The sequence below is a fragment of the Coccinella septempunctata genome, chromosome 4, assembly GCF_907165205.1.
Source record: "Coccinella septempunctata chromosome 4, icCocSept1.1, whole genome shotgun sequence".
Taxonomy (NCBI): domain Eukaryota; kingdom Metazoa; phylum Arthropoda; class Insecta; order Coleoptera; family Coccinellidae; genus Coccinella; species Coccinella septempunctata.
In genome coordinates, this window is record NC_058192.1 from 34397482 (window position 1) to 34457307 (window position 59826).

Below are 59826 nucleotides of genomic sequence, written 5' to 3' on the forward strand. Positions count from 1 at the left end.
CCTCAAAAACTGTAGGATCAATTCGAACCAAATCTTGAAATAGCACATAGTTTTCGAATTGAGATGCACATGTTGAATTTCAGTTCGACAGTTCTGATAGGAATTGAGATTTCAGTGGTCGATTCGACAAAATATCATTTCAATTCCCAAGGAACTATTGGATCAATTCTACCCAAATCCCGAAACTGTACACAGTTTTCGAATTGAGATGCACATGTTGAATTTCAGTTCGATAGTTCAGATAGGAATTGAGATTTCAGTGGTCAATTCGGCAAAGTGTAATATTAATTCCTAAAAACTGTTGGATCAATTCGAACCAAATTTTGAAACTGCACATAGTTTTCGAATTGAGATGCACATGTTGAATTTCAGTTCGATAGTTCTGATAGGAATTGAGATTTCAGTGGTCGATTCGACATAGTATCATTTCAATTCCTAAGGAACTATTGGATCAATTCGACCCAAATCTCGAAACTGTACACAGTTTTCGAAGTGAGATGCACATGTTGAATTTCAGATCGATAGTTCTGATAGGAATGGAGATTTCAGTAGTCGATTCGACAAAATATCATTTCAATTCCTAAGGAACTATTGGATCAATTCGACCAAAATCCCGAAACTCTACACAGTTTCCGAATTGAGATGCACATGTTGAATTTCAGTTCGATAGTTCAGATAGGAATTGAGATTTCAGTGGTCAATTCGGCAAAGTGTGATATCAATTCCTAAAAACTGTCGGATCAATTAAAACCAAATCTTGAAACTGCACATAGTTTTCGAATTGAGATGCACATGTTGAATTTCAGTTCGATAGTTCTGATAGGAATGGAGATTTCAGTGGTCCATTCGGCAAAGTGTGATATCAATTCCTCAAAAACTGTTGGACCAATTCGACCCAAATCTTGAAACTGCACATAGTTTTCGAATTGAGATGCACATGTTGAATTTCAGATCGATAGTTCTGATAGGAATGGAGATTCCAGTAGTCGATTCGACAAAATATCATTTCAATTCCTAAGGAACTATTGGATCAATTCGAACCAAATCTTGAAACTGCACATAGTTTTCGAATTGAGATGCACATGTTGAATTTCAGTTCGATAGTTCAATGGGGTGTAAGGGGGAAGGATGCGTTTTATAGCCTCTCCCCTCAAATGCCAACCTCACCTACTCGCGGTGCACCCTGTTCTTACGAACGAGGCTCTGGCGACCGAACATGAGCGGTATAACTCTGTTTCCCACAATTACGTAGCCTAAACATTGGCTTGAGCAGGAAATGGCTCTCTGCGTTGCTCAAGTTACGTCTCAGACCTTGTCGTCTCAGGATACCTGTGCCACAAGATAATCTAGTCGTAGCCGCAACCAAAGTTGCACTGACAGCGTTACCAGTGCAGCTTTTGAAACCCTTCTAACGCAGCTCCTACAAAAAGATGGATCAATCGAACAGGACAAAATTCTTATCCGGAGGTAAAATACCCTCCCATTCGGATCTCCGGGGGAGGGTGCCTGAGCGAGTGAATCATCGAACAAACACCAATGAAAAGCACATAGCTTTTGCAGCATGGAACGTCAGAACCTTGCTAGACAACCCCAAGGCCGACCGACCAGAGAGGCGTACTGCCCTAATCGATAAGGAACTGCAACGAACATCCATTGCAATAGTTGCTTTAAGCGAAACACGCTTTTCGGACGAAGGTAGCTTGGTAGAACAAGCGTATACTTTTTTCTGGAAAGGCTTGCCGGAAGGCGAAATCAGACAACATGGCGTAGGCTTTGCCATTAGAAACGACCTGGCCGCCAAACTTACCGAAAATCAAGTTGGTATCTCAGAACGTTTAATGACCCTACGTTTTCCTGCAGCGAATAACACGTTTGTGAACATCATTGCAGTATACGCACCCACTTTGAACTCCTCTGACAACTTGAAGGACACTTTTTACGAAACACTCGTTGCTACATTAAGAAAAATCCCAAAACGGGAACGAATTATTCTCCTTGGAGACTTCAACGCCATAGTGGGCAGAGGTCAAGACTCAGAACTATGGCCGGGAATAATAGGGAAACACGGCACAGACAGCATTAATTCGAATGGAGAACGTCTGCTGGCTCTTTGTGCAGAACACAATCTGTGCATAACGAACACCTATTTTATTACGAGACCCAATTCAAGGGGAACCTGGCGACACCCGCGCTCAGGGCATTGGCATACCCTCGACTATGTGATCGTGAGAAGGAAAGATCTGAAAGAGGTGTTGGTCACTAAACCCAGAGCAGATCTGGAGTGCTGGACTGATCATAGACTGGTAATCTCGAGAATGAAAATCTCAATGCGCCCAAAATACCAACGCAAGCCAAAGTATCTAAGAGAGCGCCTTCAAATCTCCAAACTACAAAACCCTTCTACAAAGGAAAGATTCACAGCTGCCGTCAAAGATAGCCTAACACCACCGGATTATAACGACGACATTGAGACTCATTGGCTCCGTTTCAAGTCATCCCTTACAAATACAGCGAAAGAAATACTGGGCACAGAACGCTCCCGAAAATCCCCAGACTGGTTTGCCGACAGCGAAACTCATATCGCACCCCTTTTGGACGCAAAACACAAAGCGATGAAAACCGCAATTAACAAGCCTGGCGATGTTGCAGCCCAAATAAGTTTCATAAACCTAAAACGCGAGGTCCGTCAAGAAATAAGAAAAATCAAGGACAGCTGGTGGAAAGAAAAAGCTAGGGAAATACAAGCTTACGCCGATAACCATGACTACAGGCGTTTTTTCGAAGCTATCAAAACTGTTTACGGTCCAAGCAGAAAAGCTAGCTTTCCTATAAGAGATGCTCAAGGAGCTTTTCTAACTGATGATAGAAAAATTCTCGAAAGATGGAAGGAGCACTACTCACAGGTCTTGAATCAAAATAACGACTCGGATTTATCCATTTTAGACCTGCTCCCCGCGTATAGTCCGATGACATCGCTTGATGACGAAATCTCAATGTCGGAAATCATAAGTGCGATCAAAAATATGAAAAATGATAAGTCACCTGGTCTAGACGGCATTCCGGCGGAGATATTCAAAGCCTTAGATGAAGACATTCTCAATAGTCTCCTAACACTATTCCGCAAGATCTGGAAACAGGAAGATGTGCCACAAGACTTCAGAGACGCTTTAGTTATCAACCTCTATAAGAACAAAGGCGATACGTCGAATTGCAACAATTACAGAGGCATATCGTTGCTTAGCGTGGCCGGTAAAATTCTCTCGAAGATTATGGCTAATCGTCTGGTTCCACTCTTAGAGAAGCTTTTACCTGAATGCCAGTGCGGCTTTCGACCAAATCGAGGTACGGTGGACCTAATTTTTACACTGCGACAGCTACAAGAAAAGGCCCGTGAACAACAAACAAGGATTTATACAGCCTTCATCGATTTAAGCAAGGCATTCGACTCGGTGAATCGGAGAGCGCTATGGAAAATCATGGCACGTCTAGGAGTACCCGAAAAATTCCTAGCAGTGTGTAAAAGCCTTCATACCAACAACACCGCTAGAATACAGCATAATGGCTCTACAACCGACCATTTCTCAACCAACTCTGGAATAAAACAAGGCTGCGTATTAGCGCCTTTACTGTTCAATATTTTCGCGATAGCTGTATCGATAATTGCTGACATGAGCATGCCCGTAAGAGGTGTTGGGATAAGATTCAGATTTGATGGAGGCCTGTTTAACCTGAAGCGCCTCAGAGCAAAAACCCGTACCAAGTTTATCACGGAACTTCAATATGCAGACGACTGTTCACTCATCGCTAGCAGCTCAGAGGATCTACAGATAATGATGGACACCTATAAACATATATACGAAGCTTTAGGCCTTAGACTCAATATTGACAAGACCAAAATCCTGGTAAGTCCGCCAGAAAGCCTTCAAACAGATATCAGCCTGGACAATGAAACTCTAGAACAGGTCGAGCAGTTCAAATACTTGGGATGCTTCATAAATACTAGGGCTAACCTTGACACGGAAATACACAACCGTATCAATTCGGCATCACGGGCATTCTGGAAGCTGAAGGACAGAGTGTTTCAAAATCACGACCTCAATCTGAAGACCAAGACAGCTGTTTACAGAGCAGTGGTCCTCCCAACGCTTCTTTACGGAAGCGAAAGCTGGACTCCCTACAGGCGACATATTAAACAGCTTGAACAGACGCAGCAACGTCATCTAAGACAGATAATGCACATCAGATGGTTCCACAAAGTTTCGAATGCAGAAGTCTTGCAGCGCGCGAGTTGTACAACAGTTGAGACTCAAGTAACGAGGGCCCGACTCAGATGGAGCGGCCACATTCTGAGGATGCAAGACACAAGACTCCCCAAGGTAGCTCTATACGGCGAACTCACTGAGGGAGCCCGGAAACCAGGAGGCCAGTATAAGCGGTTTAAGGATACACTACATCAATCCCTAAAATCAGTTAATGCCAACCATAACTGGGAACAACTAGCGTTAGACAGGTCACAGTGGAGGTCTTTGGTAAACAGATATAATGGAGAATCGAGAAGGATACAGCGGCGGCCAGATCTGGTTGGTGACTATCCATGCCCTGAGTGTGGAAGGATCTGCAGGTCACGGTTGGGTCTCTTTAGTCACAGGAGGGCACACAGTCGCAACTAGCACTAAGAAATTACTTATAATAATAATAATATAATAAGTCTGTTCGAATTTTTTTTTTCTTCTTCTTCTTTTTGTAGATTCATTCCCGGTAACGGGATACAGCAATGAATGAATGAATGAAGTTCAGAATGGAATTGAGATTTCAGTGGTCAATTCGGCAAAGTGTGATATCAATTCCTCAAAAACTGTTGGACCAATTCGTCCCAAATCTTGAAACTGCACATAGTTTTCGAATTGAGATGCACATGTTGAATTTCAGATCGATAGTTCTGATAGGAATTGAGATTTCAGTGGACGATTCGACATAGTATCATTTCGATTCCTAAGGAACTATTGGATCAATTCGACCCAAATCTCGAAACTGTACACAGTTTTCGAATTGAGATGCACATGTTGAATTTCAGTTCGAAAGTTCAGATAGGAATTGAGATTTCAGTGGTCAATTCGGCAAAGTGTGAAATCAATTCCTCGAAAACTGTTGGACCAATTCGAACCCAATCTTGAAAATGCACATAGTTTTCGGATTGAGCTGCACATGTTGAATTTCAGTTCGATACTTCAGATAGGAATTGAGATTTCAGTGGTCAATTCGGCAAAGTGTGATATCAATTCCTCAAAAACTGTAGGATCAATTCGAACCAAATCTTGAAACAGCACATAGTTTTCGAATTGAGATGCACATGTTGAATTTCAGTTCGACAGTTCTGATAGGAATTGAGATTTCAGTGGTCGATTCGACAAAATATCATTTCAATTCCCAAGGAACTATTGGATCAATTCTACCCAAATCCCGAAACTGTACACAGTTTTCGAAATGAGATGCACATGTTGCATTTCAGTTCGATAGTTCAGATAGGAATTGAGATTTCAGTGGTCAATTCAGCAAAGTGTGATATCAATTCCTAAAAACTGTTGGACCAATTCGTCCCAAATCTTGAAACTGCACATAGTTTTCGAATTGAGATGCACATGTTGAATTTCAGTTCGATAGTTCTGATAGGAATTGAGATTTCAGTGGTCGATTCGGCAAAGTGTGATATCAATTCCTCAAAAACTGTTGGATCAATTCGATCCAAATCTTGAAACTGCACATAGTTTTCGAATTGAGATGCACATGTTGAATTTCAGTTCGATAGTTCTGATAGGAATTGAGATTTCAGTGGTCGATTCGGCAAAGTGTGATATCAATTCCTCAAAAACTGTTGGACCAATTCGTCCCAAATCTTGAAACTGCACATAGTTTTCGAATTGAGATGCACATGTTGAATTTCAGTTCGATAGTTCTGATAGGAATTGAGATTTCAGTGGTCGATTCGGCAAAGTGTGATATCAATTCCTCAAAAACTGTTGGACCAATTCATCCCAAATCTTGAAACTGCACATAGTTTTCGAATTGAGATGCACATGTTGAATTTCAGATCGATAGTTCAGATAGGAATGGAGATTTCAATAGTCGATTGGACAAAATATCATTTCAATTCCTAAGGAACTATTGGATCAATTCGACCCAAATCCCGAAACTGTACACATTTTCCGAATTGAGATGCACATGTTGAATTTCAGTTCGATAGTTCAGATAGGAATTGAGATTTCAGTGGTCAATTCGGCAAAGTGTGATATCAATTCCTCAAAAACTGTTGGATCAATTCGAACCAAATCTTGAAACAGCACATAGTTTTCGAATTGAGATGCACATGTTGAATTTCAGTTCGACAGTTCTGATAGGAATTGAGATTTCAGTGGTCGATTCGACAAAATATCATTTCAATTCCCAAGGAACTATTGGATCAATTCTACCCAAATCCCGAAACTGTACACAGTTTTCGAAATGAGATGCACATGTTGCATTTCAGTTCGATAGTTCAGATAGGAATTGAGATTTCAGTGGTCAATTCGGCAAAGTGTGATATCAATTCCTAAAAACTGTTGGATCAATTCGATCCAAATCTTGAAACTGCCTATAGTTTTCGAATTGAGATGCACATGTTGAATTTCAGTTCGATAGTTCTGATAGGAATTGAGATTTCAGTGGTCAATTCGGCAGTGTGATATCAATTCCTCGAAAACTGTTGGAACAATTCGAACCAAATCTTGAAATTTTACACAGTTTTCGAATTGAGATGCACATGTTGAATTTCAGTTCGAAAGTTCAGATAGGAATTGAGATTTCAGTTATCAATTCGGCGAAGTGTGATATCAATTCCTCGAGAACTGTTGGATCAATTCGAACCAAATCTTGAAACTGCACATAGTTTTCGGATTGAGATGCACATGTTGAATTTCAGTTCGATAGTTCAGATAGGAATTGAGATTTTAGTGGTCTATTCGGCAAAGTGTGATGTCAATTCCTCAAAAACTGTTGGATCAATTCGAACCAAATCTTGAAACAGCACATAGTTTTCGAATTGAGATGCACATGTTGAATTTCAGTTCGATAGTTCTGATAGGAATTGAGATTTCAGTGGTCGATTCGGCAAAGTGTGATATCAATTCCTCAAAAACTGTTGGATCAATTCGTCCCAAATCTTGAAACTGCACATAATTTTCGAATTGAGATGCACATGTTGAATTTCAGTTCGATAGTTCTGATAGAAATTGAGATTTCAGTGGACGATTCGACATAGTATCATTTCAATTCCTAAGGAACTATTGGATCAATTCGACCCAAATCTCGAAACTGTACACAGCTTTCGAACTGAGATGCACATGTTGAATTTCAGTTCGATAGTTCAGATAGGAATTGAGATTTCAGTGGTCAATTTGGCAAAGTGTGATATCAATTCCTCGAAAACTGTTGGAACAATTCGAACCAAATCTTGAAATTTTACACAGTTTTCGAATTGAGATGCGCATGTTGAATTTCAGTTCGAAAGTTCAGATAGGAATTGAGATTTCAGTGGTCAATTCGGCAAAGTGTGATATCAATTCCTCGAGAACTGTTGGATCAATTCGAACCAAATCTTGAAACTGCACATAGTTTTCGGATTGAGATGCACATGTTGAATTTCAGTTCGATAGTTCAGATAGGAATTGAGATTTCAGTGGTCTATTCGGCAAAGTGTGATGTCAATTCCTCAAAAACTGTTGGATCAATTCGAACCAAATCTTGAAAAAGCACATAGTTTTCGAATTGAGATGCACATGTTGAATTTCAGTTCGATAGTTCTGATAGGAATTGAGATTTCAGTGGTCGATTCGGCAAAGTGTGATATCAATTCCTCAAAAACTGTTGGACCAATTCGTCCCAAATCTTGAAACTGCACATAGTTTTCGAATTGAGATGCACATGTTGAATTTCAGTTCGATAGTTCTGATAGGAATTGAGATTTCAGTGGTCGATTCGGCAAAGTGTGATATCAATTCCTCAAAAACTGTTGGATCAATTCGATCCAAATCTTGAAACTGCACATAGTTTTCGAATTGAGATGCACATGTTGAATTTCAGTTCGATAGTTCTGATAGGAATTGAGATTTCAGTGGTCGATTCGGCAAAGTGTGATGTCAATTCCTCAAAAACTGTTGGATCAATTCGAACCAAATCTTGAAACAGCACATAGTTTTCGAATTGAGATGCACATGTTGAATTTCAGTTCGATAGTTCAGATAGGAATTGAGATTTCAGTGGTCAATTCGGCAAAGTGTGATATCAATTCCTAAAAACTGTTGGATCAATTCGATCCAAATCTTGAAACTGCCTATAGTTTTCGAATTGAGATGCACATGTTGAATTTCAGTTCGATAGTTCTGATAGGAATTGAGATTTCAGTGGTCAATTCGGCAAAGTGTGATATCAATTCCTCGAAAACTGTTGGAACAATTCGAACCAAATCTTGAAATTTTACACAGTTTTCGAATTGAGATGCACATGTTGAATTTCAGTTCGAAAGTTCAGATAGGAATTGAGATTTCAGTTATCAATTCGGCGAAGTGTGATATCAATTCCTCGAGAACTGTTGGATCAATTCGAACCAAATCTTGAAACTGCACATAGTTTTCGGATTGAGATGCACATGTTGAATTTCAGTTCGATAGTTCAGATAGGAATTGAGATTTCAGTGGTCTATTCGGCAAAGTGTGATGTCAATTCCTCAAAAACTGTTGGATCAATTCGAACCAAATCTTGAAACAGCACATAGTTTTCGAATTGAGATGCACATGTTGAATTTCAGTTCGATAGTTCTGATAGGAATTGAGATTTCAGTGGTCGATTCGGCAAAGTGTGATATCAATTCCTCAAAAACTGTTGGATCAATTCGTCCCAAATCTTGAAACTGCACATAGTTTTCGAATTGAGATGCACATGTTGAATTTCAGTTCGATAGTTTTGATAGAAATTGAGATTTCAGTGGACGATTCGACATAGTATCATTTCAATTCCTAAGGAACTATTGGATCAATTCGACCCAAATCTCGAAACTGTACACAGCTTTCGAACTGAGATGCACATGTTGAATTTCAGTTCGATAGTTCAGATAGGAATTGAGATTTCAGTGGTCAATTTGGCAAAGTGTGATATCAATTCCTCGAAAACTGTTGGAACAATTCGAACCAAATCTTGAAATTTTACACAGTTTTCGAATTGAGATGCGCATGTTGAATTTCAGTTCGAAAGTTCAGATAGGAATTGAGATTTCAGTGGTCAATTCGGCAAAGTGTGATATCAATTCCTCGAGAACTGTTGGATCAATTCGAACCAAATCTTGAAACTGCACATAGTTTTCGGATTGAGATGCACATGTTGAATTTCAGTTCGATAGTTCAGATAGGAATTGAGATTTCAGTGGTCTATTCGGCAAAGTGTGATGTCAATTCCTCAAAAACTGTTGGATCAATTCGAACCAAATCTTGAAACAGCACATAGTTTTCGAATTGAGATGCACATGTTGAATTTCAGTTCGATAGTTCTGATAGGAATTGAGATTTCAGTGGTCGATTCGGCAAAGTGTGATATCAATTCCTCAAAAACTGTTGGACCAATTCGTCCCAAATCTTGAAACTGCACATAGTTTTCGAATTGAGATGCACATGTTGAATTTCAGTTCGATAGTTCTGATAGGAATTGAGATTTCAGTGGTCGATTCGGCAAAGTGTGATATCAATTCCTCAAAAACTGTTGGATCAATTCGATCCAAATCTTGAAACTGCACATAGTTTTCGAATTGAGATGCACATGTTGAATTTCAGTTCGATAGTTCTGATAGGAATTGAGATTTCAGTGGTCGATTCGGCAAAGTGTGATATCAATTCCTCAAAAACTGTTGGATCAATTCGTCCCAAATCTTGAAACTGCACATAGTTTTCGAATTGAGATGCACATGTTGAATTTCAGTTCGATAGTTCTGATAGAAATTGAGATTTCAGTGGACGATTCGACATAGTATCATTTCAATTCCTAAGGAACTATTGGATCAATTCGACCCAAATCTTGAAACTGCACATAGTTTTCGAATTGAGATGCACATGTTGAATTTCAGTTCGATAGTTCTGATAGGAATTGAGATTTCAGTGGTCGATTCGGCAAAGTGTGATATCAATTCCTCAAAAACTGTTGGATCAATTCGATCCAAATCTTGAAACTGCACATAGTTTTCGAATTGAGATGTACATGTTGAATTTCAGTTCGATAGTTCTGATAGGAATTGAGATTTCAGTGGTCGATTCGGCAAAGTGTGATGTCAATTCCTCAAAAACTGTTGGATCAATTCGAACCAAATCTTGAAACAGCACATAGTTTTCGAATTGAGATGCTGTAACGGGTTTGGTCGGGAAAAGGGTTTAATCTCGAGCGCCAGCTATTCTTTCAATAGGGAGAAATAGCAAACCCACCCAGGTACCTACTAGTCGGAGACAGAGTTCGGGTTTATCTAAGGTGGTAGCGATAACAAGTACTTTAAAACCGAATTTATTACAACAATCTAAATTACAGTGAACTATACAGTTATTTCCAAGTCAAGAAATATATTCAGCTGATCAAAAATAAGGAAAACAGAAATGCAATAACTTGTCACGGTGATCAGAAAGTGAAATCAATGAATCAAAGATTATTCAAATCAATTATATTCAGTCAAACTATCAGGTATTAAAGAAAGCAAACAATTAATAGTAGTTACTTTGATTCCTTCTGAGACAATAACGGATATACGGGGTTTATATAAAATTTACAGCAACCGGGTGTCTCAGAAAGATCCAAGTCTCTGTAATCGGTTAATTTAGCAATGGGTTTGATCCCGAGCACTTCCAGTGATTTTCAGTGTACAGGCCAATCAGAATTTGAAACTATTTAATAAACGGGACGGGGCTGATGCAGATGAAACACAATGCAACAATTTACAGGATAACGGGGTAGTTTATCGTGGTCTCTCCGTGGCAACCTTGGGTGTACACGCCAAGCATTACCAGTAGAAAAACTTCGAGACTTCTGCCGATTGGTTTCTGTCACAAGATAGCCAGGCGACAGAAGTCTGCGTTAAACGGGAAGTCTAAACGGAACACAAATGGGGTAGGACGGGATAGATTACTGTGGTCTTTCTGTGGCAACCTTGGGTGTCACACGCCAAGCATTACCAGTAGAAAAACTTCGAGATTTCCGTCGACTGGTCTTGGTTCACCAGAGAACCAGGCGACAGAAGTCTGCGTTAAACAGGAGGATTAACAACAAGGATTAACACAATTAAACAAATAAAAGAATGCAACTTTGAATCACGAAGTATGCGGTATCAAGAAAAGACTTACAGTTTGTTCCGGCACGGTCACACCACCACTTAGCAGAAAAAAATAAAGAAAAGCAAAGGAAAACTTTAATACGAAGACAGACTTAATTAAAGCGGAAATGAATTAAAGAATCACGAAGAAATCAAGAAAAGAATCACTACCGAATCAAGACTGAAAACAGAATCGCAGAATGACTACCGAATGAATAATCATGAATTAATTCTCGTCTGGTGGTGCGGTCCTATTTATTAACTCTGCAACATGTGGACGGTCACGTGATCAAAATTGCACTCAAAATTCGGAATTCTCGAATATTCTCCCCAGAAGAAATATTCTCGGTGGCGGTTATCTCTTTATCGGTAAAAGAAACTGTCGTTATCTGCAATCCACGATGTTTTATACTGAATTCGGTGTGTTTTTGTGGACGGAAAAACAACGCCGAATGCAGAAAGACACTTTTTCTTTATTTTGGATTCTTACGGCGGATTAATGATGGAAATTTCATTTATACGGAATTTGAATTTAATATTCAGGATTCTGAAAAATATTTCCAAAATGAAACGGAATAACTATATTGAAACTGAAATTTCCATCAGACGGTGTTGCATTGTTTCAACTGGAAAATTCAGGGAAACGGATATTTAAAACGAGGCTTGATTTTTATTAAAAACAATCAAGTATCGTTACATCCCCCTCCCCTGGGAAAAATTGAAGTTGCGTTGAAGACCCAATTTCAATTTAATAAGGGGTAACTGGCCCATCAAAAAAAAAAAGAAAAATTAATCGGAAATTCAAGTCGGTTAAGTGCTCGCTATCTCACCCTTACAGAGTTCTCATCCTAATCTAAACAGTACAATAGAAGTGATATCCGGATCTGCTCACAGGCGTAGTTCAGTAATCGTCCGGTAGGCGCTCCTTCCATTTATAGTGGTTCTCTCCGATCCATGATCCATGATCCATACTCTGCGCTCTGCGTTACGCTCCGTGACCGGTGTCGTCCCTAGCTATGGACCGAAGTGCGTGTGATCTTTGATCCGATTGTCGGTAGACGTTTGACATAACCTACTCCGTGGCATTCTATGACTGTCGTTGGGTCGGTGGCATCTGTCAGAAACAACGTGCTTTTAGTGAGATGAAATTACTCCAGAATTAGGAAATTAAATCGATGGCGACATATAACGGTGAGTACTCCATATCGATTGTTCCATTTCATATTAACGGTTGGATTTTAGGGAACTATCATTCACGATGAAATGGGCTGATGAGGCATCTTTGACGTTGACCACTTGTTGGCACTGTTTCCTTCTTGGATGTTGGTTCGGTGCATCATTTGACTACGAAGATGGGTCAGGCAGGTGAGTTTCGAATATCCCCTTCATCAAACCAAAGTCCTTTCGATTAGTACTTCAAGTGGGAAGAACCATTCACTAACTTGTGTTCTCGTTGTAGGTGGAAATGTACCCAAGCTTGAAATCACTCGTTGTTGGAGGTGAATTGGACCCTCTCACAACACTGGAGGTGGATGTGGACATTCACTGTGTGCCAGAATATTGTTCGGAGTTGGAACGTAATCCTTGACGGAGGAATGGTGGAGGCTCTCTGATCCGACAGTCCCCGTTAGGTAGGTTAACAGCTGAACTTTCATCTTGTTGGAGTAATTGATATCCTAGAACATACTTAATTGCCACATAGGTTATGTTTTAACAGTAGAATATTGACAGTATACAGAGCTTTTTCCAGTTTTCTTGGGTAGAATTAAATTGAACAGATTACGGATATGCACTTTCACCTGTATCGTTGTTACAATTTCATAGAAAAAGTTACACAAGAGAACAGTAGTACAGAACTAGATACAATTCAGCCTATCTTAGATTATCTCACCAGTTTTTAATGTAGTACGGTTAGTATTTGTTAATCGTTATTCATCTTAACTACTCTGAATACAATATTTAAAGCAACGGTTTGTCTCGGAACCTTGTGAATTCACAGAATAATTAATGTAACGGATTTCAAGCTGTGCTTTGCTCCGTCTACAGGATGTACCCTTCAGAAACACAGACAGATGACAACTTATATCGCCCCGACATGTCGGCGTTGCTGAACGGATTGGCTATATCCAAATGAATTTATGTTTTCCAATTGCAACTGCAAAGCCTGAACGGCATCATGGATCCATTCAATCCACTGAACAAAATGTAGTACTGTTTCTAGTTAGATGACATGATAGATTCCGACTCGTTCGGTGAACTGAACAGGATATGAAATCTCACACGGTGACGGTTGCTGTAAGGATACCGACAAAGGGCCTGTCACATCAACGGTGGGATGGCCAACGGAACGGTAACAAAACGGAATTTCACATGACTGGGGTTCATGTTTAATTATAGGGTAAACTGCAAAAATATCTCTATCCCGAGTGAAACGGTTTTAAATCTCCAACATGGATGTTGGTAACCTTCTTACCCTGTTCATCTTTCAGATTATACACCACAGGAGAGACCACCCCAACAACGGTACACGGTCCGGCGAATTTTGCAGCCAGCTTAGCTGCGAAACCGTCGACAGCGGATGACAACGGACTTGTGCGACGGAGAACTCTGTCACCTACCTTGAAGCGAACTCCTCTACGGCGCAGGTTGCAATGATGAGCCTGCTGTTCAAAAGCCCTGTACAAGCGAGCCCGCACAAACTCATGTGCCTCCTGCAGGTGCCGGATTTGTTCTGTACGGTGAGTCATGTCTCTATTTACCTCGGTTGGGTTACTGTTTTCCTCATTTTGGGGTTTTGTCGAATAAATCGCCCTAGGGACATTTAGTTCCCTACCAAAATTCAGAAAAGCCGGAGTAAACCCGGTAGACTCTTGTTTAGCGGTGTTAATAGCAAAAACTAATTCCCCTAACTTTTCATCCCAGTTTCTCTGATCGGATTCGCAAAATTGTGCAATCATAGTTTTTAGTGTTCGATTCGCTCTTTCTACCGGATTACACTGTGGCGAGTACGGTGGGGTAAATCTGTGAGCTATATTCAGTTCCTGAAGGCTGTTTTTAAATAACTTACTATCATACTGTACTCCATTATCGGAGATAACAACGGACGGACATCCATATTTAAGGATGATTTGTTCGTATAACGCAGAATAAACGGTTTTGGCTGTAGCTTTTCGCAACGGGCGGCACTCGATCCACTTCGTGAAGCGATCTTGCATGACCACAATGTAAGAATTACCTTTTTTACTTCGGGGTAACGGTCCGACGATATCTGTAGATACTTCCCTGAATGGTGCATCTGCCATCTTGTGTGGTTGCATCTTCCCAGCCGTTTTCTGTTGCGAAACTTTGTAACGTTGGCACGAAGTGCAGTTTCTAACATATTTCGCAATGTCTCGGAACATACCAGGCCAGTAGTAATTCCGGGCAATCCTGGAACTTGTCTTGGCGATCCCCATATGTCCGGCTAGTTCCGAATCATGATTCTCCTTCAGTACTTCGGAACGCTGTTCGGTGGGTACGCATAATTTCCAGGGTTGTCCAGTTCCAATTTCCGTGAAGTCTGATGCATCCCAAAAATGTCGGAACAGTTTCCCATCGATTATGGCATAATCTGGGAAATTTCCTGGGTCCTTCTGAACCTCCTGTAGTTTCCTGTTGTACCATCGGCAGTGAATTTCCACTTCGGCCAGGTATACGGAATCTACGGACGGTAAGGGATTCCGGGACAGACTGTCAGCAAGTTTATTCAGGGATCCCTTACGGTACTGTACTTCAAAATCAAACTGTTGAAGAAAAACGGACCATCGAGCAATTCTTCCCGACGGTGATTTTATAGAATTTAACCATTTTAAACTCATATGATCGGAAATGACCGTGAAATGGAATCCCTCTAGGTACGGACGTAGTTTCTCTATGGAAAATACGATGGCGAGGCATTCTTTCTCGGATACTGAATAGTTTTTCTCGGCTGGGTTTAATGTGCGACTAACATAGGCAATTACCCTTTCTTCTCCATCTATCACTTGTGTTAGAGCTCCACCTAGGCCTGTATCACTGGCGTCTGTTTGTACCACAAACGGTTTGGTGAAATCCGGACAAGCCAATATCGGTGACTCAGTCAACTTGTGTTTCAGGATATCGAAAGCCTTCTGCTGGTCTTCTCCCCATTTCCACCGCTGTTTCTTCTTGAGTAGCAGGGTTAGCGGAGAAACTACATTGGAGAAATTCTCGATGAATCGACGGTACCAGCTCGCAACACCCAGGAATCGGCGTAACTCTCGGACGGTCTTGGGAGCAGGAAATGACACTATGGATGCCACTTTATCCGGATCCGTACAGATGCCTTCGGAAGTGACGACATGTCCCAGGTACTTCAGAGACTTCCGGACAAACTCACATTTGTCGGGATTGAGACGTAAGTTGGCTTCCCTTAGTCGTCTGAATACTTCCCTTAAGTTCTCCATGTGTTCTTCAAAGGTTTCCCCTAGAACGACTATATCGTCTAGATAGGCAAACGCTTTGGGCTCCATTTCGGGACCTATTACGGTATCCAGGAATCTCTGGAACGTGGCTGGGCTTGCGTGTAAGCCGAATGGCATGACGGTGAACTGAAATAGTCCTCTCCCCGGGACCGTGAATGCTGTAATAGGCCGGCTATCCTTTTCTAACGGTATTTGCCAGTATCCCTGTTTCAAGTCAATCGTCGAAATGTATTTGGCTCTGCGTAATTTGTCCAAGATTCCCGAAATATACGGCAACGGATACGCATCTTTAACGGACACTTCGTTGACTGCTCGAAAATCGATACAAAACCGGTATTTACCGTCCTTCTTTTTGACTAACACAACAGGTGAACTCCACGGCGACTTAGAAGGCTCAATAACTCCCTCAGCCAGCATTCGGTCTACTTCCTGGTTGAAGATTTCCTGCATCTTCGGATTCTGTGGCCGGTATCGTTGTTTAATTGGTTCTGTCCCAGGTTTGAGTTTGATTTTGTGTTCTATCAGTTTCGTGGTGCCGGACAGCTTCTCGAACTCCTTCATTTCTCTGGCGAGAAAAGCATCCAACTTCTTTTTCTGTGCCTTGGTCAGTTCCAGTAAGTGTTCGCCAGTGGCGTGTACCTCCACAGTTTTTCCCACTTTAGGTGTTGGTTTGGAGATTAGTCGGCCTTCCAGATAGCACTCGGCGGTGCTAAGGTTAAGGGAAAAATTGTACACTCCCAGTACGTCCATTCCTAGTATGAGGTCTACCGGTAAATCAGATACCAACAAAAACTTTATGTCGGTCAAAGAATAGTCAGCGATGTGTATGGCGGTAGTATAAAGTTTCGGCGTCGCGGTATACTGACCATTGGCAACTACCACAAAGCCATCCTCAACGGGTTCTCCCGTAATTCCTTTGCGTTCACACTGTTCTGCCACCTTCTGACTGATGAAACTCCTCGTTGCTCCGGTGTCAATCAGTGCATTGTAGCGCTTCCCGGCTACTTTTACTTCCACCAGCGGACGGTTGTCGTTACACACGGTCGATACCATAGGAGTCAGCGTCCCCGGAGATATGGTCGACCCCTTCTCCATACCTCCCTTTAGTTTTCCGGGCGGCATGGACAATCGCTTGAGCGAATGTTTTTCCTCTGGCAACGAGAACAGAACAACCTCGGTCGTCCTCGACATTCCCGTCGCATGTGGCCGTATTCACCACATCGGAAGCACTGTGTTTGGAAAGATACTTTCCTTGTCGGTGGGTCAGTCCGGTTTCCTTGTGTTTCCTGTCGGTCTCCTTGTTGGTTTGATCGTCGTGTTGGTGTAGGTGATGGAGCTCGGTTGGGTGAACCTGTATTTTGCTTGTCGACTCGTGCCGTTGGTCGATCCGGTCTTGGCTGGGTGTTTCTAGGCGGTGACGGCGGTGTTTGTGGTCTGTTGTGACCTACTGGTACTGGTGGTTCTGAGTTTCCTGATATGTTTTCGGTGTCCAAGGAGAAAGTGGCCTGTTGTCGGTTTTGTTGGGACGGACGATACGTCAGGTGGGGCTCGTCAAGAAGACCTGGTTTCGACGGTGGCCTGGTGTACTGGCTCATTTGCCACTGTACTAACTCGAAAACCTTTCCTTTTCGCAGGAGCTCATCGTAGGTGTTAGTCTCCTGGAATGCTAAGGCCTGTTGTAGGGTCGGTAACAGCCTCTGCCTGATGATTCGGATTTGTTCCGATTCGGTTGGTCTACTGTATGTTAACTTCTGGAACAAATTCTGCATTCGAGTGACGTACATCAGCAGTTTTTCATCAGGACCCTGCGTTCTCCTTTTTATTTCTTCCAACAGGTTCTCCTCATAGTTCACCGGTAAAAATGCTTCCTTAAGCTGCTCCTTGAAATCCTGCCAGTTCCTGAATGTACCCCTCCTGGGGATGAACCAATCCCTGGCATCCTTCCGCAGTAGTTCATAAACTGACTCGAACACTTGTTCTAGGGATACCTTACGAGACTCGGCCAATCTCTCCACCTCCTCGATGAAGCCGCTCACACTACCTGTGCCACCAAATGAAATATTCCATTTGTGGACAGGAATGGTTGGCACCGGTGACGGTCGAGGTTCCGGCTCTAATGGTACTCTCTCTCTGGTCATGGTCCTGCCAGAGCTCACACAAGATGTAGGTAAGTGTGGAAAAGACACTCTGCGGGTAGAATTAATCCATCTTCTCGGTGTCCGATCTTCAGGTGATGCTGTCCCACAGTCCTGTGACTGGGTGACAGGTAATGCCGGTATCTGCCGCAGTAATGCTGTACATGTCCGCCTTGTCTCGTTCATGACATGTTCTAATGTTTTATTCCTTACAGGTGTACCAGTATGTGAGACATCAGCACCTGTCGGAAGATTGACCCCATCTCCAAGATCAATCAGGGATGTTTCAGCTCTTTCCGGTTGGATCGGGGACATCCCAGGTGAACTGGGAACCTCCATATCCAAGAGGGACCGTTCCTGCTGACTGGATGGCTGTCCACGGGTGTTGCTACTACTCAGTTGCTCCAGCGTCTCCAAGGCCTTAGTTGTAGTCGCCTTCAGTTGTTCGATCAGTTGTAACTGTGTTTCATCGGAAGTGATAATAAAATTCAGTCTTCCCTGAATGTGTGTTAATCTTGTGAATATTCGCGAAAATTCGTTAGTCGCATTAGCGTGATTGAAATTCTGAAGTGCTTCCACTAGATCGGTGAGTTTATTTTGGCAAATGTCGATATCCAGTGTGGGGTTCATTGATGTGCAAGGCTGTAGCGGTATGTCTGACTGTAACACTTGTCGTAGTAGACTCCGCTTTGTCATCACAGTGCTTGGTATTGACTGTCCTCTCAGTTCTAGTTCATAAGTCAATTCATCACTGAGCAGCCTGTTCACATCCATGTTCAATGACATATAGTTCAACTATCTTGCCACCCGACTCACGATCCAGTACCACACTCAACAAGTTCGATGCCCGGTATGAAATAATGTAAAGTTAAAGTTCAAAACTAACACACAGAATAATTCAACACTGGTTATAATGTTTCAGTATCACTAAGTCCGATTAAATATCACTGTCACTAAAGCCCGGATGAACAACTAACTCAATAAAATTCACTGAAGTCCGGATGAATAATCAATTCAAAAATTTACTGAAGTCCGGATGGATAATTAATTCAATAAAATTCACTGAGACCCGGATGAATAATTAACTCAATAAAATTCACTGAAGTCCGGATGAATAATCAATTCAAAAATTTACTGAAGTCCGGATGGATAATTAATTCAATAAAATTCACTGAAACCCGGATCAATAATCAATGTCCAATCGAGGCAGCACCTATTATTCTATCACTCACTATTTATCGGTCACTTGACAGCTCACTGTTAACCTAACACTTGTTCGAAGAAATAGGTTACCTGTCAACAAAATATTTCAGACCAAGTCCACTATCGGTTTTAACAGCCAAGAAAATTATTTCGGTTCAGGTTCACTTACAGTTTTACCTTTCTGAAGTTTTTTTCAGTTCAAGCTCACCTAATTCAAAGGGAAAAATTCACCAACAGTGTATCAACGGTTTCAAATAAAATAAAGTAATCAGAGAAACAACAAGTCCAATGCGGTTATAATCACAATAAACTATCAGAGTTATAATGAACACTTGTCAACCAGCAAATAAATCAAAGGGGGAAAGGGAAAAGAAAACACAGTCAGTTTTATTATTCAAGTGAAAATCATAAGTCAATTCAATATTGTGCGGTTATCAGAAATAGCTGGTTAACTGTTCGGTTCTGTTTAAGGTTACCAGTGATGTTCTATTATAACTCAAGATAGGTTAACTCAACGCAATCAGCAAATCGGTCACTCAACTGATCTAAATAAATTATATTTCAGAAATATAAGCCAGATAAAATATTTCTTGCAAGTCAACAGCTGAATAAATTGGTTTGTATGGTTCACCGTTCAAAACTATTCTCCTCGGTTAGATAAAAAAAAGAAGTTATTCCAAAACTGAACCCGGTTTTAAGAGTCCCAACGCTCGGGCGTCAATTTTGTAACGGGTTTGGTCGGGAAAAGGGGTTTAATCTCGAGCGCCAGCTATTCTTTCAATAGGGAGAAATAGCAAACCCACCCAGGTACCTACTAGTCGGAGACAGAGTTCGGGTTTATCTAAGGTGGTAGCGATAACAAGTACTTTAAAACCGAATTTATTACAACAATCTAAATTACAGTGAACTATACAGTTATTTCCAAGTCAAGAAATATATTCAGCTGATCAAAAATAAGGAAAACAGAAATGCAATAACTTGTCACGGTGATCAGAAAGTGAAATCAATGAATCAAAGATTATTCAAATCAATTATATTCAGTCAAACTATCAGGTATTAAAGAAAGCAAACAATTAATAGTAGTTACTTTGATTCCTTCTGAGACAATAACGGATATACGGGGTTTATATAAAATTTACAGCAACCGGGTGTCTCAGAAAGATCCAAGTCTCTGTAATCGGTTAATTTAGCAATGGGTTTGATCCCGAGCACTTCCAGTGATTTTCAGTGTACAGGCCAATCAGAATTTGAAACTATTTAATAAACGGGACGGGGCTGATGCAGATGAAACACAATGCAACAATTTACAGGATAACGGGGTAGTTTATCGTGGTCTCTCCGTGGCAACCTTGGGTGTACACGCCAAGCATTACCAGTAGAAAAACTTCGAGACTTCTGCCGATTGGTTTCTGTCACAAGATAGCCAGGCGACAGAAGTCTGCGTTAAACGGGAAGTCTAAACGGAACACAAATGGGGTAGGACGGGATAGATTACTGTGGTCTTTCTGTGGCAACCTTGGGTGTCACACGCCAAGCATTACCAGTAGAAAAACTTCGAGATTTCCGTCGACTGGTCTTGGTTCACCAGAGAACCAGGCGACAGAAGTCTGCGTTAAACAGGAGGATTAACAACAAGGATTAACACAATTAAACAAATAAAAGAATGCAACTTTGAATCACGAAGTATGCGGTATCAAGAAAAGACTTACAGTTTGTTCCGGCACGGTCACACCACCACTTAGCAGAAAAAAATAAAGAAAAGCAAAGGAAAACTTTAATACGAAGACAGACTTAATTAAAGCGGAAATGAATTAAAGAATCACGAAGAAATCAAGAAAAGAATCACTACCGAATCAAGACTGAAAACAGAATCGCAGAATGACTACCGAATGAATAATCATGAATTAATTCTCGTCTGGTGGTGCGGTCCTATTTATTAACTCTGCAACATGTGGACGGTCACGTGATCAAAATTGCACTCAAAATTCGGAATTCTCGAATATTCTCCCCAGAAGAAATATTCTCGGTGGCGGTTATCTCTTTATCGGTAAAAGAAACTGTCGTTATCTGCAATCCACGATGTTTTATACTGAATTCGGTGTGTTTTTGTGGACGGAAAAACAACGCCGAATGCAGAAAGACACTTTTTCTTTATTTTGGATTCTTACGGCGGATTAATGATGGAAATTTCATTTATACGGAATTTGAATTTAATATTCAGGATTCTGAAAAATATTTCCAAAATGAAACGGAATAACTATATTGAAACTGAAATTTCCATCAGACGGTGTTGCATTGTTTCAACTGGAAAATTCAGGGAAACGGATATTTAAAACGAGGCTTGATTTTTATTAAAAACAATCAAGTATCGTTACAATGCACATGTTGAATTTCAGTTCGATAGTTCAGATAGGAATTGAGATTTCAGTGGTCAATTCGGCAAAGTGTGATATCAATTCCTAAAAACTGTTGGATCAATTCGATCCAAATCTTGAAACTGCCTATAGTTTTCGAATTGAGATGCACATGTTGAATTTCAGTTCGATAGTTCTGATAGGAATTGAGATTTCAGTGGTCAATTCGGCAAAGTGTGATATCAATTCCTCGAAAACTGTTGGAACAATTCGAACCAAATCTTGAAATTTTACACAGTTTTCGAATTGAGATGCACATGTTGAATTTCAGTTCGAAAGTTCAGATAGGAATTGAGATTTCAGTTATCAATTCGGCGAAGTGTGATATCAATTCCTCGAGAACTGTTGGATCAATTCGAACCAAATCTTGAAACTGCACATAGTTTTCGGATTGAGATGCACATGTTGAATTTCAGTTCGATAGTTCAGATAGGAATTGAGATTTCAGTGGTCTATTCGGCAAAGTGTGATGTCAATTCCTCAAAAACTGTTGGATCAATTCGAACCAAATCTTGAAACAGCACATAGTTTTCGAATTGAGATGCACATGTTGAATTTCAGTTCGATAGTTCTGATAGGAATTGAGATTTCAGTGGTCGATTCGGCAAAGTGTGATATCAATTCCTCAAAAACTGTTGGATCAATTCGTCCCAAATCTTGAAACTGCACATAGTTTTCGAATTGAGATGCACATGTTGAATTTCAGTTCGATAGTTCTGATAGAAATTGAGATTTCAGTGGACGATTCGACATAGTATCATTTCAATTCCTAAGGAACTATTGGATCAATTCGACCCAAATCTCGAAACTGTACACAGCTTTCGAACTGAGATGCACATGTTGAATTTCAGTTCGATAGTTCAGATAGGAATTGAGATTTCAGTGGTCAATTTGGCAAAGTGTGATATCAATTCCTCGAAAACTGTTGGAACAATTCGAACCAAATCTTGAAATTTTACACAGTTTTCGAATTGAGATGCGCATGTTGAATTTCAGTTCGAAAGTTCAGATAGGAATTGAGATTTCAGTGGTCAATTCGGCAAAGTGTGATATCAATTCCTCGAGAACTGTTGGATCAATTCGAACCAAATCTTGAAACTGCACATAGTTTTCGGATTGAGATGCACATGTTGAATTTCAGTTCGATAGTTCAGATAGGAATTGAGATTTCAGTGGTCTATTCGGCAAAGTGTGATGTCAATTCCTCAAAAACTGTTGGATCAATTCGAACCAAATCTTGAAACAGCACATAGTTTTCGAATTGAGATGCACATGTTGAATTTCAGTTCGATAGTTCTGATAGGAATTGAGATTTCAGTGGTCGATTCGGCAAAGTGTGATATCAATTCCTCAAAAACTGTTGGACCAATTCGTCCCAAATCTTGAAACTGCACATAGTTTTCGAATTGAGATGCACATGTTGAATTTCAGTTCGATAGTTCTGATAGGAATTGAGATTTCAGTGGTCGATTCGGCAAAGTGTGATATCAATTCCTCAAAAACTGTTGGATCAATTCGACCCAAATCTCGAAACAGCACACAGTTTTCGAATTGAGATGCACATGTTGAATTTCAGTTCGAAAGTTCAGATAGGAATTGAGATTTCAGTGGTCAATTCGGCAAAGTGTGAAATCAATTCCTCGAAAACTGTTGGACCAATTCGAACCCAATCTTGAAAATGCACATAGTTTTCGGATTGAGCTGCACATGTTGAATTTCAGTTCGATACTTCAGATAGGAATTGAGATTTCAGTGGTCAATTCGGCAAAGTGTGATATCAATTCCTCAAAAACTGTAGGATCAATTCGAACCAAATCTTGAAACAGCACATAGTTTTCGAATTGAGATGCACATGTTGAATTTCAGTTCGACAGTTCTGATAGGAATTGAGATTTCAGTGGTCGATTCGACAAAATATCATTTCAATTCCCAAGGAACTATTGGATCAATTCTACCCAAATCCCGAAACTGTACACAGTTTTCGAAATGAGATGCACATGTTGCATTTCAGTTCGATAGTTCAGATAGGAATTGAGATTTCAGTGGTCAATTCGGCAAAGTGTGATATCAATTCCTAAAAACTGTTGGACCAATTCGTCCCAAATCTTGAAACTGCACATAGTTTTCGAATTGAGATGCACATGTTGAATTTCAGTTCGATAGTTCTGATAGGAATTGAGATTTCAGTGGTCGATTCGGCAAAGTGTGATATCAATTCCTCAAAAACTGTTGGATCAATTCGACCCAAATCTCGAAACTGTACACAGTTTTCGAATTGAGATGCACATGTTGAATTTCAGTTCGAAAGTTCAGATAGGAATTGAGATTTCAGTGGTCAATTCGGCAAAGTGTGAAATCAATTCCTCGAAAACTGTTGGACCAATTCGAACCCAATCTTGAAAATGCACATAGTTTTCGGATTGAGCTGCACATGTTGAATTTCAGTTCGATACTTCAGATAGGAATTGAGATTTCAGTGGTCAATTCGGCAAAGTGTGATATCAATTCCTCAAAAACTGTAGGATCAATTCGAACCAAATCTTGAAACAGCACATAGTTTTCGAATTGAGATGCACATGTTGAATTTCAGTTCGACAGTTCTGATAGGAATTGAGATTTCAGTGGTCGATTCGACAAAATATCATTTCAATTCCCAAGGAACTATTGGATCAATTCTACCCAAATCCCGAAACTGTACACAGTTTTCGAAATGAGATGCACATGTTGCATTTCAGTTCGATAGTTCAGATAGGAATTGAGATTTCAGTGGTCAATTCGGCAAAGTGTGATATCAATTCCTAAAAACTGTTGGACCAATTCGTCCCAAATCTTGAAACTGCACATAGTTTTCGAATTGAGATGCACATGTTGAATTTCAGTTCGATAGTTCTGATAGGAATTGAGATTTCAGTGGTCGATTCGGCAAAGTGTGATATCAATTCCTCAAAAACTGTTGGATCAATTCGATCCAAATCTTGAAACTGCACATAGTTTTCGAATTGAGATGCACATGTTGAATTTCAGTTCGATAGTTCTGATAGGAATTGAGATTTCAGTGGTCGATTCGGCAAAGTGTGATATCAATTCCTCAAAAACTGTTGGACCAATTCGTCCCAAATCTTGAAACTGCACATAGTTTTCGAATTGAGATGCACATGTTGAATTTCAGTTCGATAGTTCTGATAGGAATTGAGATTTCAGTGGTCGATTCGGCAAAGTGTGATATCAATTCCTCAAAAACTGTTGGACCAATTCATCCCAAATCTTGAAACTGCACATAGTTTTCGAATTGAGATGCACATGTTGAATTTCAGATCGATAGTTCAGATAGGAATGGAGATTTCAATAGTCGATTGGACAAAATATCATTTCAATTCCTAAGGAACTATTGGATCAATTCGACCCAAATCCCGAAACTGTACACATTTTCCGAATTGAGATGCACATGTTGAATTTCAGTTCGATAGTTCAGATAGGAATTGAGATTTCAGTGGTCAATTCGGCAAAGTGTGATATCAATTCCTCAAAAACTGTAGGATCAATTCGAACCAAATCTTGAAACAGCACATAGTTTTCGAATTGAGATGCACATGTTGAATTTCAGTTCGACAGTTCTGATAGGAATTGAGATTTCAGTGGTCGATTCGACAAAATATCATTTCAATTCCCAAGGAACTATTGGATCAATTCTACCCAAATCCCGAAACTGTACACAGTTTTCGAAATGAGATGCACATGTTGCATTTCAGTTCGATAGTTCAGATAGGAATTGAGATTTCAGTGGTCAATTCGGCAAAGTGTGATATCAATTCCTAAAAACTGTTGGATCAATTCGATCCAAATCTTGAAACTGCCTATAGTTTTCGAATTGAGATGCACATGTTGAATTTCAGTTCGATAGTTCTGATAGGAATTGAGATTTCAGTGGTCAATTCGGCAGTGTGATATCAATTCCTCGAAAACTGTTGGAACAATTCGAACCAAATCTTGAAATTTTACACAGTTTTCGAATTGAGATGCACATGTTGAATTTCAGTTCGAAAGTTCAGATAGGAATTGAGATTTCAGTTATCAATTCGGCGAAGTGTGATATCAATTCCTCGAGAACTGTTGGATCAATTCGAACCAAATCTTGAAACTGCACATAGTTTTCGGATTGAGATGCACATGTTGAATTTCAGTTCGATAGTTCAGATAGGAATTGAGATTTTAGTGGTCTATTCGGCAAAGTGTGATGTCAATTCCTCAAAAACTGTTGGATCAATTCGAACCAAATCTTGAAACAGCACATAGTTTTCGAATTGAGATGCACATGTTGAATTTCAGTTCGATAGTTCTGATAGGAATTGAGATTTCAGTGGTCGATTCGGCAAAGTGTGATATCAATTCCTCAAAAACTGTTGGATCAATTCGTCCCAAATCTTGAAACTGCACATAGTTTTCGAATTGAGATGCACATGTTGAATTTCAGTTCGATAGTTTTGATAGAAATTGAGATTTCAGTGGACGATTCGACATAGTATCATTTCAATTCCTAAGGAACTATTGGATCAATTCGACCCAAATCTCGAAACTGTACACAGCTTTCGAACTGAGATGCACATGTTGAATTTCAGTTCGATAGTTCAGATAGGAATTGAGATTTCAGTGGTCAATTTGGCAAAGTGTGATATCAATTCCTCGAAAACTGTTGGAACAATTCGAACCAAATCTTGAAATTTTACACAGTTTTCGAATTGAGATGCGCATGTTGAATTTCAGTTCGAAAGTTCAGATAGGAATTGAGATTTCAGTGGTCAATTCGGCAAAGTGTGATATCAATTCCTCGAGAACTGTTGGATCAATTCGAACCAAATCTTGAAACTGCACATAGTTTTCGGATTGAGATGCACATGTTGAATTTCAGTTCGATAGTTCAGATAGGAATTGAGATTTCAGTGGTCTATTCGGCAAAGTGTGATGTCAATTCCTCAAAAACTGTTGGATCAATTCGAACCAAATCTTGAAACAGCACATAGTTTTCGAATTGAGATGCACATGTTGAATTTCAGTTCGATAGTTCAGATAGGAATTGAGATTTCAGTGGTCTATTCGGCAAAGTGTGATGTCAATTCCTCAAAAACTGTTGGATCAATTCGAACCAAATCTTGAAACAGCACATAGTTTTCGAATTGAGATGCACATGTTGAATTTCAGTTCGATAGTTTTGATAGAAATTGAGATTTCAGTGGACGATTCGACATAGTATCATTTCAATTCCTAAGGAACTATTGGATCAATTCGACCCAAATCCCGAAACTGTACACATTTTCCGAATTGAGATGCACATGTTGAATTTCAGTTCGATAGTTCAGATAGGAATTGAGATTTCAGTGGTCAATTCGGCAAAGTGTGATATCAATTCCTAAAAACTGTTGGATCAATTCGATCCAAATCTTGAAACTGCACATAGTTTTCGAATTGAGATGCACATGTTGAATTTCAGTTCGATAGTTCTGATAAGAATTGAGATTTCAGTGGACGATTCGACATAGTATCATTTCAATTCCTAAAAAACTATTGGATCAATTCGACCCAAATCTCGAAACTGTACACAGTTTTCGAATTGAGATACACATGTTGAATTTCAGTTCGATAGTTCAGATAGGAATTTAGATTTCAGTGGTCAATTCGGCAAAGTGTGATATCAATTCCTCGAAAACTGTTGGACCAATTCGAACCAAATCTTGAAATTTTACACAGTTCTCGAATTGAGAGGCACATGTTGAATTTCAGTTCGAAAGTTCAGATAGGAATTGAGATTTCAGTTATCAATTCGGCAAAGTGTGATATCAATTCCTCGAAAACTGTTGGATCAATTCGAACCAAATCTTGAAACTGCACATAGTTTTCGAATTGAGATGCACATGTTGAATTTCAGTTCGATAGTTCTGATAGGAATTGAGATTTCAGTGGTCGATTCGACAAAATATCATTTCAATTCCCAAGGAACTATTGGATCAATTCGACCCAAATCCCGAAACTGCACACAGTTTTCGAATTGAGATGCACATGTTGAATTTCAGTTCGATAGTTCAGATAGGAATTGAGATTTCAGTGGTCAATTCGGCAAAGTGTGATATTAATTCCTAAAAACTGTTGGATAAATTCGAACCAAATTTTGAAACTGCACATAGTTTTCGAATTGAGATGCACATGTTGTATTTCAGTTCGATAGTTCTGATAGGAATTGAGATTTCAGTGGTCGATTCGACTTGCCGTCTGTTCCGATATTCCTGAACAGTACTGTCAATATTTCAGAGACGATGCCTATTGGCCCAGTCGTTCGAGTTCTACTGTTATTCGATTGCTGGCCAGTAAAACCAGCAATATCGGAACAGGCCATAGTATCATTTCAATTCCTAAGGAACTATTGGATCAATTCGACCCAAATCTCGAAACTGTACACAGTTTTCGAATTGAGATGCACATGTTGAATTTCAGATCGATAGTTCTGATAGGAATGGAGATTTCAGTAGTCGATTCGACAAAATATCATTTCAATTCCTAAGGAACTATTGGATCAATTCGACCAAAATCCCGAAACTCTACACAGTTTCCGAATTGAGATGCACATGTTGAATTTCAGTTCGATAGTTCAGATAGGAATTGAGATTTCAGTGGTCAATTCGGCAAAGAGTGATATCAATTCCTAAAAACTGTTGGATCAATTAAAACCAAATCTTGAAACTGCACATAGTTTTCGAATTGAGATGTACATGTTGAATTTCAGTTCGATAGTTCTGATAGGAATGGAGATTTCAGTGGTCTATTCGGCAAAGTGTGATATCAATTCCTCAAAAACTGTTGGACCAATTCGACCCAAATCTTGAAACTGTACATAGTTTTCGAATTGAGATGCACATGTTGAATTTCAGATCGATAGTTCTGATAGGAATGGAGATTCCAGTAGTCGATTCGACAAAATATCATTTCAATTCCTAAGGAACTATTGGATCAATTCGAACCAAATCTTGAAACTGCACATAGTTTTCGAATTGAGATGCACATGTTGAATTTCAGTTCGATAGTTCAGAATGGAATTGAGATTTCAGTGGTCAATTCGACGAAGTGTGATATCAATTCCTCAAAAACTGTTGGACCAATTCGTCCCAAATCTTGAAACTGCACATAGTTTTCGAATTGATATGCACATGTTGAATTTCAGATCGATAGTTTCGATAGGAATTGAGATTTCAGTGGACGATTCGACATAGTATCATTTCGATTCCTAAGGAACTATTGGATCAATTCGACCCAAATCTCGAAACTGTACACAGTTTTCGAATTGAGATGCACATGTTGAATTTCAGTTCGAAAGTTCAGATAGGAATTGAGATTTCAGTGGTCAATTCGGCAAAGTGTGGAATCAATTCCTCGAAAACTGTTGGACCAATTCGAACCCAATCTTGAAAATGCACATATTTTTCGGATTGAGCTGCACATGTTGAATTTCAGTTCGATACTTCAGATAGGAATTGAGATTTCAGTGGTCAATTCGGCAAAGTGTGATATCAATTCCTCAAAAACTGTAGGATCAATTCGAACCAAATCTTGAAACAGCACATAGTTTTCGAATTGAGATGCACATGTTGAATTTCAGTTCGACAGTTCTGATAGGAATTGAGATTTCAGTGGTCGATTCCACAAAATATCATTTCAATTCCCAAGGAACTATTGGATCAATTCTACCCAAATCCCGAAACTGTACACAGTTTTCGAATTGAGATGCACATGTTGAATTTCAGTTCGATAGTTCAGATAGGAATTGAGATTTCAGTGGTCAATTCGGCAAAGTGTGATATTAATTCCTAAAAACTGTTGGATCAATTCGAACCAAATTTTGAAACTGCACATAGTTATCGAATTGAGATGCACATGTTGAATTTCAGTTCGATATTTCTGATAGGAATGGAGATTCCAGTAGTCGATTCGACAAAATATCATTTCAATTCCTAAGGAACTATTGGATCAATTCGAACCAAATCTTGAAACTGCACATAGTTTTCGAATTGAGATGCACATGTTGAATTTCAGTTCGATAGTTCAGAATGGAATTGAGATTTCAGTGGTCAATTCGGCAAAGTGTGATATCAATTCCTCGAAAACTGTTGGACCAATTCGAACCCAATCTTGAAAATGCACATAGTTTTCGGATTGATCTGCACATGTTGAATTTCAGTTCGATACTTCAGATAGGAATGGAGATTCCAGTGGTCGATTCGACATAGTATCATTTCAATTCCTAAGGAACTATTGGATCAATTCGACCCAAATCTCGAAACTGTACACAGTTTTCGAATTGAGATGCACATGTTGAATTTCAGTTCGACAGTTCTGATAGGAATTGAGATTTCAGTGGTCGATTCGACAAAATATTATTTCAATTCCCATGGAACTATTGGATCAATTCTACCCAAATCCCGAAACTGTACACAGTTTTCGAATTGAGATGTACATGTTGAATTTCAGTTCGATAGTTCAGATAGGAATTGAGATTTCAGTGGTCAATTCGGCAAAGTGTGATATCAATTCCTAAAAACTGTTGGATCAATTCCAACCAAATCGTGAAACTGCACATAGTTTTCGAATTGAGATGCACATGTTGAATTTCAGTTCGATAGTTCTGATAGGAATTGAGATTTCAGTGGTCGATTCGACATAATATCATTTCAATTCCTGAGGAACTATTGGATCAATTCGACCCAAATCTCGAAACTGTACACAGTTTTCGAATTGAGTTTCACATGTTGAATTTCAGTTCAATAGTTCTGATAGGAATTGAGATTTCAGTGGTCTATTCGGCAAAGAGTGATATCAATTCCTCAGAAACTGTTGGACCAATTCGTCCCAAATATTGAAAATGCACATAGTTTTCGGATTGAGCTGCACATGTTGAATTTCAGTTCGATACTTCAGATAGGAATGGAGATTCCAGTGGTCGATTCGACATAGTATCATTTCAATTCCTAAGGAACTATTGGATCAATTCGACCCAAATCTCGAAACTGTTCACAGTTTTCGAATTGAGATGCACATGTTGAATTTCAGATCGATAGTTCTGATAGGAATGGAGATTTCAGTAGTCGATTCGACAAAATATCATTTCAATTCCTAAGGAACTATTGGATCAATTCGACCAAAATCCCGAAACTCTACACAGTTTCCGAATTGAGATGCACATGTTGAATTTCAGTTCGATAGTTCAGATAGGAATTGAGATTTCAGTGGTCAATTCGGCAAAGTGTGATATCAATTCCTAAAAACTGTTGGATCAATTAAAACCAAATCTTGAAACTGCACATAGTTTTCGAATTGAGATGCACATGTTGAATTTCAGTTCGATAGTTCTGATAGGAATGGAGATTTCAGTGGTCTATTCGGCAAAGTGTGATATCAATTCCTCAAAAACTGTTGGACCAATTCGACCCAAATCTTGAAACTGCACATAGTTTTCGAATTGAGATGCAAATGTCGAATTTCAGATCGATAGTTCTGATAGGAATGGAGATTCCAGTAGTCGATTCGACAAAATATCATTTCAATTCCTAAGGAACTATTGGAGCAATTCGAACCAAATCTTGAAACTGCACATAGTTTTCGAATTGAGATGCACATGTTGAATTTCAGTTCGATAGTTCAGAATGGAATTGAGATTTCAGTGGTCAATTCGGCAAAGTGTGATATCAATTCCTCAAAAACTGTTGGACCAATTCGTCCCAAATCTTGAAACTGCACATAGTTTTCGAATTGAGATGCACATGTTGAATTTCAGATCGATAGTTCTGATAGGAATTGAGATTTCAGTGGACGATTCGACATAGTATCATTTCGATTCCTGAGGAACTATTGGATCAATTCGACCCAAATCTCGAAACTGTACACAGTTTTCGAATTGAGATGCACATGTTGAATTTCAGTTCGAAAGTTCAGATAGGAATTCAGATTTCAGTGGTCAATTCGGCAAAGTGTGAAATCAATTCCTCGAAAACTGTTGGACCAATTCGAACCCAATCTTGAAAATGCACATAGTTTTCGGATTGAGCTGCACATGTTGAATTTCAGTTCGATACTTCAGATAGGAATTGAGATTTCAGTGGTCAATTCGGCAAAGTGTGATATCAATTCCTCAAAAACTGTAGTATCAATTCGAACCAAATCTTGAAACTGCACATAGTTTTCGAATTGAGATGCACATGTTGAATTTCAGTTCGATAGTTCAGAATGGAATTGAGATTTCAGTGGTCAATTCGGCAAAGTGTGATATCAATTCCTCAAAAACTGTTGGACCAATTCGTCCCAAATCTTGAAACTACACATAGTTTTCGAATTGAGATGCACATGTTGAATTTCAGTTCGACTGTTCTGATAGGAATTGAGATTTCAGTGGTCGATTCGACAAAATATCATTTCAATTCCCAAGGAACTATTGGATCAATTCTACCCAAATCCCGAAACTGTACACAGTTTTCGAATTGAGATGCACATGTTGAATTTCAGTTCGATAGTTCAGATAGGAATTGAGATTTCAGTGGTCAATTCGGCAAAGTGTGATATCAATTCCTAAAAACTGTTTGATCAATTCGAACCAAATCGTGAAACTGCACATAGTTTTCGAATTGAGATGCACATTTTGAATTTCAGTTCGATAGTTCTGATAGGAATTGAGATTTCAGTGGTCGATTCGACATAATATCATTTCAATTCCTGAGGAACTATTGGATCAATTCGACCCAAATCTCGAAACTGTACACAGTTTTCGAATTGAGTTGCACATTATGAATTTCAGTTCAATAGTTCTGATAGGAATTGAGATTTCAGTGGTCTATTCGGCAAAGAGTGATATCAATTCCTCAGAAACTGTTGGACCAATTCGTCCCAAATATTGAAACTGCACATAGTTTTCGAATTGAGATGCACATGTTGAATTTCAGATCGATAGTTCTGATAGGAATGGAGATTTCAGTAGTCGATTCGACAAAATATCATTTCAATTCCTAAAGGAACTATTGGATCAATTCGACCCAAATCCCGAAACTGTACACAGTTTTCGAATTGAGATGCACATGTTGAATTTCAGTTCGATAGTTCAGATAGGAATTGAGATTTCAGTGGTCAATTCGGCAAAGTGTGATATTAATTTCTGAAAACTGTTGGATCAATTCGAACCAAATCTTGAAACTGCACATAGTTTTCGAATTGAGATGCACATGTTGAATTTCAGTTCGACAGTTCTGATAGAAATTGAGATTTCAGTGGTCGATTCGACAAAATATCATTTCAATTCCCAAGGAACTATTGGATCAATTCTACCCAAATCCCGAAACTGTACACAGTTTTCGAATTGAGATGCACATGTTGAATTTCAGTTCGATAGTTCAGATAGGAATTGAGATTTCAGTGGTCAATTCGGCAAAGTGTGATATCAATTCCTAAAAACTGTTGGATCAATTCGAACCAAATCGTGAAACTGCACATAGTTTTCGAATTGAGATGCACATGTTGAATTTCAGTTCGATAGTTCTGATAGGAATTGAGATTTCAGTGGTCGATTCGACATAATATCATTTCAATTCCTGAGGAACTATTGGATCAATTCGACCCAAATCTCGAAACTGTACACAGTTTCCGAATTGAGTTGCACATGTTGAATTTCAGTTCAATAGTTCTGATAGGAATTGAGATTTCAGTGGTCTATTCGGCAAAGAGTGATATCAATTCCTCAGAAACTGTTGGACCAATTCGTCCCAAATATTGAAAATGCACATAGTTTTCGGATTGAGCTGCACATGTTGAATTTCAGTTCGATACTTCAGATAGGAATGGAGATTCCAGTGGTCGATTCGACATAGTATCATTTCAATTCCTAAGGAACTATTGGATCAATTCGACCCAAATCTCGAAACTGTACACAGTTTTCGAATTGAGATGCACATGTTGAATTTCAGATCGATAGTTCTGATAGGAATGGAGATTTCAGTAGTCGATTCGACAAATATCATTTCAATTCCTAAGGAACTATTGGATCAATTCGACCAAAATCCCGAAACTCTACACAGTTTCCGAATTGAGATGCACATGTTGAATTTCAGTTCGATAGTTCAGATAGGAATTGAGATTTCAGTGGTCAATTCGGCAAAGTGTGATATCAATTCCTAAAAACTGTTGGATCAATTAAAACCAAATCTTGAAACTGCACATAGTTTTCGAATTGAGATGCACATGTTGAATTTCAGTTCAATAGTTCTGATAGGAATGGAGATTTCAGTGGTCTATTCGGCAAAGTGTGATATCAATTCCTCAAAAACTGTTGGACCAATTCGACCCAAATCTTGAAACTGCACATAGTTTTCGAATTGAGATGCACATGTTGAATTTCAGATCGATAGTTCTGATAGGAATGGAGATTCCAGTAGTCGATTCGACAAAATATCATTTCAATTCCTAAGGAACTATTGGAGCAATTCGAACCAAATCTTGAAACTGCACATAGTTTTCGAATTGAGATGCACATGTTGAATTTCAGTTCGATAGTTCAGAATGGAATTGAGATTTCAGTGGTCAATTCGGCAAAGTGTGATATCAATTCCTCAAAAACTGTTGGACCAATTCGTCCCAAATCTTGAAACTGCACATAGTTTTCGAATTGAGATGCACATGTTGAATTTCAGATCGATAGTTCTGATAGGAATTGAGATTTCAGTGGACGATTCGACATAGTATCATTTCGATTCCTGAGGAACTATTGGATCAATTCGACCCAAATCTCGAAACTGTACACAGTTTTCGAATTGAGATGCACATGTTGAATTTCAGTTCGAAAGTTCAGATAGGAATTGAGATTTCAGTGGTCAATTCGGCAAAGTGTGAAATCAATTCCTCGAAAACTGTTGGACCAATTCGAACCCAATCTTGAAAATGCACATAGTTGTCGGATTGAGCTGCACATGTTGAATTTCAGTTCGATACTTCAGATAGGAATTGAGATTTCAGTGGTCAATTCGGCAAAGTGTGATATCAATTCCTCAAAAACTGTAGGATCAATTCGAACCAAATCTTGAAACTGCACATAGTTTTCGAATTGAGATGCACATGTTGAATTTCAGTTCGATAGTTCTGATAGGAATGGAGATTTCAGTGGTCTATTCGGCAAAGTGTGATATCAATTCCTCAAAAACTGTTGGACCAATTCGACCCAAATCTTGAAACTGCACATAGTTTTCGAATTAAGATGCACATGTTGAATTTCAGTTCGACTGTTCTGATAGGAATTGAGATTTCAGTGGTCGATTCGACAAAATATCATTTCAATTCCCAAGGAACTATTGGATCAATTCTACCCAAATCCCGAAACTGTACACAGTTTTCGAATTGAGATGCACATGTTGAATTTCAGTTCGATAGTTCAGATAGGAATTGAGATTTCAGTGGTCGATTCGACATAATATCATTTCAATTCCTGAGGAACTATTGGATCAATTCTACCCAAATCCCGAAACTGTACACAGTTTTCGAATTGAGATGCACATGTTGAATTTCAGTTCGATAGTTCTGATAGGAATTGAGATTTCAGTGGTCGATTCGACATAATATCATTTCAATTCCTGAGGAACTATTGGATCAATTCGACCCAAATCTCGAAACTGTACACAGTTTTCGAATTGAGTTGCACATTATGAAATTGGGGTGTAAGGGGGAAGGATGCGTTTTATAGCCTCTCCTCTCAAATGCCAACCTCACCTACTCGCGGTGCACCCTGTTCTTACGAACGAGGCTCTGGCGACCGAACATGAGCGGTATAACTCTGTTTCCCACAATTACGTAGCCTAAACATTGGCTTGAGCAGGAAATGGCTCTCTGCGTTGCTCAAGTTACGTCTCAGACCTTGTCGTCTCAGGTTACCTGTGCCACAAGATAATCTAGTCGTAGCCGCAACCAAAGTTGCACTGACAGCGTTACCAGTGCAGCTTTTGAACACCTTCTAACGCAGCTCCTACAAAAAGATGGATCAGTCGAACAGGACAAAATTCGTATCCGGAGGTAAAATACCCTCCCATTCGGATCTCCGGGGGAGGGTGCCTGAGCGAGTGAATCATCGAACAAACACCAATGAAAAGCACATAGCTTTTGCAGCATGGAACGTCAGAACCTTGCTAGACAACCCCAAGGCCGACCGACCAGAGAGGCGTACTGCCCTAATCGATAAGGAACTGCAACAAACATCCATTGCAATAGTTTCTTTAAGCGAAACACGCTTTTCGGACGAAGGTAGCTTGGTAGAACAAGCGTATACATTTTTCTGGAAAGGCTTGCCGGAAGGCGAAATCAGACAACATGGCGTAGGCTTTGCCATTAGAAACGACCTGGCCGCCAAACTTACCGAAAATCCAGTTGGTATCTCAGAACGTTTAATGACCCTACGTTTTCCTGCAGCGAATAACACGTTTGTGAACATCATTGCAGTATACGCACCCACTTTGAACTCCTCTGACAACTTAAAGGACACTTTTTACGAAACACTCGTTGCTACATTAAGTAAAATCCCAAAACGGGAACGAATAATTCTCCTTGGAGACTTCAACGCTAGAGTGGGCAGAGGTCAAGACTCAGAACTATGGCCGGGAATAATAGGGAAACACGGCACAGACAGCATCAATTCGAATGGAGAACGTCTGCTGGCTCTTTGTGCAGAACACAATCTGTGTATAACGAACACCTATTTTATTACGAGACCCAATTCAAGGGGGACCTGGCGCCACCCGCGCTCAGGGCATTGGCATACCCTCGACTATGTGATCGTGAGAAGGAAAGATCTGAAAGAGGTGTTGGTCACTAAACCCAGAGCAGATCTGGAGTGCTGGACTGATCATAGGCTGGTAATCTCGAAAATGAAAATCTCAATGCGCCCAAAATATCAACGCAAGCCGAAGTATCTAAGAGAGCGCCTTCAAATATCCAAACTACAAAACCCTTCTACAAAGGACAGATTCACAGCTGCCGTCAAAGATAGCCTAACACCACCGGATTATAACGACGACATTGAGACTCATTGGCTCCGTTTCAAGTCATCCCTTACAAATACAGCGAAGGAAATACTGGGCACGGAACGCTCCCGAAAATCCCCAGACTGGTTTGCCGACAGCGAAACTCATATCGCACCCCTTTTGGACGCAAAACACAAAGCGATGAAAACCGCAATTAACAAGCCTGGCGATGTTGCAGCCCAAATAGGTTTCATAAACATAAAACGCGAGGTCCGTCAAGAAATAAGAAAAATCAAGGACAGCTGGTGGAAAGAAAAAGCTAGAGAAATACAAGCTTACGCCGATAACCATGAGTACAGGCGTTTTTTCGAAGCTATTAAAACTGTTTACGGTCCAAGCAGAAAAGCTAGCTTTCCTATAAGAGATGCTCATGGAGCTATTCTAACTGATGATAGAAAAATTCTCGAAAGATGGAAGGAGCATTACTCACAGGTCTTGAATCAAAATAACGACTCGGATTTATCCATTTTAGACCTGCTTCCCGCGTATAGTCCGATGACATCGCTTGATGACGAAATTTCAATGTCGGAAATCATAAGCGCGATTAAAAATATGAAAAATGATAAGTCCCCTGGTCTAGACGGCATTCCGGCGGAGATATTCAAAGCCTTGGATGAGGACATAGTCAATAGTCTCCTAATACTATTCCGCAAGATCTGGGAACAGGGAGATGTGCCACAAGACTTCAGAGACGCTTTAGTTATCAACCTCTATAAGAACAAAGGCGATACGTCGAATTGCAACAATTACAGGGGCATATCGTTGCTTAATGTGGCCGGTAAAATTCTCTCGAAGATTATGGCTAATCGTTTGGTTCCACTCTTAGAGAGGCTTTTACCTGAATCCCAGTGCGGCTTTCGACCAAATCGAGGTACGGTGGACCTAATTTTTACACTGCGACAGCTACAAGAAAAGGCCCGTGAACAACAATCAAGGATTTATACAGCCTTCATCGATTTAAGCAAGGCATTCGACTCGGTGAATCGGAGAGCGCTCTGGAAAATCATGGCACGTCTAGGAGTACCCGAAAAATTCCTAGCAGTGTGTAAAAGCCTTCATACCAACAACACCGCTAGAATACAGCATAATGGCTCTACAACCGACCATTTCTCAACCAACTCTGGAATAAAACAAGGCTGCGTATTAGCGCCTTTACTGTTCAATATTTTCGCCATAGCTGTATCGATAATTGCTGACATGAGCATGCCCGTAAGAGGTGTTGGGATAAGATTCAGATTTGATGGAGGCCTGTTTAACCTGAAGCGCCTCAGAGCAAAAACCCGTACCAAGTTTATCACGGAACTTCAATATGCAGACGACTGTTCACTCATCGCTAGCAGCTCAGAGGATCTACAGATAATGATGGACACCTATAAACATATATACGAAGCTTTAGGCCTTAGACTCAATATTGACAAGACCAAAATCCTGGTAAGTCCGCCAGAAAGCCTTCAAACAGATATCAGCCTGGACAATGAAACTCTAGAACAGGTTGAGCAGTTCAAATACTTGGGAAGCTTCATAAATACTAGGGCTAACCTTGACACGGAAATACACAACCGTATCAATTCGGCATCACGGGCATTCTGGAAGCTGAAGGACAGAGTGTTCCAAAATCACGACCTCAATCTGAAGACCAAGACAGCTGTTTACAGAGCAGTGGTCCTCCCAACGCTTCTTTACGGAAGCGAAAGCTGGACTCCCTACAGGCGACATATTAAACAGCTTGAACAGACGCAGCAACGTCATCTAAGACAGATAATGCACATCAGATGGTTCCACAAAGTTTCGAATGCAGAAGTCTTGCAGCGCGCGAGTTGTACAACAATTGAGACTCAAGTAACGAGGGCCCGACTCAGATGGAGCGGCCACATTCTGAGGATGCAAGACACAAGACTCCCCAAAATAGCTCTATACGGCGAACTCACTGAGGGAGCCCGGAAACCAGGAGGCCAGTATAAGCGGTTTAAGGATACACTACATCAATCCCTAAAATCAGTTAATGCCAATCATAACTGGGAACAACTAGCGTTAGACAGGTCACAGTGGAGGTCTTTGGTCCACAGTTATAGTGGAGAATCGAGAAGGATACAGCGGCGGCCATATCTGGTTGGAGACTATCCATGCCCTGAGTGTGGAAGGATCTGCAGGTCACGGTTGGGTCTCTTTAGTCACAGGAGGGCACACAGTCGCAACTAGCACTAAGAAGTTACAAGTCTGTTCGATTTTTTTTTTTTTTTTTTTTTTTTTTTTTTTTTCTTCTTCTTTTTGTAGATTTATTCCCGGTAACGGGATACAGCAATGAATGAATGAATGAATGACATTATGAATTTCAGTTCAATAGTTCTGATAGGAATTGAGATTTCAGTGGTCTATTCGGCAAAGAGTGATATCAATTCCTCAGAAACTGTTGGACCAATTCGTCCCAAATATTGAAACTGCACATAGTTTTCGAATTGAGATGCACATGTTGAATTTCAGATCGATAGTTCTGATAGGAATGGAGATTTCAGTAGTCGATTCGACAAAATATCATTTCAATTCCTAAAGGAACTATTGGATCAATTCGACCCAAATCCCGAAACTGTACACAGTTTTCGAATTGAGATGCACATGTTGAATTTCAGTTCGATAGTTCAGATAGGAATTGAGATTTCAGTGGTCAATTCGGCAAAGTGTGATATTAATTTCTGAAAACTGTTGGATCAATTCGAACCAAATCTTGAAACTGCACATAGTTTTCGAATTGAGATGCACATGTTGAATTTCAGTTCGATAGTTCTGATAGGAATTGAGATTTCAGTGGTCGATTCGACATAGTATCATTTCAATTCCTAAGGAACTATTGGATCAATTCGACCCAAATCTCGAAACTGTACACAGTTTTCGAATTTAGTTGCACATGTTGAATTTCAGTTCGATAGTTCTGATAGGAATTGAGATTTCAGTGGTCGATTCGACATAATATCATTTCAATTCCTAAGGAACAATTGGACAATTCGACCCAAATCCCGAAACTCTAGACAGTTTCCGATTTGAGATGCACATGTTGAATTTCAGTTCGATAGTTCAGATAGGAATTGAGATTTCAGTGGTCAATTCGGCAAAGTGTGATATAAATTCCTAAAAACTGTTGGATCAATTAAAACCAAATCTTGAAACTGCACATAGTTTTCGAATTGAGATGCACATGTTGAATTTCAGATCGATAGTTCTGATAGGAATGGAGATTCCAGTAGTCGATTCGACAAAATATCATTTCAATTCCTAAGGAACTATTGGATCAATTCGAACCAAATCTTGAAACTGCACATAGTTTTCGAATTGAGATGCACATGTTGAATTTCAGTTCGATAGTTCAGAATGGAATTGAGATTTCAGTGGTCAATTCGGCAAAGTGTGATATCAATTCCTCAAAAACTGTTGTACCAATTCGTCCCAAATCTTGAAACTGCACATAGTTTTCGAATTGAGATGCACATGTTGAATTTCAGATCGATAGGTTCTGATAGGAATGGAGATTTCAGTAGTCGATTCGACATAGTATCATTTCAATTCCTAAGGAACTATTGGATCAATTCGACCCAAATCTCGAAACTGTACACAGCTTTCGAATTGAGATGCACATGTTGAATAATTTCAGTTCGATAGTTCAGATAGGAATTGAGATTTCAGTTATCAATTCGGCAAAGTGTGATATCAATTCCTCGAGAACTGTTGGATCAATTCGAACCAAATCTTGAAACTGTACATAGTTTTCGGATTGAGATGCACATGTTGAATTTCAGTTCGATAGTTCAGATAGGAATTGAGATTTCAGTGGTCTATTCGGCAAAGTGTGATGTCAATTCCTCAAAAACTGTTGGATCAATTCGAACCAAATCTTGAAACAGCACATAGTTTTCGAATTGAGATGCACATGTTGAATTTCAGTTCGATAGTTCTGATAGGAATTGAGATTTCAGTGGTCTATTCGGCAAAGTGTGATATCAATTCCTCAAAAACTGTTGGACCAATTCGTCCCAAATCTTGAAACTGCAGATAGTTTTCGAATTGAGATGCACATGTTGAATTTCAGTTCGATAGTTCTGATAGGAATGGAGATTTCAGTGGTCGATTCGGCAAAGTGTGATATCAATTCCTCAAAAACTGTTGGACCAATTCGTCCCAAATCTTGAAACTGCACATAGTTTTCGAATTGAGATGCACATGTTGAATTTCAGTTCGTTAGTTCAGATAGGAAATGAGATTTAAATAGTCAATTCGGCAAAGTGTGATATCAATTCCTAAAAACTGTTGGATCAATTCGATCCAAATCTCGAAACTGCACATAGTTTTCGAATTGAGATGCACATGTTGAATAATTTCAGTTCGATAGTTCTGATAGGAATTGAGATTTCAGTGGTCGATTCGACATAGTATCATTTCAATTCCTAAGGAACTATTGGATCAATTCGACCCAAATCTCGAAACTGTACACAGTTTTCGAATTGAGATATACATGTTGAATTTCAGTTCGATAGTTTAGATAGAAATTGAGATTTCAATGGTCAATTCGGCAAAGTGTGATATCAATTCCTAAAAACTATTGGATCAATTCGACCCAAATCTCGAAACTGTACACAGCTTTCGAATTGAGATGCACATGTTGAATTTCAGTTGGATAGTACAGATAGGAATTGAGATTTCAGTGGTCAATTCGGCAAAGTGTGATATCAATTCCTCGAAAACTGTTGGAACAATTCGAACCAAATCTTGAAATTTTACACAGTTTTCGAATTGAGATGCACATGTTGAATTTCAGTTCGAAAGTTCAGATAGGAATTGATATTTCAGTTATCAATTCGGCAAAGTGTGATATCAATTCCTCGAGAACTCTTGGATCAATTCGAACCAAATCTTGAAACTGCACATAGTTTTCGGATTGAGATGCACATGTTGAATTTCAGTTCGATAGTTCAGATAGGAATTGAGATTTCAGTGGTCTATTCGGCAAAGTGTGATGTCAATTCCTCAAAAACTGTTGGATCAATTCGAACCAAATCTTGAAACAGCACATAGTTCTCGAATTGAGATGCACATGTTGAATTTCAGTTCGATAGTTCTGATAGGAATTGAGATTTCAGTGGTCGATTCGGCAAAGTGTCATATCAATTCCTCAAAAACTGTTGGACCAATTCATCCCAAATCTTGAAACTGCACATAGTTTTCGAATTGAGATGCACATGTTGAATTTCAGATCGATAGTTCAGATAGGAATGGAGATTTCAATAGTCGATTGGACAAAATATCATTTCAATTCCTAAGGAACTATTGGATCAATTCGACCCAAATCCCGAAACTGTACACATTTTCCGAATTGAGATGCACATGTTGAATTTCAGTTCGATAGTTCAGATAGGAATTGAGATTTCAGGGGTCAATTCGGCAAAGTGTGATATCAATTCCTAAAAACTGTTGGATCAATTCGATCCAAATTTTGAAACTGCACATAGTTTTCGAATTGAGATGCACATGTTGAATTTCAGTTCGATAGTTCTGATAGGAATTGAGATTTCAGTGGACGATTCGACATAGTATCATTTCAATTCCTAAAAAACTATTGGATCAATTCGACCCAAATCTCGAAACTGTACACAGTTCTCGAATTGAGATACACATGTTGAATTTCAGTTCGATAGTTCAGATAGGAATTGAGATTTCAGTGGTCAATTCGGCAAAGTGTGATATCAATTCCTCGAAAACTGTTGGATCAATTCGAACCAAATCTTGAAATTTTACACAGTTTTCGAATTGAGAGGCACATGTTGAATTTCAGTTCGAAAGTTCAGATAGGAATTGAGATTTCAGTTATCAATTCGGCAAAGTGTGATATCAATTCCTCGAAAACTGTTGGATCAATTCGAACCAAATCTTGAAACTGCACATAGTTTTCGAATTGAGATGCACATGTTGAATTTCAGTTCGATAGTTCTGATAGGAATTGAGATTTCAGTGGTCGATTCAACAAAATATCATTTCAATTCCCAAGGAACTATTGGATCAATTCGACCCAAATCCCGAAACTGTACACAGTTTTCGAATTGAGATGCACATGTTGAATTTCAGTTCGATAGTTCTGATAGGAATTGAGATTTCAGTGGTCGATTCGACAAAATATCATTTCAATTCCCAAGGAACTATTGGATCAATTCGACCAAAATCTCGAAACTGTACACAGTTTTCGAATTGAGTTGCACATGTTGAATTTCAGTTCGATAGTTCTGATAGGAATTGAGATTTCAGTGGTCGATTCGACAAAATATCATTTCAATTCCTAAGGAACAATTGGATCGATTCGACCCAAATCCCGAAACTCTAGACAGTTTCCGATTTGAGATGCACATGTTGAATTTCAGTTCGATAGTTCAGATAGGAATTGAGATTTCAGTGGTCAATTCGGCAAATTGTGATATCAATTCCTAAAAACTGTTGGATCAAATCGTGAAACTGCACATACAGTCCCTGGCCATATTATTAGACGCATTGATTCGATGCAAAATCTCAATATTGAATTATTAAATTGAATGTATATGTTACATATACTTCATCTGTGAATTGTTTTCACATATAATATATCATATTCAATAAAAAATATTGATTTATTGATGATTAAACATGAAATTCTAATATTTTGCTGAGCCACCCTGTGTAGCTATGAGAGCTTCATACTATCAATGCAGAATTGTTCGGTTTGCTGCATTCGTGGATGATGATTGCATATGTGGATTATCGAAATAACGTCCGAACCTGCAGAATGCAAGACGTCCACTGGAAGACATAGTACTGATTCATACTCAAGTACTAATACTACAACATCAAAAATAAATGCCAAATAGAACAATTTAATGAGAGTCGTAGATGAAACTAACATTCTGTGGAAATGAAATTCAAATATTCTGCTTTTTCCTCGAGCAATACCAGTTAATATAAAAAAAATCCTCAGTGCGTCTAATAAACTGGCCAGGGACTGTAGTTATCGAATTGAGATGCACATGTTGAATTTCAGATCGATAGTTCTGATAGGAATGGAGATTCCAGTAGTCGATTCGACAAAATATCATTTCAATTCCTAAGGAACTATTGGATCAATTCGACCCAAATCCCGAAACTCTACACAGTTTCCGAATTGAGATGCACATGTTGAATTTCAGTTCGATAGTTCAGATAGGAATTGAGATTTCAGTGGTCTATTCGGCAAAGTGTGATATCAATTCCTCAAAAACTGTTGGACCAATTCGACCCAAATCTTGAAACTGCACATAGTTTTCGAATTGAGATGCACATGTTGAATTTCAGATCGATAGTTCTGATAGGAATGGAGATTCCAGTAGTCGATTCGACAAAATATCATTTCAATTACTAAGGAACTATTGGATCAATTCGACCCAAATCTTGAAACTGCACATAGTTTTCGAATTGAGATGCACATGTTGAATTTCAGATCGATAGTTCTGATAGGAATGGAGATTCCAGTAGTCGATTCGACAAAATATCATTTCAATTCCTAAGGAACTATTGGATCAATTCGAACCAAATCTTGAAACTGCACATAGTTTTCGAATTGAGATGCACATGTTGAATTTCAGTTCGATAGTTCAGAATGGAATTGAGATTTCAGTGGTCAATTCGGCAAAGTGTGATATCAATTCCTCAAAAACTGTAGGACCAATTCGTCCCAAATCTTGAAACTGCACATAGTTTTCGAATTGAGATGCACATGTTGAATTTCAGATCGATAGTTCTGATAGGAATGGAGATTTCAGTAGTCGATTCGACAAAATATCATTTCAATTCCTAAGGAACTATTGGATCAATTCGAACCAAATCTTGAAACTGCACATAGTTTTCGAATTGAGATGCACATGTTGAATTTCAGTTCGATATCTCTGATAGGAATTGAGATTTCAGTGGACTATTCGGCAAAGTGTGATGTCAATTCCTCGAAAACTGTTGGATCAATTCGAACCAAATCTTGAAACAGCACATAGTTTTCGAATTGAGATGCACATGTTGAATTTCAGTTCGATAGTTCTGATAGGAATTGAGATTTCAGTGGTCGATTCGGCAAAGTTGATATCAATTCCTCAAAAACTGTTGGACCAATTCGTCCCAAATCTTGAAACTGCACATAGTTTTCGAATTGAGATGCACATGTTGAATTTCAGGTCGATAGTTCTGATAGGAATTGAGATTTCAATGGTCGATTCGGCAAAGTGTGATATCAATTCCTCAAAAACTGTTGGACCAATTCGTCCCAAATCTTGAAACTGCACATAGTTTTCGAATTGAGATGCACATGTTGAATTTCAGTTCGATAGTTCTGATAGGAATGGAGATTTCAGTATTTGATTCGACAAAATATCATTTAAATTCCTAGGGAACTATTGGATCAATTCGAACCAAATCTTGAAACTGCACATAGTTTTCGAATTGAGATGCACATGTTGAATAATTTCAGTTCGATAGTTCTGATAGGAATTGAGATTTCAGTGGTCGATTCGACATAGTATCATTTCAATTCCTAAGGAAACTATTGGATCAATTCGACCCAAATCTCGAAACTGTACACAGTTTTCGAATTGAGATGCACATGTTGAATTTCAGTTCGATAGTTCAGATAGGAATTGAGATTTCAGTGGTCAATTCGGCAAAGTGTGATATCAATTCCTAAAAACTGTTGGATCAATTCGATCCAAATCTTGAAACTGCACATAGTTTTCGAATTGAGATGCACATGTTGAATTTCAGTTCGATAGTTCTGATAGAAATTGAGATTTCAGTGGACGATTCGACATAGTATCATTTCAATTCCTAAGGAACTATTGGATCAATTCGACCCAAATCTCGAAACTGTACACAGCTTTCGAATTGATATGCACATGTTGAATTTCAGTTCGATAGTTCAGATAGGAATTGAGATTTCAGTGGTCAATTCGGCAAAGTGTGATATCAATTCTTCGAAAACTGTTGGAACAATTCGAACCAAATCTTGAAATTTTACACAGTTTTTGAATTGAGATGCACATGTTGAATTTCAGTTCGAAAGTTCAGATAGGAATTGAGATTTCAGTTATCAATTCGGCAAAGTGTGATATCAATTCCTCGAGAACTCTTGGATCAATTCGAACCAAATCTTGAAACTGCACATAGTTTTCGAATTGAGATGCACATGTTGAATTTCAGATCGATAGTTCTGATAGGAATGAAGATTTCAGTAGTCGATTCGGCAAAATATCATTTCAATTTCTAAGGAACTATTGGATCGATTCGAACCAAATTTTTAAACTGCACATATTTTTCGAATTGAATTGCACATGTTGAATTTCAGTTCGATAGTTCAGATAGGAATTGAGATTTCAGTGGTCAATTCGGCAAAGTGTGATATCAATTCCTCGAAAACTGTTGGATCAATTCGAACCATATCTTGAAACTGCACATAGTTTTCGAATTGAGATGCACATGTTGAATTTCAGTTCGATAGTTCAGATAGGAATTGAGATTTCAGTGGTCTATTCGGCAAAGTGTGATGTCAATTCCTCAAAAACTGTTGGATCAATTCGAACCAAATCTTGAAACAGCACATAGTTTTCGAATTGAGATGCACATGTTGAATTTCAGTTCGATAGTTCTGATAGGAATTGAGATTTCAGTGGTCGATTCGGCAAAGTGTGATATCAATTCCTCGAAAACTGTTGGACCAATTCATCCCAAATCATGAAACTGCACATAGTTTTCGAATTGAGATGCACATGTTGAATTTCAGATCGATAGTTCAGATAGGAATGGAGATTTCAATAGTCGATTGGACAAAATATCATTTCAATTACTAACTAACTATTGGATCAATTCGACCCAAATCCCGAAACTGTACACATTTTCCGAATTGAGATGCACATGTTGAATTTCAGTTCGATAGTTCAGATAGGAATTGAGATTTCAGTGGTCAATTCGGCAAAGTGTGATATCAATTCCTAAAAACTGTTGGATCAATTCGATCCAAATCTTGAAACTGCACATAGTTTTCGAATTGAGATGCACATGTTGAATTTCAGTTCGATAGTTCACAATGGAATTCAGATTTCAGTGGTCAATTCGGCAAAGTGTGATATCAATTCCTCAAAAACTGTTGGATCAATTCGAACCAAATCTTGAAACAGCACATAGTTTTCGAATTGAGATGCACATGTTGAATTTCAGTTCGATAGTTCTGATAGGAATTGAGATTTCAGTGGTCGATTCGGCAAAGTGTGATATCAATTCCTCGAAAACTGTTGGACCAATTCATCCCAAATCATGAAACTGCACATAGTTTTCGAATTGAGATGCACATGTTGAATTTCAGATCGATAGTTCTGATAGGAATGGAGATTTCAGTAGTCGATTCGACAAAATATCATTTCAATTCCTAAGGAACTATTGGATCAATTCGAACCAAATCTTGAAACTGCACATAGTTTTCGAATTGAGATGCACATGTTGAATTTCAGTTCGATAGTTCTGATAGGAATTGAGATTTCAGTGGACGATTCGACATAGTATCATTTCGATTCCTAAAGAACTATTGGATCAATTCGACCCAAATCTCGAAACTGTACACAGTTTTCGAATTGAGATGCACATGTTGAATTTCAGTTCGAAAGTTCAGATAGGAATTGAGATTTCAGTGGTCAATTCGGCAAAGTGTGAAATCAATTCCTCGAAAACTGTTGGACCAATTCGAACCCAATCTTGAAAATGCACATAGTTTTCGGATTGAGATGCACTTGTTGAATTTCAGTTCGATACTTCATATAGGAATTGAGATTTCAGTGGTCGATTCGGCAAAGTGTGATATCAATTCCTCAAAAACTGTAGGATCAATTCGAACCAAATCTTGGAACAGCACATAGTTTTCGAATTGAGATGCACATGTTGAATTTCAGTTCGACAGTTCTGATAGAAATTGAGATTTCAGTGGTTGATTCGACAAAATATCATTTCAATTCCCAAGGAACTATTGGATCAATTCGACCCAAATCACGAAACTGTACACAGTTTTCCAATTGAGATGCACATGTTGAATTTCAGTTCGATAGTTGTGATAGGAATTGAGATTTCAGTGGTCAATTCGGCAAAAAGTGATATCAATTCCTAAAAACTGTAGGATCAATTCGAACCAAATCTTGAAACTGCACATAGTTTTCGAATTGAGATGCACATGTTGAATTTCAGTTCGATAGTTCTGATAGGAATTGAGATTTCAGTGGTCGATTCGACATAGTATCATTTCAATTCCTAAGGAGCTATTGGATCAATTCGACCCAAATCTCCAAACTGTAGACAGTTTTCGAATTGAGATGCACATGTTGAATTTCAGTTCGATAGTTCAGATAGGAATTGAGATTTCAGTGGTCAATTCGGCAAAGTGTGATATCAATTCCTCGAAAACTGTTGGATCAATTCGAACCAAATCTTGAAATTTTACACAGTTTTCGAATTGAGAGGCACATGTTGAATTTCAGTTCGAAAGTTCAGATAGGAATTGAAATTTCAGTTATCAATTCGGCAAAGTGTGATATCAATTCCTCGAAAACTGTTGGATCAATTCGAACCAAATCTTGAAACTGCACATAGTTTTCGACTTGAGATGCACATGTTGAATTTCAGTTCGATAGTTCTGATAGGAATTGAGATTTCAGTGGTCGATTCGACAAAATATCATTTCAATTCCCAAGGAACTATTAGATCAGTTCGACCCAAATCCCGAAACTGTACACAGTTTTCGAATTGAGATGCACATGTTGAATTTCAGTTCGATAGTTCAGATAGGAATTGAGATTTCAGTGGTCAATTCGGCAAAGTGTGATATTAATTCCTAAAAACTGTTGGATCAATTCGAACCAAATCTTGAAACTGCACATAGTTTTCGAATTGAGATGCACATGTTGAATTTCAGTTCGATAGTTCTGATAGGAATTGAGATTTCAGTGGTCGATTCGACATAGTATCATTTCAATTCCTAAGGAACTATTGGATCAATTCGACCCAAATCTCGAAACTGTACACAGTTTTCGAATTGAGTTGCACATGTTGAATTTCAGTTCGATAGTTCTGATAGGAATTGAGATTTCAGTGGTCGATTCGACAAAATATCATTTCAATTCCCAAGGAACTATTGGATCAATTCGACCCAAATCCCGAAACTGTACACAGTTTTCGAATTGAGATGCACGTGTTGAATTTCAGTTCGATAGTTCAGATAGGAATTGAGATTTCAGTGGTCAATTCGGCAAAGTGTGATATCAATTCCTAAAAACTGTTGGATCAATTCGAACCAAATCTTGAAACTGCACATAGTTTTCGAATTGAGATGCACATGTTGAATTTCAGATCGATAGTTCTGATAGGAACGGAGATTTCAGTAGTCGATTCGACAAAATATCATTTCAATTCCTAAGGAACTATTGGATCAATTCGACCCAAATCCCGAAACTCTACACAGTTTCCGAATTGAGATGCACATGTTGAATTTCAGTTCGATAGTTCAGATAGGAATTGAGATTTCAGTGGTCAATTCGGCAAAGTGTGATATCAATTCCTAAAAACTGTTGGATCAATTAAAACCAAATCTTGAAACTGCACATAGTTTTCGAATTGAGATGCACATGTTGAATTTCAGATCGATAGTTCTGATAGGAATGGAGATTCCAGTAGTCGATTCGACAAAATATCATTTCAATTACTAAGGAACTATTGGATCAATTCGACCCAAATCCCGAAAATCTACACAGTTTCCGAATTGGGATGCACATGTTGAATTTCAGTTCGATAGTTCAGATAGGAATTGAGATTTCAGTGGTCTATTCGGCAAAGTGTGATATCAATTCCTCAAAAACTGTTGGACCAATTCGACCCAAATCTTGAAACTGCACATAGTTTTTGAATTGAGATGCACATGTTGAATTTCAGATCGATAGTTCTGATAGGAATGGAGATTTCAGTGGTCTATTCGGCAAAGTGTGATATCAATTCCTCAAAAACTGTTGGACCAATTCGTCCCAAATCTTGAAACTGCACATAGTTTTCGAATTGAGATGCACATGTTGAATTTCAGATCGATAGTTCTGATGGGAATGGAGATTTCAGTAGTCGATTCGACAAAATATCATTTCAATTCCTAAGGAACTATTGGATCAATTCGAACCAAATCTTGAAACTGCACATAGTTTTCGAATTGAGATGCACATGTTGAATTTCAGTTCGATAGTTTTGATAGGAATTGAGATTTCAGTGGACGATTCGACATAGTATCATTTCGATTCCTCAGGAACTATTGGATCAATTCGACCCAAATCTCGAAACTGTACACAGTTTTCGAATTGAGATGCACATGTTGAATTTCAGTTCGAAAGTTCAGATAGGAATTGAGATTTCAGTGGTCAATTCGGCAAAGTGTGAAATCAATTCCTCGAAAACTGTTGGACCAATTCGAACCCAATCTTGAAAATGCACATAGTTTTCGGATTGAGATGCACATGTTGAATTTCAGTTCGATACTTCAGATAGGAATTGAGATTTCAGTGGTCTATTCGGCAAAGTGTGATATCAATTCCTCAAAAACTGTAGGATCAATTCGAACCAAATCTTGAAACAGCACATAGTTTTCGAATTGAGATGCACATGTTGAATTTCAGTTCGACAGTTCTGATAGGAATTGAGATTTCAGTGGTCGATTCGACAAAATATCATTTCAATTCCCAAGGAACTATTCGATCAATTCTACCCAAATCCCGAAACTGTACACAGTTTTCGAATTGAGATGCACATGTTGAATTTCAGTTCGATAGTTCAGATAGGAATTGAGATTTCAGTGGTCAATTCGGCAAAGTGTGATATCAATTCCTGAAAACTGTTGGACCAATTCGAACCAAATCGTGAAACTGCACATAGTTTTCGAATTGAGATGCACATGTTGAATTTCAGTTCGATAGTTCTGATAGGAATTGAGATTTCAGTGGTCAATTCGGCAAAGTGTGATATCAATTCCTCAAAAACTGTTGGACCAATTCGTCCCAAATCTTGAAACTGCACATAGTTTTCGAATTGAGATGCACATGTTGAATTTCAGATCGATAGTTCTGATAGGAATGGAGATTTCAGTAGTCGATTCGACAAAATATCATTTCAATTCCTAAGGAACTATTGGATCAATTCGAACCAAATCTTGAAACTGCACATAGTTTTCGAATTGAGATGCACATGTTGAATTTCAGTTCGATAGTTCTGATAGGAATTGAGATTTCAGTGGACGATTCGACATAGTATCATTTCGATTCCTAAAGAACTATTGGATCAATTCGACCCAAATCTCGAACTGTACACAGTTTTCGAATTGAGATGCACATGTTGAATTTCAGTTCGAAAGTTCAGATAGGAATTGAGATTTCAGTGGTCAATTCGGCAAAGTGTGAAATCAATTCCTCGAAAACTGTTGGACCAATTCGAACCCAATCTTGAAAATGCACATAGTTTTCGGATTGAGATGCACTTGTTGAATTTCAGTTCGATACTTCATATAGGAATTGAGATTTCAGTGGTCGATTCGGCAAAGTGTGATATCAATTCCTCAAAAACAGTAGGATCAATTCGAACCAAATCTTGGAACAGCACATAGTTTTCGAATTGAGATGCACATGTTCAATTTCAGTTCGACAGTTCTGATAGAAATTGAGATTTCAGTGGTCGATTCGACAAAATATCATTTCAATTCCCAAGGAACTATTGGATCAATTCGACCCAAATCACGAAACTGTACACAGTTTTCCAATTGAGATGCACATGTTGAATTTCAGTTCGATAGTTGTGATAGGAATTGAGATTTCAGTGGTCAATTCGGCAAAAAGTGATATCAATTCCTAAAAACTGTAGGATCAATTCGAACCAAATCTTGAAACTGCACATAGTTTTCGAATGGAGATGCACATGTTGAATTTCAGTTCGATAGTTTTGATAGGAATTGAGATTTCAGTGGACGATTCGACATAGTATCATTTCGATTCCTAAAGAACTATTGGATCAATTCGACCCAAATCTCGAAACTGTACACAGTTTTCGAATTGAGATGCACATGTTGAATTTCAGTTCGAAAGTTCAGATAGGAATTGAGATTTTAGTGGTCAATTCGGCAAAGTGTGAAATCAATTCCTCGAAAACTGTTGGACCAATTCGAACCCAATCTTGAAAATGCACATAGTTTTCGGATTGAGATGCACTTGTTGAATTTCAGTTCGATACTTCATATAGGAATTGAGATTTCAGTGGTCGATTCGGCAAAGTGTGATATCAATTCCTCAAAAACTGTAGGATCAATTCGAACCAAATCTTGGAACAGCACATAGTTTTCGAATTGAGAATCACATGTTCAATTTCAGTTCGACAGTTCTGATAGAAATTGAGATTTCAGTGGTCGATTCGACAAAATATCATTTCAATTCCCAAGGAACTATTGGATCAATTCGACCCAAATCACGAAACTGTACACAGTTTTCCAATTGAGATGCACATGTTGAATTTCAGTTCGATAGTTGTGATAGGAATTGAGATTTCAGTAGTCGATTCGACAAAATATCATTTCAATTCCTAAAGGAACTATTGGATTAATTCGACCCAAATCCCGAAACTGTACACAGTTTTCGAATTGAGATGCACATGTTGAATTTCAGTTCGATAGTTCAGATAGGAATTGAGATTTCAGTGGTCAATTCGGCAAAGTGTGATATTAATTTCTGAAAACTGTTGGATCAATTCGAACCAAATCTTGAAACTGCACATAGTTTTCGAATTGAGATGCACATGTTGAATTTCAGTTCGATAGTTCTGATAGGAATTGAGATTTCAGTGGTCGATTCGACATAGTATCATTTCAATTCCTAAGGAACTATTGGATCAATTCGACCCAAATCTCGAAACTGTACACAGTTTTCGAATTTAGTTGCACATGTTGAATTTCAGTTCGATAGTTCTGATAGGAATTGAGATTTCAGTGGTCGATTCGACATAATATCATTTCAATTCCTAAGGAACAATTGGACAATTCGACCCAAATCCCGAAACTCTAGACAGTTTCCGATTTGAGATGCACATGTTGAATTTCAGTTCGATAGTTCAGATAGGAATTGAGATTTCAGTGGTCAATTCGGCAAAGTGTGATATAAATTCCTAAAAACTGTTGGATCAATTAAAACCAAATCTTGAAACTGCACATAGTTTTCGAATTGAGATGCACATGTTGAATTTCAGATCGATAGTTCTGATAGGAATGGAGATTCCAGTAGTCGATTCGACAAAATATCATTTCAATTCCTAAGGAACTATTGGATCAATTCGAACCAAATCTTGAAACTGCACATAGTTTTCGAATTGAGATGCACATGTTGAATTTCAGTTCGATAGTTCAGAATGGAATTGAGATTTCAGTGGTCAATTCGGCAAAGTGTGATATCAATTCCTCAAAAACTGTTGTACCAATTCGTCCCAAATCTTGAAACTGCACATAGTTTTCGAATTGAGATGCACATGTTGAATTTCAGATCGATAGGTTCTGATAGGAATGGAGATTTCAGTAGTCGATTCGACATAGTATCATTTCAATTCCTAAGGAACTATTGGATCAATTCGACCCAAATCTCGAAACTGTACACAGCTTTCGAATTGAGATGCACATGTTGAATAATTTCAGTTCGATAGTTCAGATAGGAATTGAGATTTCAGTTATCAATTCGGCAAAGTGTGATATCAATTCCTCGAGAACTGTTGGATCAATTCGAACCAAATCTTGAAACTGTACATAGTTTTCGGATTGAGATGCACATGTTGAATTTCAGTTCGATAGTTCAGATAGGAATTGAGATTTCAGTGGTCTATTCGGCAAAGTGTGATGTCAATTCCTCAAAAACTGTTGGATCAATTCGAACCAAATCTTGAAACAGCACATAGTTTTCGAATTGAGATGCACATGTTGAATTTCAGTTCGATAGTTCTGATAGGAATTGAGATTTCAGTGGTCTATTCGGCAAAGTGTGATATCAATTCCTCAAAAACTGTTGGACCAATTCGTCCCAAATCTTGAAACTGCAGATAGTTTTCGAATTGAGATGCACATGTTGAATTTCAGTTCGATAGTTCTGATAGGAATGGAGATTTCAGTGGTCGATTCGGCAAAGTGTGATATCAATTCCTCAAAAACTGTTGGACCAATTCGTCCCAAATCTTGAAACTGCACATAGTTTTCGAATTGAGATGCACATGTTGAATTTCAGTTCGTTAGTTCAGATAGGAAATGAGATTTAAATAGTCAATTCGGCAAAGTGTGATATCAATTCCTAAAAACTGTTGGATCAATTCGATCCAAATCTCGAAACTGCACATAGTTTTCGAATTGAGATGCACATGTTGAATTTCAGATCGATAGTTCTGATAGGAATGGAGATTTCAGTATTCGATTCGACAAAATATCATTTAAATTCCTAGGAAACTATTGGATCAATTCGAACCAAATCTTGAAACTGCACATAGTTTTCGAATTGAGATGCACATGTTGAATAATTTCAGTTCGATAGTTCTGATAGGAATTGAGATTTCAGTGGTCGATTCGACATAGTATCATTTCAATTCCTAAGGAACTATTGGATCAATTCGACCCAAATCTCGAAACTGTACACAGTTTTCGAATTGAGATATACATGTTGAATTTCAGTTCGATAGTTTAGATAGAAATTGAGATTTCAATGGTCAATTCGGCAAAGTGTGATATCAATTCCTAAAAACTATTGGATCAATTCGACCCAAATCTCGAAACTGTACACAGCTTTCGAATTGAGATGCACATGTTGAATTTCAGTTGGATAGTACAGATAGGAATTGAGATTTCAGTGGTCAATTCGGCAAAGTGTGATATCAATTCCTCGAAAACTGTTGGAACAATTCGAACCAAATCTTGAAATTTTACACAGTTTTCGAATTGAGATGCACATGTTGAATTTCAGTTCGAAAGTTCAGATAGGAATTGATATTTCAGTTATCAATTCGGCAAAGTGTGATATCAATTCCTCGAGAACTCTTGGATCAATTCGAACCAAATCTTGAAACTGCACATAGTTTTCGGATTGAGATGCACATGTTGAATTTCAGTTCGATAGTTCAGATAGGAATTGAGATTTCAGTGGTCTATTCGGCAAAGTGTGATGTCAATTCCTCAAAAACTGTTGGATCAATTCGAACCAAATCTTGAAACAGCACATAGTTCTCGAATTGAGATGCACATGTTGAATTTCAGTTCGATAGTTCTGATAGGAATTGAGATTTCAGTGGTCGATTCGGCAAAGTGTCATATCAATTCCTCAAAAACTGTTGGACCAATTCATCCCAAATCTTGAAACTGCACATAGTTTTCGAATTGAGATGCACATGTTGAATTTCAGATCGATAGTTCAGATAGGAATGGAGATTTCAATAGTCGATTGGACAAAATATCATTTCAATTCCTAAGGAACTATTGGATCAATTCGACCCAAATCCCGAAACTGTACACATTTTCCGAATTGAGATGCACATGTTGAATTTCAGTTCGATAGTTCAGATAGGAATTGAGATTTCAGGGGTCAATTCGGCAAAGTGTGATATCAATTCCTAAAAACTGTTGGATCAATTCGATCCAAATTTTGAAACTGCACATAGTTTTCGAATTGAGATGCACATGTTGAATTTCAGTTCGATAGTTCTGATAGGAATTGAGATTTCAGTGGACGATTCGACATAGTATCATTTCAATTCCTAAAAAACTATTGGATCAATTCGACCCAAATCTCGAAACTGTACACAGTTTTCGAATTGAGATACACATGTTGAATTTCAGTTCGATAGTTCAGATAGGAATTGAGATTTCAGTGGTCAATTCGGCAAAGTGTGATATCAATTCCTCGAAAACTGTTGGATCAATTCGAACCAAATCTTGAAATTTTACACAGTTTTCGAATTGAGAGGCACATGTTGAATTTCAGTTCGAAAGTTCAGATAGGAATTGAGATTTCAGTTATCAATTCGGCAAAGTGTGATATCAATTCCTCGAAAACTGTTGGATCAATTCGAACCAAATCTTGAAACTGCACATAGTTTTCGAATTGAGATGCACATGTTGAATTTCAGTTCGATAGTTCTGATAGGAATTGAGATTTCAGTGGTCGATTCAACAAAATATCATTTCAATTCCCAAGGAACTATTGGATCAATTCGACCCAAATCCCGAAACTGTACACAGTTTTCGAATTGAGATGCACATGTTGAATTTCAGTTCGATAGTTCTGATAGGAATTGAGATTTCAGTGGTCGATTCGACAAAATATCATTTCAATTCCCAAGGAACTATTGGATCAATTCGACCAAAATCTCGAAACTGTACACAGTTTTCGAATTGAGTTGCACATGTTGAATTTCAGTTCGATAGTTCTGATAGGAATTGAGATTTCAGTGGTCGATTCGACAAAATATCATTTCAATTCCTAAGGAACAATTGGATCGATTCGACCCAAATCCCGAAACTCTAGACAGTTTCCGATTTGAGATGCACATGTTGAATTTCAGTTCGATAGTTCAGATAGGAATTGAGATTTCAGTGGTCAATTCGGCAAATTGTGATATCAATTCCTAAAAACTGTTGGATCAATTAAAACCAAATCTTGAAACTGCACATACAGTCCCTGGCCATATTATTAGACGCATTGATTCGATGCAAAATCTCAATATTGAATTATTAAATTGAATGTATATGTTACATATACTTCATCTGTGAATTGTTTTCACATATAATATATCATATTCAATAAAAAATATTGATTTATTGATGATTAAACATGAAATTCTAATATTTTGCTGAGCCACCCTGTGTAGCTATGAGAGCTTCATACTATCAATGCAGAATTGTTCGGTTTGCTGCATTCGTGGATGATGATTGCATATGTGGATTATCGAAATAACGTCCGAACCTGCAGAATGCAAGACGTCCACTGGAAGACATAGTACTGATTCATACTCAAGTACTAATACTACAACATCAAAAATAAATGCCAAATAGAACAATTTAATGAGAGTCGTAGATGAAACTAACATTCTGTGGAAATGAAATTCAAATATTCTGCTTTTTCCTCGAGCAATACCAGTTAATATAAAAAAAATCCTCAGTGCGTCTAATAAACTGGCCAGGGACTGTAGTTATCGAATTGAGATGCACATGTTGAATTTCAGATCGATAGTTCTGATAGGAATGGAGATTCCAGTAGTCGATTCGACAAAATATCATTTCAATTCCTAAGGAACTATTGGATCAATTCGACCCAAATCCCGAAACTCTACACAGTTTCCGAATTGAGATGCACATGTTGAATTTCAGTTCGATAGTTCAGATAGGAATTGAGATTTCAGTGGTCTATTCGGCAAAGTGTGATATCAATTCCTCAAAAACTGTTGGACCAATTCGACCCAAATCTTGAAACTGCACATAGTTTTCGAATTGAGATGCACATGTTGAATTTCAGATCGATAGTTCTGATAGGAATGGAGATTCCAGTAGTCGATTCGACAAAATATCATTTCAATTACTAAGGAACTATTGGATCAATTCGACCCAAATCTTGAAACTGCACATAGTTTTCGAATTGAGATGCACATGTTGAATTTCAGATCGATAGTTCTGATAGGAATGGAGATTCCAGTAGTCGATTCGACAAAATATCATTTCAATTCCTAAGGAACTATTGGATCAATTCGAACCAAATCTTGAAACTGCACATAGTTTTCGAATTGAGATGCACATGTTGAATTTCAGTTCGATAGTTCAGAATGGAATTGAGATTTCAGTGGTCAATTCGGCAAAGTGTGATATCAATTCCTCAAAAACTGTAGGACCAATTCGTCCCAAATCTTGAAACTGCACATAGTTTTCGAATTGAGATGCACATGTTGAATTTCAGATCGATAGTTCTGATAGGAATGGAGATTTCAGTAGTCGATTCGACAAAATATCATTTCAATTCCTAAGGAACTATTGGATCAATTCGAACCAAATCTTGAAACTGCACATAGTTTTCGAATTGAGATGCACATGTTGAATTTCAGTTCGATATCTCTGATAGGAATTGAGATTTCAGTGGACTATTCGGCAAAGTGTGATGTCAATTCCTCGAAAACTGTTGGATCAATTCGAACCAAATCTTGAAACAGCACATAGTTTTCGAATTGAGATGCACATGTTGAATTTCAGTTCGATAGTTCTGATAGGAATTGAGATTTCAGTGGTCGATTCGGCAAAGTTGATATCAATTCCTCAAAAACTGTTGGACCAATTCGTCCCAAATCTTGAAACTGCACATAGTTTTCGAATTGAGATGCACATGTTGAATTTCAGGTCGATAGTTCTGATAGGAATTGAGATTTCAATGGTCGATTCGGCAAAGTGTGATATCAATTCCTCAAAAACTGTTGGACCAATTCGTCCCAAATCTTGAAACTGCACATAGTTTTCGAATTGAGATGCACATGTTGAATTTCAGTTCGATAGTTCTGATAGGAATGGAGATTTCAGTATTTGATTCGACAAAATATCATTTAAATTCCTAGGGATCTATTGGATCAATTCGAACCAAATCTTGAAACTGCACATAGTTTTCGAATTGAGATGCACATGTTGAATAATTTCAGTTCGATAGTTCTGATAGGAATTGAGATTTCAGTGGTCGATTCGACATAGTATCATTTCAATTCCTAAGGAAACTATTGGATCAATTCGACCCAAATCTCGAAACTGTACACAGTTTTCGAATTGAGATGCACATGTTGAATTTCAGTTCGATAGTTCAGATAGGAATTGAGATTTCAGTGGTCAATTCGGCAAAGTGTGATATCAATTCCTAAAAACTGTTGGATCAATTCGATCCAAATCTTGAAACTGCACATAGTTTTCGAATTGAGATGCACATGTTGAATTTCAGTTCGATAGTTCTGATAGAAATTGAGATTTCAGTGGACGATTCGACATAGTATCATTTCAATTCCTAAGGAACTATTGGATCAATTCGACCCAAATCTCGAAACTGTACACAGCTTTCGAATTGATATGCACATGTTGAATTTCAGTTCGATAGTTCAGATAGGAATTGAGATTTCAGTGGTCAATTCGGCAAAGTGTGATATCAATTCTTCGAAAACTGTTGGAACAATTCGAACCAAATCTTGAAATTTTACACAGTTTTTGAATTGAGATGCACATGTTGAATTTCAGTTCGAAAGTTCAGATAGGAATTGAGATTTCAGTTATCAATTCGGCAAAGTGTGATATCAATTCCTCGAGAACTCTTGGATCAATTCGAACCAAATCTTGAAACTGCACATAGTTTTCGAATTGAGATGCACATGTTGAATTTCAGATCGATAGTTCTGATAGGAATGAAGATTTCAGTAGTCGATTCGGCAAAATATCATTTCAATTTCTAAGGAACTATTGGATCGATTCGAACCAAATTTTTAAACTGCACATATTTTTCGAATTGAATTGCACATGTTGAATTTCAGTTCGATAGTTCAGATAGGAATTGAGATTTCAGTGGTCAATTCGGCAAAGTGTGATATCAATTCCTCGAAAACTGTTGGATCAATTCGAACCATATCTTGAAACTGCACATAGTTTTCGAATTGAGATGCACATGTTGAATTTCAGTTCGATAGTTCAGATAGGAATTGAGATTTCAGTGGTCAATTCGGCAAAGTGTGATGTCAATTCCTCAAAAACTGTTGGATCAATTCGAACCAAATCTTGAAACAGCACATAGTTTTCGAATTGAGATGCACATGTTGAATTTCAGTTCGATAGTTCTGATAGGAATTGAGATTTCAGTGGTCGATTCGGCAAAGTGTGATATCAATTCCTCGAAAACTGTTGGACCAATTCATCCCAAATCATGAAACTGCACATAGTTTTCGAATTGAGATGCACATGTTGAATTTCAGATCGATAGTTCAGATAGGAATGGAGATTTCAATAGTCGATTGGACAAAATATCATTTCAATTA

At 38.5% G+C, this 59826-nt stretch overlaps 1 protein-coding gene across 1 annotated transcript; it reads left to right on the forward strand.

Annotated features, from left to right (window-relative positions):
• The first annotated feature begins 14008 nt into the window (after positions 1-14008).
• LOC123312062 lies at positions 14009-18490 on the forward strand. The gene is made up of 3 exons (XM_044896255.1): positions 14009-14109; positions 17835-18019; positions 18083-18490. The coding sequence occupies exons 2-3, from the start codon at positions 17875-17877 to the stop codon at positions 18349-18351; spliced, it is 414 nt and encodes a 137-aa protein (XP_044752190.1). The 5' UTR covers positions 14009-14109; positions 17835-17874; the 3' UTR covers positions 18352-18490.
• Positions 18491-59826: the final 41336 nt, after the last annotated feature.

Excerpts from the sequence above, each read along its gene's own strand:
- LOC123312062 (XM_044896255.1), top strand. The coding sequence starts at position 17,875 with ATGAAGCCGCTCACACTACCTGTGCCACCAAATGAAATATTCCATTTG. Across the intron at positions 18,020-18,082 it reads AGAGCTCACACAAGATGTAG|GTGATGCTGTCCCACAGTCC; the intron begins GTAAGTGTGGAA and ends TCCGATCTTCAG.